The following is a 72089-nucleotide window of genomic DNA, read 5'->3' as shown; positions in this document are numbered from 1 at the left end:
GCATTTTCCAAATCGCAATCAAATCCATGGTACCGATTCCCAGGACAATCACTGCTCCCCCCCAAGCTGGGTGCGCGAATAGCTGAAACCATTGCATTGCAATGTAGGACATGCCCAACAAAGTGACAGAAATAATTTTTCGCAACTTTTTCGCCAAGCGATGCATAAATTCCCACATTCCAAGTGCGAACAAATGCAATAAATTTTCGGCTAGCTGTAATTTGTTTTTATTTTAAACAATAAATTGCAGTGTGTTTTTTTGTCCGGTACCTTGCTTTAGCTTCTTTGTTGAAAAAAAAAGTGGGGGTGAATAGTTTTTCGTTTCTGCTGCCGCTGTCCCAATGCAATGAATCTAGTTTTTAAAAAGTTGTTCACAAGCAATAAAAATAGGATCTTCGGCTCATTTCCACCCATCCGAGGCCGCCCCGGGATGTGGGCCGCGAAGGTTATTGGTATTGGATCTGTGAAATATTTCCAGTTTTAACTGTTTGTCGTTCCTGGTCTTTGGCCTGAATGGGACATCAGAGAATGTCATGCAAGCTGCAACATATGTACGTTTGGTAGGAAAAATGTTATTTCTACAGCATGAACTAATTGAAATATTTTTGATTTAGAATTTCGTGAGGTGTAAAAAGTTTACGCTGTATCTAGGTGAGTTTCTTGAACGAATAATACGGATTCATAACAAGCAAATTAACCGATCTCAAAAAACAATCGTATTTTCAGATCGTTCTCATAATCCATATGATCGATCTCACGACTATTGATCACCCTGATAGACTACTTAAACGCCTGAAAGTATACTATCAGGCAGAACAATTCAACCACCGCTATAATATTGGCAAAATGTTTGTTCTATTGTAATTTTTTGTATTGTTTCAAATTCGCGGGAAAAACTGTAATTTTGAGTATAGACGAAATAAAATTCTCATTTCTCTGCTAGCTGTTCGTGAAACAACTAGTTTTTTTTTGTTCTTTCGAAATGTTCTGCTACAACACCATAAAAAGATACCGTTCAATTTCGCCACCATTCGATTTTAAATACCAAAATCGAACGGTTTTTCTTAAATTACATTACCTTATATCTTCCACTTTTACAGAAATTAAAAAAAAATATCATAACTTTGTTTAAACGTTATTGAAAGTTGATATAAGAAAAAAAAATATTAAAAAAAAATTATAAAGTACTCAAAGATGATGAAATTCATAAAACCTTAAAATAAATACAAACCTTAAAACAAATACAAATAAAAGACAGTAAATGACAAAAAATTTCAAAAAGAAAATGAAAAATGGGAAAAATGATTTATGAAAAAATAACCAACATTCTTAACACACCAAAAAAAAAAAAAAAAAGTTCGAAATGGGTCTGAATCATGATAAAAAAATAATTTAATTTTAAAAAATGTAAAAGATTTTCACCGGCATGTGATGTTCTTCAAAGGAAAATCGAAGTAATAGCGAATGTAGCAAGGCGGTTCTCATTTGAAAACTAACAGTATCCGATACTGCAACGAATAGACCCAGATCTAAATTTTAATAGTTTAAAGTGTTTTCCAACTACGTAAATTAAGAACATGAATCCAGACACGAACGATTAACTTTTTTTTATTTAAATACTGAATATAAAATAATGTAAACCAAACTAGACAATTAAAACAAATAATTTCTCCTTTTGTCACACCCTTCCCTCTTTGAATTTTACGAAAATCAAGAAAGGGAAAATAAATTAAGTTCAAGGTTTTTTATTGGACAAAATTTCAAACAGTTTTATGAGCAAAATCTAACAGTTGAAGATGCGAAATGTGTAACCTTTCGTATTTTAGATTTTTTTTTTTATTTTCAATCTGAGAAAACTCGATTTAACGATTTTATTAAATATAGATTGTATGCAAGTTGTGCTTTCGTTTAACTTTTTGCAACTTAAGAAGGATTTCAAATATGTTCCGGCCTAAGTATGAAAAAATTGAAAAAAAATTAGTTCGATTTATGCACGATTTTTCGACTAATTTATTTTATCTGAAATAACAGTTTGCAGTTTGCTCTCCAAAATCACAACAGTGTCGAAAAGTAGTATTTTTTTAAAAATTTTATTCAGAAACTAAACGAAAAGTTTTATTTTTCGACGCTGTTTTTTAGGGAAGAAAAGCAACGAAACTTTGTTTTGAGAAACAAACATTTTAGTATGGAGTTGCAAATAGTTGTCTATGCAACTTGTTGAAAAAGATGATTTTTTCACCATAATAATTATGTCTAATGCTGAAAAAAACAAGTTTAGCAACTAGTAGTATACAAAAATATCATGCAAATTACAACAATTCCCTTGTAAATACATCAATCATCCTAGAAAAAGCATATTACAACAAACAACCACATGTGCATGACTTATACTATTGAACAGTGGTCAAATCTGTGAAAAACGTGATCATTTCACACAATTTTTTTTTTACATTTTATCATATATATGTCATCGGAGAAGTTGTATAGTATAATGAGCTCTATAAGAAAATGTTATGTTTTTTAACTAAAAAAATCTAGATCATAAACTTTAGATTCAATCTTTTAGTTGTCTACATGGATGGTGAAACTCCTCAGATCGGCTTGTCCAGTGGAAGAGAGTGAAATATTTTTCGTCTGCTCCCTCCAATCTGTGTGGAGGGATATAAATCGCACATCCAAAAAAAAGAATGTCAACACATATTTAAGTGTGGGCAAACATCTACTGATGAATAGAACACTTTTCTCCAGAAAGCGCATTGTGTAGAGAAGATATCTGTGAGCTGATAATTTTTGTATGATATGTTTACGAAAAAACGCTGCTTTCAGAACGCTACCTTTGACAGCATCCTTGTAAGAAAAAAAAAACTGACACAGTAGTGCGCATGGATGCTTCAAGCATAGATAAATCTAAAAAAGTACAGACTTTTTAATTAATTTTTGAACAGATTCATCCACACAGAAGACAGATTTTTAGTATAAGAACAGATTTCACCATTAGAAGTAAAGAGCACAAAATTGTTTTGAAATAGGTAATAGAATTGATTGAACATTTCATCAAGAAAAAGAACGAATTTAAGTTTATGTAAAGGTTGTCAATTTTGAAAAATAATATCACAGTTGAACGTGATATCCGAATTTATTACCGTAAAACGGGGTACGATTGATTACTTTTTTCAAAATTTCTCGATTATTTTTTCTGTTATGGGGAATGTTTCATATTTTATTAATAGCTTATAAAATTTCAACAGCAAAAATAAAGAAATTTTGCCTTCATTTTCACATTTGAAATTTTCAAAAACAAACCAAGGTTTTCCAAGTTTAAAACTTAACATTTAGGTTTTTAAACGAAGAATTTATTTTGAGATATTTTAACTTTAGACTTAGTTATTAATGATTATGTGGATTTTTTTTGTTTATCGCCGCGATAAATTGTGAATTTATTAATCGACTTTGCTCGGCGAGTATTCGTATGATTTAAAACCTTTTTACCAGTTGTCCATACGTTACGAGCTACTATGGCTCTTCTTCAGTGGACACTAAAAATATATTTTAAACGATAAATTTTTAACTTAACTAACAATTTTGAAAATCTAACAATTTACTGGCCTCCGTCTATTCTTATTTGTTTTCGGTCAGTTTGTTTTGTGTTGCGTTTACATTTGTTTGTCAGTGTCTGTTTCAATTTTGAGATAACAGGGTCATAAGCTGTTTTAAAGTTACACGAGTCCCTCTGTCTATTTACTACATTATCATCACCTTTAATTTTAATGTAAAAGGTCTCAGCAGTTATTCTAGTATTATAGCCTGCTACTCTTAAATTTAAATCTATTTTATAAATTATTATTATAATTAAATAAATAAAAGAAATTTTTATTAAAATAATTAAGGGGTTATTTTAATTTTTGTAGGGAGGAATTGAACTAATTTATTTTCTTAAATTGAAATAATATTTAAATTTATATAAATTGTATTTTTATCTATATATATAAAAAGCAATTATCTGTATGTTTGTTTGTTTGTTTGTTTGTTTGTTTGTCCTCTATAGACTCAGCCGTCTTAAGAGCTAGAGATCTGAAATTTGGCATGGATGCTCATTAGGACCAGGAATGATGAAAAATGTTTTTAGATTTTTGGACGACCCCTTCTGAAGGGGGTCGTCCATACAAGACAAATATTGTTTTCACGTTATTGTCGTTATTTTCCGTCGGATTGTGATGAAAATTTGCACATGAATGTTTTGAGAGACGAGCAATCGGTTACAGTTATCAAATTTAGGGTCAGGGGACGGCCAAAGGGGTCGTCCATATCCACTGATTTGTGTTTTTGCGATATTGGCGTTATTATACATCGGATTGTGATGAAAATTTGCACATGAGTGTTTTGAGAGACGAGCAATCGATTACAGTTACCAAATTTAGGGTTTGAGGTCGGCAAAAGGGGTCGTCCATATTCACTGATTAATGTTTTTGCGATATTGGCTTTATTTTACATTGGATTGTGATGAAAATTTGCACATGAGTGTTTTGAGAGACGAGCAATCGATTACAGTTATCAAATTTAGGGTTTGAGGTCGGCAAAAGGGGTCGTCCATATCCACTGATTAATGTTTTTGCGATATTGGCTTTATTTTACATTGGATTGTGATGAAAATTTGCACATGAGTGTTTTGAGAGACGAGCAATCGATTACAGTTATCAAATTTAGGGTCAGGCGTCGGCCAAAGGGGTCGTCCATATTCACTGATTAATGTTTTTGCGATATTGGTGTTATTATACACTGGATTGTGATGAAAATTTGGACATTTTTTTTTTGTTTCGATTATAGTCGTTTTACCATCTTTATGGCATTCGCGACTTTATCAACGTTACAGTTGGCGAATTGTTATTGAAAAACTATCCGGTGCAACTGTGTTCGATGTTTACTCTTGGGCTCGAACTCGCGGAAATCGGCTCAGGAGACAACAGACTTGCCAACTGAGCTATATGACAAGCCCAAAATTTGCACATGAGTGTTTTGAAAGACGAGCAATCGATTTCAAGTTTCGAATTGCGGATCAGAAGTCGGCTGAAGGAGTCGTCCATACCCAACTTTAATGTTTTTGCGATTTTAACGTTATTCTACATTGGATTGAGATTAAAATTTCCGCATAGGAGTTTTGAGGGACGCTCTTTTGTTTTCAGGTTTCAAATCTTGACTCAGGGGTCGGCAAAAGGGGTTATTATCTGTTCATTGTTTTTACGATATTCTCTTGATTGAGTATAGAATTGTAATGAAAATTGGCATATGGGAGTTTAACAGAAAAGATAATCGATTTCAGGTGTCATGTTTTGAATCGTGGTCAAAAAAAAGGCCGTCCATGTTAGTTGCTCACTGTTTTCGCGATATTGTCGTGATCGTGCATCGGATTGAGATGAAAATATTTAGATGAGGGTTATAAACTATGAGCAATTGTCTCCAGGTAGCATGTTCCGTGTCAAGGGTCGGCGAAAGGGGCGTCTATATTCACTGATCACTGTTTTCAAGTTCCTTACGTAATTTTACATATAATTTGAAAAGAAAAAATGGCACAAGGGAGTTTTGAGGAACGTAAAATTGGTTTCAATTATCGAATTTCGGGCCATGGGACAGAAAAAGAGGGTTTCATTAAAAGTTCAGTGTTTTGTGCAATAATTTTGTTGGAGGCAGTTAATTGATACCAATTTAAGTGTGAAGGTCAAGCAAAAGAGTCGTGCACACAAACAAATAGTACATGTTTTTGCCATAATGTCTAGATTTTGCAACCAATCGAGAAGAAAACACTCTCACATAAATTTTAATAAAAAGCCAATCAACAGTTTAATTTGAATTTCAAGTAATAGTAATAGTAGCGACTTTAAACACTATTGAATTTTTTCCCCAAAATTGTCGAAAGAATGTTTCGAATTCATTTTCTAAACTCATTTTGACGTACCAATGATTTAAAGCGAAACGAAGTTCGTACGGGATTAGCTAGTTTATTATATAATAATTAAATTTAAAATTTATTTTATAAATTATAATTATAATTTAATAAATAAAAGAAATTTTTATTAAAATAATTAAGGGGTTATTTTATTTTTTGTAGGGAGGAATTGAACTAATTTATATTCGAAAGAATCGGAGAGTCTGCGCTTGCTGAGTTAGGGTCCAAGGGGATCACGCCGTTATTTTTTAAGAGGTACGTTGATGATTGTTTGGTGGCTGCTAAAAGTGATCAACAAACTGAAATCGTTGACACTTTCAACGGTTTCCATCAACGGCTACAGTTTACCATCGAACGTGAGAAAAATGCAGAAATCAAGTTCCTCGACACAATTTTGCACCGGGAGGATCATGAGATAACGACGGAGTGGTTCCCGAAGGACGAAAAAGGACGCTATCTAGACTTCAATTCTTTAAGTTCATTTTCCCATAAAAAGAACCCTGTTGTCGCTTTAGTAGATAGAGCTATTTGACTCATACACACAAAATACAGAGAAAAAACGCTCAACACGGTTAGAAATATCCTAAAACTAAATAACTATCCTAGAAATATTGTTACAAATTCAATTAAAGAGCGGACTCACAAAATTCATAACAGTCTCAGTGTAACCAGAAAAACACTAAACAATTTTGTCACCATCCCATATTGCGCAGGTTTAGGGGAAAAACTTTCGAGATTTCTTTGGTAATTTGACATAAATGTTGCTTTTCAACCTGTAGATAAAATTAGGTTTTTATTCTAACAAAAACCAATGATAAAATCCCCAAATACAAAAGTATCAATGTTGTATACGAAATTAAATGTGGAAAATGTGAAAAGTCATACATAGGTGAAACTAGTCAATTCCTTGAAAAGCGAATAAAACAACATAAAACAAATGTATCAACAAAACAAATGAGTACAGGACTAGCACAACGCAGTATAGAAACTGGTCACCTATTTAATTGTGAAAAATTGAATATACTAGAAAGAGTAGCAGGCTATAATGCTAGAATAACTGCTGAGACTTTTTACATTAAAATTAAAGGTGATGATAATGTAGTAAATAGACAGAGGGACTCGTGTAACTTTAAAACAGCTTACGACCCTGTAATCTCAAAATTGAAACAGACACTGACAAACAAATGTAAACGCAACACAAAACAAACTGACCGAAAAAAAATAAGAATAGACGGAGGCCAGTAAATTGTAAGATTTTTAAAATTGTTAGTTAAGTTAAAAATTTATCGTTTAAAATATATTTTTAGTGTCCACTGAAGTAGAGCGAATGCCATAGTAGCTCGAAACGTATGGACAACTGGTAAAAAGGTTTTAAATCATACGAAAACTCGCCGAAAAAAGTCGATAAATTCACGATGATTATGTGGAAGAATTTCATGTTGATCAAGCTATCCCGGTGATCAATGCTACCCCGTTTTACGGTACAACTTTAAGGTTATTAAAAGATTTCGAAATGAAACACGTTTTTTGAAGTTTTGAGAGCACAGCATAATGTTAAAATGAAAAACGTTTTTTTCTTTAATATTTTTCACTCATGGATGATTTTTTTTTTGGTACACATTTCGGTGCAGATTATTGAATTAAATTTTTATTTCAAAGAAAATAAAGATTTGAATGTGGCAACGCTGATAGGGGTAAGAAACTCTAGAGTTTGTTTTGATTAGGTCGTATGAACCAACATAAACAAAATTGAGTTATTCACTGCAAACGATTGAAAAACATTTATTTTACGTAAGGTTAAAACTTGGTTTTATTTGATCAATCAATAAATTTAAGAGCATGATTTGAATTTTAGACGTATAATGACTTTCTCAATTTCGAGTGTAGCTTGATTCTATTGACTATTTGCATCGCACTTAATGGCCGTGCATACAATAAGATGCATAACAACAGATCGGCGTAGTGGTTGAGGCGACCTTTTGCATGTTTTCAGAAAATGCTTCGGAAATTGTACAAAAGTTGAAAAATTCAGTCGGAGATCGTGATCAATAATGTGTTAGCTATCTTTAGCTATCTACCTTGCTTCAGTATGTTAAGGTTAGTTCATTTAATGTTTATTTATGCTGGGAAAAATATGAGCTTAATATTTTTTTACAGAGGCAGCCAAAATAACTAGCGACTATTTGGATAAATCTCCTTGAACGATCATCGCAATTACATCAGCAAGCAGCCATAAATGTTTATTCAACTCGAACATTCCTGATGGACAATCTCAAGCAGCACCGATTCTGATAATCACTTGGGTACCAATTCTGGTCATCATCTTTGTATTTCCAGGTAACATTTCTGCTTTCCATTAAGTTAAATTCAAGCTTTTCAGTTATTTCGATAGAAATAACAAAAATTGAGAATAATCTGATCAAGTTAAAAAAAATGAACGTTTTTTGCATCACGACGTATGCGCGAAGTAGCTAATGCAAAATGTCGTCAGAACATCTTCACTGAAAATAACTCAACTTATGTTCACAAAGGGCCATCCATTAATGATGTCAGGCGCTAGGGGGAAAAAGGGGGTTTCGATTTATGTGACAATTTATGACATGGGGGGAAAGAGGGGGGTTAGCTTGAGCGTAACATAACATATTTAATTACAAAAAAAGGAAAAAAAAAAGAAAAAAAATCGAACAACGAGTGGAGCCGAACTGAAAGCGATGCGGTTTTCTCCTGGCTCTTTGTTGTTTTTGAGTAGCCGACCTACCATGGATGTCTTCAACAAACTTATTAAAAAAAATTAAATTCATGAAGCTTTGTCTTGTACGTTGAGTTTCTTGAACATTTATTTTTTTGTAACAGTGAAAAATTTGAAAATAACATTTTATAATCAGTTTTTTTCATAACTCTATTGTGGTATTTTTAATTTTTTTTAGAATATTCAACAAAGTTGTCATAAACAAATAAGGGGAGAGTGGGGTAACGAGGGCCACTCAGATGAGTGTCGAGATAAAAAATCTCAATCCAATTGTCATCGTCGTCGTTTGCATAAGTATATTTTTCTATATGTTTCTTAAATTCTATTCTATAACGTATCATATGCTTCTTTTATTATCAAGCTTAATTTTTTTTTTAAATTTACTAACATTACTCAACAGGCACCCGCTTATTGCATCGATGGGGAATCTATAGTTCATAACAAGATTACGCTTATGATCTTAGTTTTGTCATGTTCTTTCACGTGGAAAAGGAGATTTTGATGAAACATCAATAAGTCACACAAACGCAACCAATTTGCAAATCATAGCTTGAGAGAATCGTGGGCCACATTTTGTGGGGTATCTTGGGTCACCTTTATTTTTTTGTTTTTATTCACATTCAGAACTTTAAATATGTTTTCCCTATCTGCAAAGTTCCCTCATGCCAAATTAAGAATTATGAAAAATATTTTGTCTATCCTATAAATGGAATTTAGCCAGAACGTTCGCGAGCTAGGTTTTTGAATATATTCGATCATACACAACTTTCTTTATAATTCCATCATCTGAAATTGCATTAAAATAACTAAATGAATTTAAAAAAAAATTACAGTTTTATATCAACTCATAAACTTTGCATGTGATTTGGTCAATTTGGATTTAGTGGTCTTCAATTCCCCACCATTTTTCATAATCCAAACAATACTGTTTTTTTTAAACAGTCAGGACTTGGGGAAAATAACTTATACAAAATTAAAAAAAAAACGCCTAATGATATCTAAAAAATGTAGAAAACCATACCATTTTTATTTTATTTCTTATAATAAAGAAGTTATGAAACAAAGAAGAAAAAGTTGCCCATGATTCCCCACTCTCCCATACATTTTTTTTGTTGAACATTATGAGCAGATTAAATGTAAGCTTTTGGAATTTGATTGATAAAATGCATTAAATGCATTAAAAATAAAATTATTGCAAGTTCTTACCGAAAAAAAATCATCTTCGATAACAAATGGTACTGGAAATTGCAAAAATTAAATGTATAATTAAAAATTTTGCGGGGTAATGCAAAGAATTGAGGAATTCAGTTTTCAATTTTTCTGTAAGCATTTGGGTTAATAAAATTAGAATTCATAGTTGATGTAAGAAGTGGATTTGGAAATCAAACTGGAGTATTTTTAAGGTATTTTGAAGTAAAATTAGATAAATTCTTCGTAAATTCATTCAGTTCAAATTTATAAAGTCATACTATTTATATTGGGAATTGTATTGTTTTTAAAATTCAATATTTTTACAACTTTTCGATTTAAATGTTATGATTTTTTAATTTTTTTTGCAATGTAGATTGATCGTAAGATTGTTGAATGCAAGATTTAGTACAATTTGTTCCAATTAATTTGAAAATTTGGATTATTTCCAATAAGCGTGATGTTTCTACTCCAAGTGACAAAACAAGGATTTTAATTTTTTTCCGGCCAGATGGTATTAATATTTTTTTTATGCAAAACATTTCTCAATATGTCAGCTATTGTTCAGATAGGCCTCACCAAACGCAAAATCCAAAATTCCGAATATTCGAGACCGGAAATTTATGGACCTGAAAAAAATGATTTTCTTACGAAAAACATTCTCAGACATCCATACCTGCTATTGCATATGAGCGGAGACATCTTAGTGAGACGTTTTTTGACATTAATTACATTTTTTTCTATATTGCTTATCAACATGATATGTTGAGTCATTGCAATTTAAAAGAAAAACGATCTGTAAGGTTTTAAAATACCTAAAAATTTGAATTTCAAACGGATAAGGATAAGGATATCACAATAAATTATTTGTTTGTCCTTATGGTATAATTTTTATAAAATAATTTCTTTATATCTCACTTGAGCGTGAATCGATATTAACCAAATGAGCATCAAATTTAAACGGAAGAAAGTATCAAACAACGTTGAAATTTTAGATCTGTCGACTACTGTATGCAAAAATTATTCACTGTTGTATTAAAATTAGGTATTGAAAAAAAAAAAATTATCAAAACGCCGGGTTATTAGAGAGGCCTCATTTAAAAGGCTTATAACCTCTGTAACACGTTATATATATTCATAAATTTTTCACATTACATCAGAATGTTTCCCAAAAACAGTTTTTCTAAAAATTTTTTTTCTCGCAATCAATTCTCATGAAGTTAGGATTGTTTTTTAAGTGGGTAATAAATGGCAAAAACAAATCACTTACTACGGCTTGGAAGTTTTTAGGATTCTAGGTCCAAATTTTCTCATTAAGTTTCGACATTTTCCGGTTTGGATTTTATCACGCTTATGTGTTAATAGCAGAGGAAAATTGAATTCTACAATTTTTTTTATTTTTTCCTTCCTCGCTGTTTTAATTTCAAAAAGGAAAATCCTGATGTTACATTCATTTTACAGGGCTGAACAACAAAACAAATTTTTTTTAAAGAACTGACCCGTTTCATCAAATATATCCTATTTTGTCTCATGGTTATTGCAGTCAACTTTAAAGCTGTAATGCCTTTCTTTTAAAAGACCGGAACCGAGACAGAAATGAATTGAGTATTTTATTCAAAAAAAAAAAAACTTTCAGGTTGTGCATTAAGCTCTGCCAAGTCGTGTTAATGGGTTGTTTACTGAAATTAAATCAAATCAATTTTCGAAGAGAACTTTTATGTTGCGTATTGAAATCAGGCGAAATCTTGTTACTGGATTGTTCACTGAAATTAATTCAAATCTTTTTTTCAAAGATAGCTTGATTAACTTTCGATACCGTTTCACTTTTGATGTTTTTTGCTTTTGCGCACAAAGGTAAGTTTTAAAAAATAATTACAAGTTAATACTCGGACATAAGAATTTTATTATTGTTAACTTTTCTTGTATTGTTACTTGATTTGCCATATTTGCCATATAATGGTAGAAACCCAGCTTCAATTTGTTGTCTCTGCTTTGCAGTAGCTATTAATTCTTTTGATCTTTTTGTTGAATCGGTTCCAAAAGGCATTATCTAACTCAGGAAAAAAACGAATACAATCTTCGTTCTATGAATAGATCTGTTCAAAGTTTTAACGAATTTATTTCCATTTTTAGTCAGAAAAAAATCAATATTAAAAAAAGAGCGGTTGGTCTAATCAAGCATAGTATAGAATTATATGATTACTCAAAATTGTATCTAACTTCGAGTTACTATTATTTGTTTGTTCAACCTTCTAATGTTTATGCTTTGCTGTTACATCTGCACTGTAGCGAATTGATAAATAGATTAAGCGAATTTAACGAGTCCGAATAATCGGTGATATTTTTTTACGGATCTATTGATTTGAGATGACTATTTATAGCTACCGGCTTGATACAACGTTCACTCAATAGGTTGTTCATTTTTTTTTGTTTGGCGACCGTCAAAAACTGTTTTATTAAATGTTCACGAGAAGTCTGTTTGTGAGGCTTAACTTTTTTTTCAACTGGAAACCATTTTAAACAAATGAAAAAGAAATCGCAATTGATAATTTTTTTTCGGTCATAAAGATATTTCTATCTCTAGTGGATAAAAGTTGTTAAAAATAACCAAAAAATACCATGCTGAACAATATTGTCTGTTCTTTACTGGACTTACTTATTTCGATTTTTGGCCGTTTTAAACAGATATTAATGTTTAACTTTAATTTAATGATTTTGAAAATATTGAACCAGCTTGGTAGTGCCTAGCGCTTTCCGAAACGTGACTCCCGTGCAAATCAGAAAAATTGCTTCAGCTGTAGGTGTGGATTGTCACTAGGAAAGAAAAACAGAACGGAAAAACTCCGACAAGATTAGAAGCTTGAAGCAGAGCCCGGTTTCCTGGATGCTCCGGAAAGCCCGCTCTGATACCCCTGATGTCCTTTCAATTGGGCCAATTATCCGTTTTGTGGGTTTCTAGTGCCAAATCTTTTCTTCTTTCTTTCGTTCTCTAGCGATCTACCTAATTTATACCTATTGCGGATTTTCAGCGTTCAGCACTCGGTTTCATTCCGACTTGGCTCTTGGTTGTGATGAAAGTGAAACCTGCTCTTTCAATAAATTATTTCGCCAGAATGTGTTGTCGCTAATTGTCCCAATCGAGTGTGGGGGGCCATGATTTATTGGTGCAATTATAACCGCCACTTGGCTGAGCACATCAGTTAATTTCGCACCCCGCGCTTAGTTAGAACAATAAATCTTCTTCACAACCCGGCATAAAAAACTCAAATAGGAACCTTTCGAATTTTTCGGTTCATGATTATTGATTTCGTTTTGTTGTATTGATTGAAAAAAAACCTCAAATGCTTAGACAATTATAGACTATCTCAAATGTTCAAAAGGCAGTTAATTCAAATGACTTAAGAAACATTTACTGTTTCATGTCTCCGAAAATGTGCTGATCTCTAGTATCTTAAGATTATTCAAGTAATTATTTCAAAACATATGTAGAATCAATCATTTTTTAACTTTCCTTCATGGTTGAAAATAGACAATTTAGAGCCGTTATAATATTTTGGCTCTTTTTGGCTAACCAATGAAAACCAACTAGATTTAATTTTTTTTCGGGATTTTTTTTTATTAATTAACTCTATGGAACCCCAATTTTTTTCCGCTAAAATATTCACAAAAGTTGTATTTTGTGTTTACAAACAACTTTTGTTGAATAAAACACCATGATGGAAAATATTTGATTTATCAAACAACATTTTTTCAGGCAAGCATCAGGTGACGCTGTAAATAAAAATAATGTAGTAGTTTACAAATGAAACATATAAATGAAAATGATTTATTCGGAAAAAGTCCTCATAAAATCACAGCTAAGTATTTGGAAAAGGGAGATGTGACGTTAATAACTCAATTTTCTTTGCTCTGGAGCCGTTGATGCTTTCGCACAATTCCCTTACACCACTCATTCACCTACTTCAGCAATTGAGGCAGCAGCACTTGATTGCAAGCGGCTGACAACACGTTTCCTCCCATTTAGCCTCGCTGAACATGTCATAAAATCTTGGTCACGAACAAAAGCTAACCGCTAACGACGTTAACCGCATGACTTGATGCCTCGCAGTGTATGTATACTTTTTTAAGCTTGTCTTCCCACCCCCGCCTCCTCTTGGGGAGTCGAGCTTTGAGCAGGATCTGTTTATGGATGATGCTGAGACGTACAATTTGTTGTTTTAATTTCCAGTGACATACTCAGCAGCACAAAAGCATACATGTTCTTGAAGGTGTACTACCAACATCGTACCACCAACAAGTTGCGAGATGTGTGGGTGTGTTTATGTGTGCACCTGAGTCAGGCGCATTTTAATTATTTTATCATCATCTCCAGGTGTACAAGATCGTTTTCGCTTCTTCAGTGGAGGAAAATGAGGGTGGATCTAAGGTGCTTCAAGGGGAGAACTTTAACGATGGCACGGTAAACTACCGAAAACTTCATGTTGTCAAATTTAATTTGACACCTAAGTTTTCCGTTAATGCGCTTTCAAAAGACTTTTAGTTACGGATGGTAACGTTGAAAATTTTGAGGTCATTGAATGTTCTACATGAAAAAAGTAATTATTATTAAATTTTTTTTTGTAAGAAATAACTTACAATTTATTTCACAGATGCTTCGAAAATCAAAAGCATGATGAACATGTAACCAGTACGTTATCCTTACTACCTTAATTGAACTTACTTACTTACTTTCAACTAGCTTCGGCTTTAAGGAAGGGGGGCTCCTATACAAAATTCTTAAAAATGAGACGCAATTTGAACAATTTTTGGAAACTTTTGAACCGATAAAAGTAAAATTTGGGGTGAAACCATTTTTAAGACCGCGAATGGTTTCTTCAATACATTCAAACTCTTCTGAATCAAAAAAAATCTGGCTCTCATACAAAATTTACAAAAAAAAATTACACAATTTGAACATTTTTTTTAAACTACTGAACCAATCAAATTGAAATTTTCATGTAGCTGTTTTCAAGATCGAGCGTGGTTTCTATAATACTTTGAAACCTTTTCGAATCTAAAAAAGAGGGCTCACATACAAAATTAATAAATATGACACAATCCGAAAAATTTTCGAAAACAGCTTAACTGATCATAGTAAAATATGGTATGTGGCCGTTTTCAAGACCGGGAATGGTTTCTAATATATTTTCAAACCTCTCCGAATCCGAAAAGGGCGGGGGGCTTCCATTCAAAACCAATCAAAAATTGTCAAAACTTCAACAATCTTCGGTAGATTTTTGTTAAAAAATGATAAACGCAAGCGTTTTGACATCGTGAGATTTATTGAATTGATAAAAAAGTTTTTACAAATTCTGATGATATATTGTTTTGGTAGACGCTTCCGATTATAATGAATTGAGACTCTCATATTCAAAAAATGGTATATACATAATATTATCAAAGCCAAAGTCTTAGTGTTTTCATTAAGTTTGGCACACTTTTTGACTCTTAACATATTTTCCTGTATCTTAATACTTCTTCCCCTTCAAAAAGTATTCTAAATTGTATTGATCATCCTTCCTTTTTTCTAAAGAGTGGCTCCTTCAACCTTCAAGTTGATTTTGATAATTTGATTATCTATGAGCCTTGCTGGCTCTTAAAGACTAACTAGTTGTACATTTCAATGTTACAATTTTATAATTTTAATAATGAGATGCAAAAAAAACTGATATATTTGATTTTTATGGAAGAAAATGAATTATTCTATGACAAGACAAGGAAAATTTTGAGGTTCGTTGTTCATTGAGCTTAATGTTCTGCTTAAACTGTTTATCTGTTAAGTCCTTCATGGTGGGTGGCAGTGTTACGAAAATCACTCGGAAGAAACGCTCATGATAGGATTCTAATTGGAAAAAATCAAAGCCGAATGCTGCTGCCTGTAGTTCCCTAGAGAGTCGGCAGATCGACAATGCGTAGTCAATGTCAACAAGATTCAAAAGCGAGAGCGGATTCGCATCAAAGTCGATCTCTCAAGCTCACTACCTACACGCAGAAAAAAGATTTTTTATTTCAAAGGAAAGCGCCGCAAAAACAAAAAATTTTTTCTTTTGATTTTGGTATAAATAAAAATTCCTTTGGTTCAAGGACATTTTCCTTTGTTTCAAAGAATTTTTCTTTTGAAAAATCTTTGAGTCAAAATCTTAATGCTTTTAAACAAAAAACAGTTTCATTTGATGCAAAGTTGTTTTCGTTTGCTACAATGTAATTTAGATTTAGATTTAAAAGGATTGGTTCATTGAAATATTTTCCTTTTATTCCAATTGGAAAAAATATTTTCTGTTGTTCAGAAGTTCCAATTAGGAATTTTGAACAATAAAAAGAAACAATTTACATCTTAAATTCATTTTTATTACAAACTTAACACAAACACTGGTTCACTATAATGGAATTAACCGGTCCTAAATTTTGGCCTGAGGGCATTCTTCTAGGACCGCTCAATAAACTTCCGGAAGCAACTCCGGTCATCCAACTGGTGATTGCCGCTGAAGATCGGCCCGAAGATAATCAGACCGCTGGATTTTGGGCGGAATCAGCCGTGGTCCTGTAACAATGCAAAAGTTTATATAAAATCTGAAATATTCACTTTTTGACTAATGGATTAACACGCACTTACCATGGTATGCATTCCTCATCCTGAATCCTCCTAAATAGCTATCTCTGATTCACTAGTTTTGATTTTTAACACGACCGGCGAAACTTAATTCGAAATTCGGTACTTGCTCAATCCAAATTATCTTCTAAGTTTGAAGTTTTAACTTAAAGAAATTATTCCTTTCTGTTGAAAACATTTTTCTTTGGTTGAAAGAAAATTAACTTTGTTTTAAAAGACATATGCAATTGAAAAAATGTCTTTTGAATCAAAGAATTTGTTTAAAATCAAATTCCAAAATTATTCGGTTCAAAAAATTAACTCTTTCTTCCAAAAATTATTCATTTGAATCAGAACGAGAATTCATTGATTCAAAGAAAACAGGAGTTTGATTAAAAAAAACTGAGTGTTTGGAATCAAAGTCAGTTTTGTTTTGTTTCAAAATCCAAGTTTTCTCTGCGTATAGTGTATCAGAAGTGATTGACACAACATCCAATTCAAAAATCCACTCACTCACTCACTCAAACTCAATCAATGCGGCCTTGCATCGGTTCATACTGCCTGCGTACTTTCTGCCAAAGCGGCAGATACATATGAACAATGAACATACATACTGCCTGCGTGTTTGAATGGCTATTTTGGTCCTTCTCAACAACATCAACAACAAAGCAAGATGTATCAGGCAGACAGCATTCGATCATCGATCAGTAAACGAGTGAGTTAGTGAGTGATTGAGCAAGAAAAGTTATTGACTGATAGAAGAAACTGAAAATCAGGTAGCTCCTCACTCAGTTGAGAATTCCAACTGGAGAAGGAACGTTTTTTTTATGGTTCTCGGAGCAGCGCTGTTGAACACAATCTTAGCCCCGCTTGGAGATAAACCAACCGACAATTTAGGTTTTGCTTTCGCTGTTGAAAACGTTTCAGTGTCTCTCATGAGAATTGAGTGATTTTCGGAACACTGGTGGGTGGTAACGTGTTGTACATCGTTGAGGCTCGTACCTGAACCGAATTCAAACCGTAGGCTGTCGAAAAACTTCTGTTGACGGATGCCTGCTCCTGGTGTTATGATGATGTATTTTTGATACTCTGCTGAGAGTTGTGTTCGTGTGTATCGTGCCTCTCGAAATTCGGTGAACATGCTCGCAAGCCGCAACTGCATACACGTTCTCTACAAAAAGCAGATTTTGCTTCCTATGAATGTACTCGGTGCTCGTTCGTTGATTATAGCCAAACAAATTTTTGATGGCCTTGTTTTGGAGAATTTGAACATGTTGCAAGGCTGGTCTATTGGCTGAACCCCATACCGCTATGTCATAGCAAAGATAGAAATGGAATAACGAAAAGAATAAGCTGCGTTTTATGGTCTCCGGAACTGAATCAACATCTTACGAAAAATTCCAGCAATTTGTGACAACTTCGTACATGAATATCGTATATCATCATTCCATCTGAGTCCAAAGTCTAACCAAATTCCCAAATCTTTGTAGCTCGAAACATGTTCTACTTGCTTTTCGTTGTAAATTATTCCCAATCGTCGATTTTCAACTGTGTTAAATAACATGTATTTAGTCTTAGAAACATTCCCTATTAGTTTATATTAGTTTATATTAGTTTATCCATCTATAAAGGATTCCCAGGTCTTCGTTCATCCCGCGTTCAAGTTGATCGAGGAATGCGCCAGCATAAACGAGAACAATATGGTCTGCAAATATGTAGAGGGTTCCACGCAAGGGGAGATTCTGAATGCTGTTAACATAACAGTTGAAAAGGGTGCTTCCTTGAACCACGCCATAATGGATTTCTCTCTGCCTGCTTTTCAGTTCACCGTCTTGAACAAACTGTACTCTATGGTTTAAGAAACTTTTGAAACATTCCATAAAAGATCCATTCACACCCAGTTCATTCAGTTTTCTGAGAAAAATGCGCCTATTACAAGTATCAAAGGCTTTGCTGAGATCTAAAAACAATGTCGAAACTTTGTTTCTATTGTCGCATTGCGTTTTTACTTCTGACACGACATCAAAGAGTGCTGATTCCGTGTTTGAACTGCGTCTAAAACCGTTTTGACGAGATGAAATCAGTTTTCTGTTTTCTAGGTAGTTTGTGAATTGCTTATTAACCATTTTTTGTAGAACTTTGTCAATGACACTGGGAATGTTAATTGGTCGATAATCAGCAAACTGTTTCACTCTTGGTTGTTTAGGTATAGCTACTACTTTAGATATTTTCATAGATTTGGAGACACAGTTTTGCACAATTGAGCTGTTAACAACATGAACAATGCCGTTAAGTAGTTGAGGAGAACATAATTTTAACATACGTGATGGGATTCCGTCGTATCCTGATGAATTGGAGTTTTTCATTACGTACAACGTCTTTCGTAGCTCGTCGATAGTAACTGGTCGGAGAGCAAAAATACAGTTTGTTTGCAGATCGATGGATGGCTGTATACGGTATGCTGTTCGCTAAATCCTCACAGGCAGAAACAATAGAGTTGTTGATATCATTCACTAGTTGGTGTTTGTCGGAATGTGTACTAAGAGCAGAAGTCAACTGTTAAGTTTGCTTTTTTTTGTTGGACCAAGGCACATACATGTCCCGGAGAAAATTGTCCGTAGGGTTGCGACGACGTTTGTAGTACCAGCAGTTTTTGCAGCGAATACAATCGATCATCTCACTATCGATCCACGGTTATGAGTTCCTGGTTTTGCTTCGGGTGAGTTCCACTTTTTTAGAGGAGCGCTCCAAACCAACTTTGAGTTGCGAGAGAAAACAGTTGTAGATAGACTCAGCATCCAGGTTGGAACTTGTGTCGATTGGGTTGTTGGAAAGGTATTCTTGCAGATGAACTTGACTCTCGTATAGAACACACCGGTCATTCATGGTCGAGTAATAATCTGATCAACCTCGATAAAAAGTGCATCGTGGTCAAACAGATTGTATTGATGCTGCTGAATGATGAAAACAAGGTCAGTTCTATTCGAGAGGACGTGGTCTAAACAGGCTTCGTATCGGGTAGATTGTTGGTTGCAGAAATAGAATCCATTGGAGTGTACAGTATTCTTGTATCTGTCTACGTTGGTGTTCGATGTGCGCAGGTCAAAATTGAAATCGCCAACCATAATAACGGTTTTGGAGTGACATTTCGTGATAACAGCTTCCAATAGCTGTAGGAAACTATCTATCCGATGCGACAAAGTTTCTGGTGGACGATATATACTGACGAGTGTTATTTTTTCGGGATCATTGATTTCCACTGCGACAATGCTGTTGTACTCATCACATGCCGAATATAGTAGGGTGCTGGAGAAATTTGTATGGACAAAAATTGCAGAACCACCGCCTCTGCGGTTTGACCTTGAGGCAAAATAGCAGTTGTAGTTGTGTAGTGTTGGTTCGGTTTCCATATCTTTTTTGTCCATGTTACTAGGTGCCCTCAAGATTTCCTGTACCTCATGAGTTTCCAACGGGACGTCCATTGCCTGAAAAATTTTAGTTGCTTTGTCAAGCAGGTTTCCCCTTCCTGGGCCGGAACATTCGATATTTCAAAGGATTTCCGAAATTTGTCCTGTTTCTGCCAATCAATTTCAATTTATTTTTTTTTCAATTGTTTTTGCAACAACGCGTTGCTGTCACGAAGCTGCTGTTGTTCATCATAAGGGTTTCTGTTGATGAACGTAGCTCTTCAAGGGTATTTTGGATTCCTCTTACTTCCTCAACGACTTGCTGCTGCCATTTTATCAGCCGGTCTAGCTTTAACTTGATACGATCGGTTGTGGCCTCCAGATTGGATGATACTGCAGCAGACTTGCAGGTTGATATCGGTGTAGACAAAGTACTTTCCACCATATTCAGCGTACTCCTTCTGTTTTTATTTCGGCTTTCTTTGCATGGAGCACAAACCCAAAATTTATCCGGAACTGTTAGTATTTCCTGGTAATCAGCATCGGAGACAGATGCACATGCCTTGTGGAACCATTGTTTGCACTTTCCATCGCACTGTAGTGGTTTGCCATTTCTAGAATTTATGTTTTTCTTGCTCTAGACGCACGATTGAACGTTCACGCTAGCCATTTTTGTTTTGGTTTTATGTTGCGACTCAAGACAATCTAGAAGCTCGGTTATCATGAAAAAAAGTTTGCCTTTTAAAAGTGAGGAAATTTTATAAAAAGAAAGATTATTTTAATAATTATTTTTTTTTCGATATAATTTTTTTTCCCATGAAAAGGGTAGCAAAGCACACCTAGACAGCTGGTTCGATTTAAATATGGAACAAAATATTAACATGAAATATGGCAACATGGCAATATGGCATCTGTAACTATGTTTTATGCAAAAGAACTTGTGATTTCTAAAATGTCGCCAAAATCTCGGCATTCACCGTATGCTTCACAAAAACTTCTACCATTATAAATAAAATTTTAAGAAAATTTTGCAAGTGGAACTGATTTATAGCTTAAAACATCAATATGCGCATTTATTCCTCCCGGTTTCGGAAATCAGCTATTTTGACTATTGTTATAAAATTATAAAACAAATTATTTTCAGAATTATATTTAAAACAGATGTCCACTTATATGCATATAGTTTTCTGACTTATTTTTATTGGAATATTGGAGAAAATGAGTATTCTCTTTAGTATGAGCAATTCGCCCGCCTCTCCCCTATTCTAACTTTTCACAAGTGTAATTTGAAGATGATGAAATTTTCAACTCTGTTTGATGTTATTATCATCTTTTTTTATAAAAGTGCAATGTTCGGCATAAAAGCGGTAATCTGCTAATCGCTACTAAATCCGGTTACTTTTTTTAAGCGGTTCAATTTTGTCGTTAAATTTTCATTGAGCAAGCAAATTAAAAAGTTCCGCTATTTTTTGGTTCCGCTAATTTAAATCTCCCATGTATTTCTATCAATCTCATGAATTATTTCTGAAAGATGTTTATTTTTTGTCATTAAATATGATATGTCATTCAATCTGACTCCAGCAGGCAATTCAGGCGAATATTGCCTCTTCGAGAAATGCGTTTTGGAGTAAGAGGAAAAATGTTTATTCTGTCATTTCACACCACCGCCGCGTGCAACACTGATTATTTTTTTTTCTCGCTACTAGCACTTCTTTTCTTTAAAATAAGCTTATTGCTGGTTTTTTTTTTTACTTTCCACAATAAAGTTTTATTTTTACTGATTTCGCAGATCAGTTCATAAAAAAAATAACTTAATATTACCATATTTAGAATGAATTGATAATATTAAGTTGTCTACGGTTAACTTAAGCCTTCGTTTTAAGCCAGGGCTGGAAAACATTAAAAAATGAAAAAAATCGCTCAGATGTCAAATTGGTCAAAATCACCGACCAGTAAGAAGGTAACAAATTTTGTTTCTTGAAAATAATCATTAAAAAAACTTTTTTAAAGTCTTTAAGAAAGATTTTCTTGAATATGTGCACACTATAAATGAAACATTAGTTTTATTAATTTTGTTTAATCCTGGCAAGAATTTTCATCTTAAAAGATTTAAACTCTTTTCAAGAACTGCTCAGTTTTTGTCGAAAAGTAAAAAAACATGCTGCAGTGATTTTTTATTTACTTTACTTTACTTTATTTTTATCCCTCTGTATTTTTTACACGACGGCTTTCGCTATCTGATTTCGTGAAATGTTTTCGATCTAAAATCATACGCCTCAAAAATAAGATTCTTGAAAAATTATTTCGTTATATTTTTTTTTATTAAATTCTGTGTTCCGTTTTCGTGCATCGGTTTCGGTCTAAAATTACATGAATTTTTCGTGCTGTGTAAACTGTTAAAATAAGTATTTTACCTCAAAATAAGAACTCTTCTAGGCCTAAAATATTTGAAATTATCATTGCTGAATCTGTCCTAGATGGTCGTAACATCATAAAAATAACATACTGGCTCGACTCACCTTAACGAAGCGTATAATATGAAACGTTCCTGGTAGCAATAGCCATCATCACAAAAGCCCGCCATTCCAGTGAAGCAAGTGCATATGACGAGGTTTATTACGCCAGCCAGCCTTCGGGATGAAAAGCAAACGGTTTGATGTGTGTGTGTGTTTGTGTGAGCGTGTGTGAGTGAATGTGCCCCTTGCAATACAAATGGGCACCAAAAGCTGACATGGTTTCCAAAAAACCTCAACGGATCCCCCGTCCCGTCCGGACGTTAGCGTCCTTTTCGTCGACGTCGTCATCATCCGTCGGTCGGCGCGACGCGGTGCAATATTCAAAAGTCCCTTTCATCCCCCCTAACCCTGAGCGATTTATGAAATGGAGGGGGGTTGGCAACTGGCCCACCGACCGCCATCAGCATCCTGAAAAGAATCACAATGTCTCCCTGTTTGGTCTCAAGAACTGGCTCATTCAAACTCCCGGAGGTCCCTTTCGGTGCATTCATCAGGCGGCGCAAACACCAAAGCCAACCACAACTAGCAGCGCCATCAACATCATCATCATCATTACTGACGCCATCATAGTCCAAAAAAAAAAAAAAGAAAAACAAACTCGTGGAAGCTGAAAAATGTTCAGGTATGCACACATTTGCTTCTCGCTTTCAAAGCGAGAGGATTCATCGGATTGTGAAATGGTTTTGCTGTTTTTATGCACTTGTGCGCTGAAAGGGCTTTTGAGATTTTCTCCTACCCCCGCCGACTTACTTTATAGAAAACGTCATATTTGACAGAGTCGTTATAACGCCAGATTTCTGAAGAACAAAATTGACCGGTTTTATGTTCATGGCGTGTTGGACTCAAGTTTTTTTTACTTTTCAAAAGTCAAGTTCGAAAACAAATGTTTCAAAAAAAGAAATAATTCATTATTTGCATTTAACCTAACCCATTCAAAAACTAACTATAACTAACAATAACTAACTATATATACAATAATTGATAAAAAGTTGATTTGGGAAGGGTAGATACTAAAACAATTCTCACACCAGATTGAACAGGGTTTTCAGGATAATTTTCTAACTTCTCCTCCCAAGAGTCCAAAGTGATGACCAAATTTACTGTGTTAATCACACGTTACTTTTGTATGGCACTCCGATGCCCACCGGATTCAAATTTTGTGAACAGGCTTTGTTCTTAATCCATTTACACCTTAAGAAAGGGAGAAAAATTGAATCCCTCAAGACAGAGGCGCCGGTTTTCCCAGTCCCTAAAGCCAATGATCAACTATGCACACGTGTGCCCGCACATTTCGTATCCATCATGTGGGACGACATCCATTAATATTCCGTTGCCAGAATGAAAAATTATGGCTACCAAGTAAGATTTTCCCGGATATTGACTGCTGTTTTGCTTTTCTGTTTCGGTTTTCTTAGTGCGGTTGTTGATGCTTTCATATTTTTTCTTTATTTTTTCGCTCTCGCCAAGCACGTTTGACAGAGCTTTAACATACATCTGAGGTTATTGTTTCATTTCCCAAGACTGGCTAGGTTGGCAGCAAGCCATCAGCCATGTGTTGTGAATGGAAACAGATTGGGTAAACATTTGCGTTTGCCAAAGGGATCAAGATATGAATGATAGATCTTAGCTCCGGCTGGCACGGAAATGTTTTCAGCTTGTTTATTCGACTCAAAATGCTGGCAACTGCAGGGAGACAAACGCTTTCTGAATCAGCGCGAACGTTCAGAAGATGCAAATAAGTCAAAAATAAAAAAACAGAAAAATTGACAAAAATGACAAAAATGACAAAATTGACAAAATTGACAAAATTGACAAAATTGACAAAATTGACAAAATTGACAAAATTGACAAAATTGACAAAATTGACAAAATTGACAAAATTGACAAAATTGACAAAATTGACAAAATTGACAAAATTGACAAAATTGACAAAATTGACAAAATTGACAAAATTGACAAAATTGACAAAATTGACAAAATTGACAAAATTGACAAAATTGACAAAATTGACAAAATTGACAAAATTGACAAAATTGACAAAATTGACAAAATTGACAAAATTGACAAAATTGACAAAATTGACAAAATTGACAAAATTGACAAAATTGACAAAATTGACAAAATTGACAAAATTGACAAAATTGACAAGATTGACAAGATTGACAAAATTGACAAAATTGACAAAATTGACAAAATTGACAAAATTGACAAAATTGACAAAATTGACAAAATTGACAAAATTGACAAAATTGACAAAATTGACAAAATTGACAAAATTGACAAAATTGACAAAATTGACAAAATTGACAAAATTGACAAAATTGACAAAATTGACAAAATTGACAAAATTGACAAAATTGACAAAATTGACAAAATTGACAAAATTGACAAAATTGACAAAATTGACAAAATTGACAAAATTGACAAAATTGACAAAATTGACAAAATTGACAAAATTGACAAAATTGACAAAATTGACAAAATTGACAAAATTGACAAAATTGACAAAATTGACAAAATTGACAAAATTGACAAAATTGACAAAATTGACAAAATTGACAAAATTGACAAAATTGACAAAATTGACAAAATTGACAAAATTGACAAAATTGACAAAATTGACAAAATTGACAAAATTGACAAAATTGACAAAATTGACAAAATTGACAAAATTGACAAAATTGACAAAATTGACAAAATTGACAAAATTGACAAAATTGACAAAATTGACAAAATTGACGAAATTGACAAAATTGACAAAATTGACAAAATTGACAAAATTGACAAAATTGACAAAATTGACAAAATTGACAAAATTGACAAAATTGACAAAATTGACAAAATGGACAAAATTGACAAAATTGACAAAATTGACAAAATTGACAAAATTGACAAAATTGACAAAATTGACAAAATTGACAAAATTGACAAAATTGACAAAATTGACAAAATTGACAAAATTGACAAAATTGACAAAATTGACAAAATTGACAAAATTGACAAAATTGACAAAATTGACAAAATTGACAAAATTGACAAAATTGACAAAATTGACAAAATTGACAAAATTGACAAAATTGACAAAATTGACAAAATTGACAAAATTGACAAAATTGACAAAATTGACAAAATTGACAAAATTGACAAAATTGACAAAATTGACAAAATTGACAAAATTGACAAAATTGACAAAATTGACAAAATTGACAAAATTGACAAAATTGACAAAATTGACAAAATTGACAAAATTGACAAAATTGACAAAATTGACAAAATTGACAAAATTGACAAAATTGACAAAATTGACAAAATTGACAAAATTGACAAAATTGACAAAATTGACAAATTGACAAAATTGACAAAATTGACAAAATTGACAAAATTGACAAAATTGACAAAATTGACAAAATTGACAAAATTGACAAAATTGACAAAATTGACAAAATTGACAAAATTGACAAAATTGACAAAATTGACAAAATTGACAAAATTGACAAAATTGACAAAATTGACAAAATTGACAAAATTGACAAAATTGACAAAATTGACAAAATTGACAAAATTGACAAAATTGACAAAATTGACAAAATTGACAAAATTGACAAAATTGACAAAATTGACAAAATTCACAAAATTGACAAAATTGACAAAATTGACAAAATTGACAAAATTGACAAAATTGACAATGACAAAATTGACAAAATTGACAAAATTGACAAAATTGACAAAATTGACAAAATTGACAAAATTGACAAAATTGACAAAATTGACAAAATTGACAAAATTGACAAAATTGACAAAATTGACAAAATTGACAAAATTGACAAAATTGACAAAATTGACAAAATTGACAAAATTGACAAAATTGACAAAATTGACAAAATTGACAAAATTGACAAAATTGACAAAATTGACAAAATTGACAAAATTGACAAAATTGACAAAATTGACAAAATTGACAAAATTGACAAAATTGACAAAATTGACAAAATTGACAAAATTGACAAAATTGACAAAATTGACAAAATTGACAAAATTGACAAAATTGACAAAATTGACAAAATTGACAAAATTGACAGAATTGACAAAATTGACAAAATTGACAAAATTGACAAAATTGACAAAATTGACAAAATTGACAAAATTGACAAAATTGACAAAATTGACAAAATTGACAAAATTGACAAAATTGACAAAATTGACAAAATTGACAAAATTGACAAAATTGACAAAATTGACAAAATTGACAAAATTGACAAAATTGACAAAATTGACAAAATTGACAAAATTGACAAAATTGACAAAATTGACAAAATTGACAAAATTGACAAAATTGACAAAATTGACAAAATTGACAAAATTGACAATGACAAAATTGACAAAATTGACAAAATTGACAAAATTGACAAAATTGACAAAATTGACAAAATTGACAAAATTGACAAAATTGACAAAATTGACAAAATTGACAAAATTGACAAAATTGACAAAATTGACAAAATTGACAAAATTGACAAAATTGACAAAATTGACAAAATTGACAAAATTGACAAAATTGACAAAATTGACAAAATTGACAAAATTGACAAAATTGACAAAATTGACAAAATTGACAAAATTGACAAAATTGACAAAATTGACAAAATTGACAAAATTGACAAAATTGACAAAATTGACAAAATTGACAAAATTGACAAAATTGACAAAATTGACAAAATTGACAAAATTGACAAAATTGACAAAATTGACAAAATTGACAAAATTGACAAAATTGACAAAATTGACAAAATTGACAAAATTGACAAAATTGACAAAATTGACAAAATTGAAAAAATTGAAAAAATTGACAAAATTGACAAAATTGACAAAATTGACAAAATTGACAAAATTGACAAAATTGACAAAATTGACAAAATTGACAAAATTGACAAAATTGACAAAATTGACAAAATTGACAAAATTGACAAAATTGACAAAATTGACAAAATTGACAAAATTGACAAAATTGACAAAATTGACAAAATTGACAAAATTGACAAAATTGACAAAATTGACAAAATTGACAAAATTGACAAAATTGACAAAATTGACAAAATTGACAAAATTGACAAAATTGACAAAATTGACAAAATTGACAAAATTGACAAAATTGACAAAATTGACAAAATTGACAAAATTGACAAAATTGACAAAATTGACAAAATTGACAAAATTGACAAAATTGACAAAATTGACAAAATTGACAAAATTGACAAAATTGACAAAATTGACAAAATTGACAAAATTGACAAAATTGACAAAATTGACAAAATTGACAAAATTGACAAAATTGACAAAATTGACAAAATTGACAAAATTGACAAAATTGACAAAATTGACAAAATTGACAAAATTGACAAAATTGACAAAATTGACAAAATTGACAAAATTGACAAAATTGACAAAATTGACAAAATTGACAAAATTGACAAAATTGACAAAATTGACAAAATTGACAAAATTGACAAAATTGACAAAATTGACAATGACAAAATTGACAAAATTGACAAAATTGACAAAATTGACAAAATTGACAAAATTGACAAAATTGACAAAATTGACAAAATTGACAAAATTGACAAAATTGACAAAATTGACAAAATTGACAAAATTGACAAAATTGACAAAATTGACAAAATTGACAAAATTGACAAAATTGACAAAATTGACAAAATTGACAAAATTGACAAAATTGACAAAATTGACAAAATTGACAAAATTGACAAAATTGACAAAATTGACAAAATTGACAAAATTGACAAAATTGACAAAATTGACAAAATTGACAAAATTGACAAAATTGACAAAATTGACAAAATTGACAAAATTGACAAAATTGACAAAATTGACAAAATTGACAAAATTGACAAAATTGACAAAATTGACAAAATTGACAAAATTGACAAAATTGACAAAATTGACAAAATTGACAAAATTGACAAAATTGACAAAATTGACAAAATTGACAAAATTGACAAAATTGACAAAATTGACAAAATTGACGAAATTGACGAAATTGACAAAATTGACAAAATTGACAAAATTGACAAAATTGACAAAATTGACAAAATTGACAAAATTGACAAAATTGACAAAATTGACAAAATTGACCAAATGGACAAAATTGACAAAATTGACCAAATTGACAAAATTGACAAAATTGCAAAATTGACAAAATTGACAAAATTGACAAAATTGACAAAATTGACAAAGTTGACAAAATTGACAAAATTGACAAAATTGACAAAATTGACAAAATTGACAAAATTGACAAAATTGACAAAATTGACAAAATTGACAAAATTGACAAAATTGACAAAATTGACAAAATTGACAAAATTGACAAAATTGACAAAATTGACAAAATTGACAAAATTGACCAAATGGACAAAATTGACAAAATTGACAAAATTGACAAAATTGACAAAATTGACAAAATTGACAAAATTGACGAAATTGACGAAATTGACAAAATTAACAAAATTGACAAAATTGACAAAATTGACAAAATTGACAAAATTGACAAAATTGACAAAATTGACAAAATTGACAAAATTGACAAAATTGACAAAATTGACAAAATTGACAAAATTGACAAAATTGACAAAATTGACCAAATGGACAAAATTGACAAAATTGACAAAATTGACAAAATTGACAAAATTGACAAAATTGACAAAATTGGCAAAATTGACAAAATTGACAAAATTGACAAAATTCACAAAATTGACAAAATTGACAAAATTGACAAAATTGACAAAATTGACAAGATTGACAAAATTGACAAAATTGACAAAATTGACAAAATTGACTAAATTGACAAAATTGACAAAATTGACAAAATTGACAAAATTGACAAAATTGACAAAATTGACAAAATTGACAAAATTGACAAAATTGACTAAATTGACAAAATTGACAAAATTGACAAAATTGACAAAATTGACAAAATTGACAAAATTGACAAAATTGACAAAATTGACAAAATTGACAAAATTGACAAAATTGACAAAATTGACAAAATTGACAAAATTGACAAAATTGACAAAATTGACAAAATTGACAAAATTGACAAAATTGACAAAATTGACAAAATTGACAAAATTGACAAAATTGACAAAATTGACAAAATTGACAAAATTGACAAAATTGACAAAATTGACAAAATTGACAAAATTGACAAAATTGACAAAATTGACAAAATTGACAAAATTGACAAAATTGACAAAATTGACAAAATGGACAAAATTGACAAAATTGACAAAATTGACAAAATTGACAAAATTGACAAAATTGACAAAATTGACAAAATTGACAAAATTGACAAAATTGACAAAATTGACAAAATTGACAAAATTGACAAAATTGACAAAATGGATAAAATTGACAAAATTGACATAATTGACAAAATTGACAAAATTGACAAAATTGACAAAATTGACAAAATTGACAAAATTGACAAAATTGACAAAATTGACATATTGACAAAATTGACAAAATTGACAAAATCGTCAAAATTGTCAAAATTGACAAAATTGACAAAATTGACAAAATTGACAAAATTGACAAAATTGACAAAATTGACAAAATTGACAAAATTGACAAAATTTACACAATTCACGAATTTCATAAAATTGAAAATATTGGCGAAAATGACAGAACTTAAAATGCCAATATTATTAAAAATACTTATTTACAAAACTGTCTAAGTTTAGTTTGATACATATTCTCAATACAGTCCGCATTTTTATAAAGCTTTCTTGATTTATAATTTGCTTTTTTTTCTTGTTTTTTTTTTAATGAGGTAAGTTGAATTCCACAATGTTTAGTTTGTAGTTGTCTCAGCTAAAATTTCTCGTCCTCAAAGCATGTCCTCATCAACAGAATGGTTTATAGCTCCAATGAAATATAGCTGAAACGGCAATGGCAATCAAAATAGCCTCACCCACCCAGGACCAAGGACTCAAAAATCATTGGTGAGCGCGCCGACGAGTCGATAAAAATCTCCATCAGCACCCATAAATAAGACGATAACAACATGAGCTCTCCTCCTACGCCCTCCGTCGTCAACCACGACTTGGAGGGATGCTGAACTCCTGATGTTCTGTGACCACAAATCAAGCGATATGAGACGCAAAACCTGCTGCAAAGCCTACCCGAGATTTGGTCCACCCGATGAGCTGCTTCCATCTATCGCGGAAGATGGTGGGCTTTATCCCGATAGCCAACCTACTATGGTCCACCTTGACGTTATCCGATTCAGCGCCCTAGTCTAGGTTAAACGACCGAGAATTGCCATCACAGACTTGAAAAAGTAAGGGAGGCTGGGAGGGAAAAAACCAGGAATCCGAACGGAACGGAACTTTGCGACTCATTGAGTTATCTGTCCGCGAGCCGTAACGGAAGTCGAAACCGCACAGAATAAGGACGACTCTGCTTCTACAGCAAAAGGACGCCGCGGCTGCCAGTTCCCTGTATCAAGACCCTGCTTGAGAAAACGTTAGTCCGGAATAAAAAAAAAACAAAAATACCTACATATATTTCTCCGCCCTGGTCCTCGGCTACTGGTTATTTGCCAGCTCTGAATGAATATAAACTGTGTTCCCGCTCAATAAGGTATATTTCATTTTTTATAGACCATTGCGTTTTGACGGGACCGTTGAAGCGATGTGTTTCCATTTTTTCGCATATCTATTTCTCTCGGTCCCACACTTTTTAACAGGGAGCCTGCCTCCTCACACAGGAAGCAGACTAGCTCTAGAATATTGCCGTCCAAATCGGATTGTCGGCAATCGTACAAACGTACGTACGTTTATCGAAAGAAGGTCACTTGGCTCCCGCTTGCGGCAAAAGTAAACGCAAACGCTGATGATCTGCTCCGAGTCACCAGATACCTAAATCGCGCCTATGAAGCTCAACACGCCCAAGTATACTAAGAACGGGGACGTCAGTTGAGCTGAGTTTAAATTTTTACTTTTCTTCATTTCGAATGGGCGAAAAGAAAATCAAACTGACTTAAAATGCGAAATAAAATTTGTGAGGTAAATAAAATATAAACACAGAATATCAAATTTTCAAAGTAAGTAGTTGATATATCTAATATATAAAGATGAGTTGGACTATATATGTTTGTATGCACCTTATACAAATCCACACCGCTTAACCGATCAGCCTGAAATTTGGTACAGTTATGTGTTTGGACCATGGGAAGGTTTTAGTAATAGTTTCGAGCCCCTCCCACCTGAGAAAAGGGACCCTCCCATACAACTTTCGTTTTTTTCCCACAAACCAAAAGTCATGGCACCCATTTTTCAGAACCAATTTTTTTCCTTTGGCGGGGTTGTTTTCACCATCACCATGGGCCGGGCATTAGAAACGACCATCAAGAGTTCACGTGGATTGGAAAGCAAATCAAAGCTTGCTGAGCATCAAAGATTTAAAAGGTAAAATTTTGGCGGGTGTTTTTTCCTTCTACTGTTCAAAACACGTGGTACCGGTACGAGATATTTGGATGCAATAATGAGCCTACATTTTGTATTGAAAAATACAACTATCCTGTAAAGAATATATTGACTAAAATTACAGTGATTTTCAATGTGCTGCCTACCGCCCCGCTGGGGGGCTTTGAGAGTTTACAAGGATATACAGTAAACTGAACAGTCAACAGTGAATTGGCTTCTTCAGCTGAATAACTATTTGGACTGAATGCTGAAAAACTAATGAACCGATTTTCATAAACTCCAGCTTTTAACCAACCATTTTCAAATTTTTAGGATTCCTTATAGAGAAAGAAAAAATCATTAGATTCAGATATACATATATGTTGAAGGCTGCAATTTCAACGCTTTGATAGCCGCCGGGGAATCTAAAATTGATTAGATAATACAATCTGAGGTTTTTAGTTTTATACGATCCTATTTCATTGGCCAATTTATTTATACTTTTTGATTCATTTTTGGTCATCAATGTGTTCAATTCTACCATCCAATTTTGAAAAAAATGTTTGGTACTGCAAGTTCAAACAAATGATTTCAAAGAATTTTAACATTGATCACTCTTCAAAATAATTAATGGAACTCAAATAAGACCATTTCCATAACATTTAAATGGTTATTTCGGTTCAGAGATGATTTCTTTTCGATAACTCCAAGAAACTTTTAGTGCAACTTTCAACATTTAAGAAAAACAGTGTTAAATTAAAAAAGAGAAAAAAATACAGACATACAATTGAAAACATGCCAAATGAGTCTTAAACATGGTTCAACAAGGATTGGAAGTGTTTTTAAAAATTTGTACTGTAATTGTACAGGGAGATCATCCATCTTGAAAAGTGGAATAGTCTCCAAAAAAGATTAAAGTTTTTTGTGATAGAGAAGAAGGAAATTATTTTGAAATTCAATTCATAATCCTTAAAACTATAAGCTTCTTCTAAAAAAATGAAATCGATAAACACAGTGAATAATCTCAAAAAAAAAACTTTAAAAAGACTTACAAAACTTCCGTGGCCCAACATGGCCCCAATTTCTTAAAATGATGAATATAAAGCTTCCAATATTTCGAAAAGTCAAACTCATTTTGATTATGATTAATATCTTTTGTGAACCCGAGCAAGGCCGGGTAAAATCAGCTAGTTACCAATAAAAATAAAAAAGGATGTTCTAAGTTTTGTTAGAATAAGTGATGAATTAATTGCACCCCTTAAAAAAATAAAAAAAATCATACAAGATTTGATTCCTTTTGATGTAATATTTTAACCTTTAAAAATTATTTGTTAAGAAGCTCATAACAAAACTAGGGTGATTTTTGTTCTTTTTGAAATGAACTTAAAAAGTGAAACCAATTCAAGCTTTCATGAAGATTTCATAGTGATTAAAAAGTGAAATAAGAGAGTTTTTTGTATGCCACCCCCCCCCCCCCCTTTTTTTGTCAAATGTCTGGATTCTAAATTTATTCAGTTCCGTAGTATTCCGTCTCACGACATAGCTTGGTGAACATAATTCCTAAAATTCACTCAGTCCATACCAACCGTTTTCAAATTTCTCGGACATCCCACATTCGCCAGATCACGCTCCACGCTCCACTTGGTCTAACTACCTCGCTCGTTGCGCCCCCGCTCGTCTTGTTCCTACCGGATTCGTAGCGAACACCTGTTTTGCAGAACAGTCCGGCATTCTAACAACAAGTCCCGCTAAGCGTATCCGGCTGGCCTTCACCACCTTATTCATTCAAGCAATCAGTTGACTGAGATGGATAATTTTTCATATTTGCGTTCGGCCGTGGCTGGAGGGTGACGCGCTTCAAGTCATTGCTTCGGTGGAAATCACGGCTGCAAATTATGAAATTGCTTAGTCGATGTTGGAAAAGCGTTACGAGAACCGCAAAATACTCGTTAAATCTTATCTATTTTCTATTGAATCGATGAAAGCTGAGAAGTACAAACATCTTGCTGAGTGATTTCGAGCAGAACCTCCAAATGTTACATAAAGTTGGCGAGAAACCTAACCAGTGGAGCACCCTCCTGGTTCATATGGTGTGTTCTCGGTTGGATCATTCGACCCTGCGCCAGTGGGAAACACACCACAACTCGAAAGATGTGTCGCTATTCGACAAACTGATGACTTTCCTCCGTAACCATTGTTCGGTTCTTGAGTCCATCGCTAACCGGAAACCAGAGCAGTCAGAATCCTGTGATATTCCTGTTCAATTAAGTGTTAGCAATCCTGCAATCCCGTCATCAGTTAAATGTTCTTTTTGTAGTGAAGTTTATCATCGAGCTTTCCAATGTACCAAGTTCTTAAAGGAAACCATTGAGCATAGAAACGAAGCTGTTAAACTTTAAAATTGTGTTTTAATTGTTTGTCTTCACGTCATTTTGTCCAATCCTGTCTAAGAGGGTCCTGTCACAATTGTGGAGCATGTCACCATTCACTCTTACATCCGAAATCCTCCGTCCCGCAGCAACCAAACCGACCATCATCTCCAGTGTCTCAACCTCAACCTCAGAATCCATCGCCACAATCATCGCCACAATCTAACCAGTCATACACCTTCCAACCTCCCAACACCCCTCCACCTCGTTTCCAGCAACACTGTCGCAAACACAGCCAAATCTCACCACAGACCCACAGCACAGCATTGTACTTCCCCATCGAATAACGAGTCTCGCAAAACAAGTCCTGTTGTCCACCGCCGTTGTTACTGTGCAGGATTCATTCGGAAACACTCGTTTTGTTTGACTTGACTCATGCTCCCAATTTTGCTTTATGACTACTCATTTTAGTGAACAACTCAAGTTGTGCGGTATCTCAGAATACCTTACCGTTCAGGGCATCGGTGGATTGCAAACTGTGTCACGCAGACTGGTGGAAGCTACTGTTGGTTCTCGTGTGTTACACTCTTCATTCAACACTTCGATGAGGTTCTTTGTCGTAAGCTAACAGACAAATTTCCGGTCAATTGCGTGCGAGAACTTAAATCTACCCCAAGACGTCTAGGTGGCCGATCAGAAGTTCTGGAAAGCAGAAGAAATCGACCTTATCATTGACGCGGAGTTTTTCTTCGATCTGCTACTGGCTGGAAGTTTGCAGATGATGAACAATGGTCCTAATCTGCACAACTCCGTGTTTGGGTGGATAGTCGCAGGCACCCTTCCAGAAAAATTGACATTGGACAATGAGAAACATCGCCCCAAGAAGATAGTAGTCAGGAAGCCAGCATCAGAAGGTTGTTTTGGATTAAAGATTGTTTGCATTATCGTGGAGCAATCTTCATTGGCGGCCGGGTAGCGCACACACAAACGTTAGAGTCTCGGAACATTACGAACCAGCCTGTTATAATTATCCCACCAACGAATCCAGTCCGTCCACTTACGTCGAGTCCAGCGGAATACATTCAGCCATCTAGTCATCTAGTTCATCCAGTCGAGTCCATCTCAAATGGATATACCGTTCGTCTAACTGCTAACCGTACTACCAGCGATATGTGTTTCCTGTCGTTTGTACATCATAGTTCGTCCAGCGTTCGTCCAGTCATTGAAGTTGCGGTAGCGCAACCAGACGCAGCCAGTCTGAGCGGGATTCCAGCCCTAAAGCCTTGGGAGGGTTACGCGGTCGCGATCGGACGGGTCGGACCTTTTTTTCTTTTTTTTTACAAGATGGAAATTTGACTTCAAACCATAACAGCCGGGTGTTTGCTGCCGTGTGTGGGTTCATCCCACAAAAACCACCTTGGGCTTCGTGTGCCAGATGTGCCCCTTGGTTTCACCCTATGATACTACATCAAGGGGTAGGCTGTGCTCATGCACTTATACATCTCACCCTTTTCCACTTTCTCAATTTTGGTCTTTCTCCTTTTCTCCATCGCCAACTTCAGACTGGTACGGGAGACCACGAGATGTGTGCCGGTTAGGTAACGCTTTCATAGTAACTCACGCCCGTCACAGCATCCACTCCCGCAGGATTTCTAACCACCAAGGCATGGCCGATTGAGAAACTACCAAGCTAGAATCCCGTTACGACCACCCCGAATGGTATCTCCGCTTCTTTTTGCTGCAGGAAAGATCGTAGCTGAGTACGTGAGACCTTTTAAGTCCCACCACACGTATGAGTCCAGATTAGGGTTATACCGCGTCCTAAGATCGCGTTGCTTTTGAATTGAAGTGTCATACGAGGCCCAAGACCTTCCATTAGCTTGTCAAATTTGGGTGACTATCTCGCTCTCTCCGTTCATCATCTTTCCTGATTTTTATCAGATCGCGCATGAATTGCGAGATTTCGTCAACGCCACGACTGTTCGTCGCGACACATTTCACTCACAATAGTTTCAGCGTTCAAATTTTGAAGTTGTTGACGCCTTGAAGTGAACCTGGGGCAGACAAAGATAGCATGTTCTGCCGATTCCTCCGTATCTCCGCACTCCGGGCAATAAGGCGAGCTGATAAGCTTAAACCGATGAAGGTATTGCTTGAAGCACCCATGACCCGAAAGGAACTGCGTCAGGTAGAAGGGTCGGACCTGTCACCCCAACTCCACCCAACGTTAAGTATCCTGCCTTTCTTCATCATATTAGGAACTTACTTACTCTTCCTCACAGGGTCGGCGTGTCGCTGGAGGTCCTGGTCTACGTACTCATCATCTTCGTCATCGTCGTAGCCATCATTGATATCGTACCTATCATCGTTCTACATGTTGTATCAGTTGAGTCGATATCTACATTAAAACTAAGAATCTGTATTGCAAAAAGAAGTGCGATAGGGAACTTTAGCAAGAAACTTGTATGAAAAATATAGTATTTCAAGGCAGCCGGTATGTTTGAACAAAAATCCAATAATCGAAAATCCCGATTAGAGAACACCGTCAATCATCAAACAACCAGTCAGTCTCTTCGGTTTCAAAAACAGCTGCCTTGATTTGGCGGCACTTGAAGCATCTCATACTTAACCTAGATAGATTTGCAATAAACGGCCAGCAGATCACACGCGTCTTTTGTGTTCTGTCCTGTGTCGTCCCGCACCTAGCAAGAATAAAGCATCTTCTAAGTTGATCCGAACCGGAGCGCTGTACCCTTTAATTCATTCCGTTTAATAAATTCATGTTCGTCTTGTCCAGTAAAATCGTGCGTTATTAATTGCCCCGAAAAATCCACATCCGTGAAAAAACAGGCGCATATAGCCTACTTTTCCCTTAAGCACCTTTGAGAAACTGACAAAACAAACACATATACCTAACAGGCTAGGGTGGAATCACTAGTTAAAAATTGAACAGGTACCAGCTGTTGAACACTAAAGCTATGATCATTTAGTATCCGGACACTTTATTTCGGTGATAGCTACGTTAATAGAGCTCGGATATACAAAACTTTAGTAGCGTTGTATTGGTTATTAAAAAAGACTATATTGCCTATTTTTGATAGATTTTTAAGTTAACGTTTGTTTGAGATATTTACCATGCAAAAAGACATGGTGAAAATAATATTGCACAAATTTGCTCCTTTTGCGCCTCGAAAATTCTTCATTGTTGACATAAAAGCTCATGAACTGTTGATTTTTTCTGATTTTTTTCGGACCAAATGGTTAAGAAGTAAGAGGAACCACTCTATGATTCACACGAAGTTCAAACCAACCATTGGAGTGCAACCCTTGATCTTAAATATGATAAAAAAACTATGGTTATTTGGGATAACTGAATGCAGACTCCTTTGTAATGCAAAAAATTCATTTCCGGCAGGCAAAAAGTGTTGCCTGACTAGTAGACACCAAGTAAATAACTAATAATGATCAGTTCCAAAGATCGCAATCTGTGCATCCGGTTTTTACCCAATATGACAGATGTGTTCTGATGGACAAAAAAAATTATGTTAAAACCGGATATAAGAGTTCAAATTCTTCGAGATGCCTACTCATGAAAAGGTTCCAACCAGATTCCAACTGCTTTCTCCAGGTGAGTTTGTGTAAAATATCATGATTTTGCAAAGGTTTTGCTTCTGTGGTAAAAAAAAATAAATCAATACATGACAGAAAAAAGTCTTCCAATAAGTCTTTTTCAATGATTTCTGGAAGAGCGGCAGCCTTTATTATCTGTATTTTCTTTAAATTTTACAAATTAAAGTGTGCAATCATTGGATCACCGGAAATGCCAATGTTTCTTGTTTATTGAACGTTCAATCTTGCAATACTCGTTTCGTGAAGAAATGCATGCACCAGTCATTGAACAAACAACGGTAGGTGCTTGGAAATATAAACAAACTGTTTCTTGGTTGCTAGCTCAATCAAAATCAATAATGAGAAAAACATTGCCTGTTCAATATTAGAATCATTTTGTTCAATCACTGGGACAAAAGCAATTCCACGAAAAATACATATCGATTCGTAGCTGAGGAACAAGTTTATGCTGCACTATAAAAATTTCATCCAAAAAATCTTTCGGTATTTTTTTGTGGGTCACGAATTCGCTGAATACCAAAGATGGTGAATTGGCATTTCGGCAAATTTATAAAAAGTAAGTAGAATTTTTAATGCAAAAGAATATGAATCCCGGTTGGACGCTACCTCACCTGTTAGACCCATCTGTAGCTGGTTGTGGGTAGCAATTTGGCTTCTTCGTCACTTAGTTTCTTTAAAATTTGCCAAAATGCCAATTCAAATTTAAATTAAAATGGATCATATAAAAGTGATGAAGATCTGGCAAAAAATCAAATATGAAATTCCACGGTGATGAACATACGCGGGAGTAGATTTAAATGTCCAAAGGATAAAATGTCCCTCCCACTTTTAAAGAAGAGTATGGAGTGGAGAAAGGACCCGAGGCGTGGGTTTCAATGGCATATATTCCTAAGGTATGCTTCCGATACAGATCTGGCCTTGAGAGAGTATTGGAGAGCGAAAGTGAACACATCGAGGATTTGTTTCTTAATATGTATGTAGGTAGATCTGCATGCCAAAATTAATAAAAAGTTGTTTCAAGTTGTAATGTTAACATCAAGAAAAGAGTTTTTGAATTATCACCTTCTACTTCTTCGTTTAAGTTTTTTTTGTCCAAAGAATGAAGCTCTATGATACCACTTTTCACTACATTATGTTTTTGAATTTTGATGACAGATTTTCGCTTTTTATGGTTCAAACTGTACCTACCCTATTTTGGATATTGCCTGGTAGTGCTTCATTATCTATTTCCTACCATATTTTGGGCATTCTCAGGTAAGTTATTGTATTTCTTTAAACATAAGAATTTGAATGATCAAGTGTGACATGATACGGTATCTGCATAAAATGGGCGAACCTATTTTTGATTGAAAAATTTCAATATTTTCAGCAACATCCAGTTTAAGTGAGTTACTATTCAATGAACGAATCAGTAAAACATTTGCTCAATCAAAAGAGTGACTAGCTTCACACATGTGAAATGCGACTGACAAATTTGTTGGTAATATCAGAAAAATCCATAGGAAAAAAGAATAAATTTTTTTAAATTTTGATTTTGAAAATACGTGCATTATATGTTATGAGGCCTACAAATACCGACTCATATTGTAAAATGAGAATTTGTTTACACACAATGGAATTGCTTCAAAAAATTTCAAAACAGTTGCAAATTTTAGTTTTATGTAAAAAATTATTAGAGAGATATGCTCTGAAAGTTGTCTTGAATCTCCAAATGGTCAGATTTTTCCAAATCGAGCTTAATTTGGTACATTTATTTAACAGTCCATAAATTAAAAAAATCAAAACTATTGAAAAAGAATTATATAATGTATATTGTAGATAATATATAGATTGTGAAAAGCATTAGCAAATAAAACTAACGCCTTTTGTTGTTATGTAATTACGAGTCAAAATAAGGAAATAATAAGAAAATGATACTGATACTGAACATGAATTGATATTTGAATCTTGTAAAAATAAAGTCCAAAATAGCTTAAAAAATTTCGTGATGTGAATTCAGTTCACAACCCTGTTGTGTTTGTACTGAGTGAAATCACGTCACAACTTTAACTACATTAGTTGTTAATCAATCAGAAGCTACGTTTATCAAATTGTGGATAATTTATTCCTTTAGAATTGGTTTTAGGACATTGATATTCTATTTTTTCTGGAAGAACAGAAAATTAAGCTGATATTCATGAACTGAAGTCAAAAATGATCAATTCCTGCATGAATTCACGTCACAAAAGTAATCGAGCACAACACAAACACATTACATTTTTAGCCAATTAAATCATACTCATTCCAAATAAATTTTAAGTTGTGACAGTGTGCTATAATTTTTTTTTTTTTCATTTTACACTAAATTGATTGACTTCTGGAATTAAATCAGATATAAAAAGTTTGGAAAAGAGAATTCACGTCTACTGCAGACCAGGTCCCTGCAAAGGGAGGATTTCCTTCTTTGAAACATCACATATAAATAAAGTTTTGAATGTTATGATTAAAGAAAATTATCTTTTGTTTTTAAATATGACAAAATGGCATTCGTTTCGATCGATTGTGTCACTTTAGTCTAATATTTCATTTTTTTAATACATTGATACATTTTTTATAATTCCAGTAAGAAAACTCCCAGCGGAATTGTAAGAGGTTCACCGTCTGGGAAACAAAATTCGGAACGAGAGAAAAAAACGTACACCCGTGTTTATTCACTTTCGGCCGTTGAAGGCAATAAAAATAAATTTTACCATTTTTCCGCTGATGTGACATTTGCTTCTACGGCTGGCTGCTGTTTGCTGCTTCTGTTCCAAATTCGGAGGAAACAAACAGGCGTGGACCCAATTTATGCCTGGGAATTGACATAAATCCTCCCTCGACAATGGAAATCAATCATGATTGGAAACATTTTCAGCCCCGGAAGCTGTGATGATTTGTTCCCACATTTGGCGGAGTGAAAATCGAAATGGACTTAGAATAACGATTCGCGGTTGGTTTTCATCTGAACCGATGGATGTGTTTATTTTCTTTGTAAATCAAACAAATTTTTATGAAAAAGTTCTGAATGCTCAAAATTTGTGATAAATTTTACTGGAAAATAACTTACATATGTACCTAGTGTAAGTTTTCTTAAATATTATTTCGCTTCGTTTGTAGTGTGAAAAATAATGATTTTTTTTATAACTTCTCAGAGGGAAACCCGTTATAGAATAATGAAGTTTTAATAATTAAACGACAGAGCAATTGACTGAAAGTGGATAATATTTCCCCGGACAGAAGTGCAAAAAAAAAAACAAAAACCCGCAAGACTTTCATCCTCTCAAGAAGATTCATTTTCTAGCGGTATCATTTTCATAGCGAAGAGAACTTTCAAGAACGAGTTCTCAAAGGTGATCTGTTTTTCTTCATTAACACTGTCTCCCACCTTCACTTTCTCCGCAGCTTTTTGAATGAAGATAGTTTTCCGTTGTAATACTTTTCCTAAGAACATTTCCAAGCTTTTCTAGTAGATACACCTTTGAAAAGCGCCAGCTCGCCCTGAAAAAAAAATGTAATAAGAGAATGAAAGCAACACCCACTATGCAAATAGAGTGCGCGGCGTTTTACGTTAGGGATGTCACTTTTCATTCCGCATCCTTTTCCGTTTTTGGATCGAGAAAAAAAACTTTACTACACTCTGGACTTCCAAAATATTCAGAGCTCTACAAGGAGGTTTATGCAAAACTTGCAACTCGACACTTTCTTCGATGGTAAATCTTGAGAACATTAACCAAAAAACTGAAGGTAACCAGCTACATTTTAGGTTCGGTAATCATATCTAGTGCTTTAAAAATCGTGAACACAGTGTTTAAATGAACGGGTTTCTCATTTAAAAAATTTTGTTAGTAATTTTTTTTATAATTCGGGATTTTATTCAACGACAATAATAAGGGAATATTCAAAGCGTTTTTTTAAGGATTAATAAATAAGGTAATAGAGAAATCAAGAAAATAGAAAAAAAACATTTAAAATAAGTCTGTGCAAAGAACTCATTCATGAAAGGGGGGTTTCAATTTCAAGTTTTGTTAGAATAAACAACGATACCGAAAATGCACATTGAATGAAAAAATTTGTTTCCAAAACCAATTTGCTTCTAATGAACATCAACACACTCGAATAAAAGAAAAATTACTGATGCAATTCAAAATAAATTAGAATCAAAGTTCTAACAAGTGCTTTTTCCTGTAAGTCTTAAATAAATTATCCAAATGATGTTCTTTATTCTCAATTGAAGATTTAATTGAAAATAAATTTTAAACAGTCTATTTTACAAATTGAAATAAATACTTACGAATTCTAATTTTTTTTTTCAAACCTAGTCAGGAAAGAAGGAAATGTTTTCTATATTTTCATTTCTTTTTTTCATTTTCAATTGAAAATTTGAACCTCGGTAAGATATTGAATTTGAAGACTATCTTCAAACACGTTAATGATAGTGAATTCCCGATATGGAAAAAAAATATTAATTCGCCCGTAACAATGGCCAAGTGTAGAATTAATAGTTTAAAATTCTGACGTCTACAAAAGAAAACTTTTTTCACCAAAGTCAAAATTATTTTGGTCGTCGGGAAAGTTGATCATTGTTTAAGAAACTTTTTTTTATCAATTTTTGTAATTTTCAGAAGTTTTGTCAAAAGCTGCAGCAATTTCTTAAATGGTTTTAACGTTTTTCAAACGTCATTTCGAAAACAAAAGTTGAGTAGAAAAAATTTTAATTGCATATTTCAATTCAGGTCATCAACATTAATCTTAATTTGCTCTTCGACGTTTTGCACCTCACAAAAATGAGGTTTTATTGTCTTGAACTTTATAATTTATCAAAATCCTCTTGAATGTGGAGTTGAGCATTAAGAACAACATGGTTTGTTTTATTTTCAAAATATTCATAGTTTTCATAGTATTTTATTTTCAAAATATTTAGAAGAACGAAAAACTTAATAAAATTTGGCTGAAATGAAAAATATATCATATAAGTTTTAAGTTTTGATGACATCAACGTATTTTAAAATGAAAGTTATTAGTAATAAAGTAATAGATGTTTTTATATTTTTAATCTTATTTTATAAGGAAAGCCTGGATAATCCTTGGAAAAGAATTTTTCAAAGCCCATTGTATTTATCTTATTTATTATATTATTATTTATTATATAAATATTATTTTATTAATCTTATTTATTGAACTATTCTCCCTTTGATTTGAGATAATTTTTGAGTAAATTTAAATTGGTTATTTTGCTAAATTTCGAGATAATTAAGAGTGCAGCTTATGAAAAACACCAATTGGGGATTAATGTTAATCAAGAAAAAATCTGTATTTAGTCGTGATTTTGATTCTCACACACTCTCTCAAAGAAATTGCACTCTTAAAGGTAAGCAGTTTGTTTATTTTTTTTACGAATTTTCAGGAGATTTCCATAAGATTAAATTTAAAACCTTATTTATTTAGCTAAAAAAGTTTCAAGAGAAGTTTAGGCTTAGTTTTTCTTTCAATTTTTAGCGATAGTAAATAACACCTTCGTAGTTCTGATGAAAACAGGAAAAGATAAAGGTAAAAAATATTTTATTTTATTCTTTAAGATGAAAAAATTTTGAAAAACAAACGAATACAAAATATAAACAAATTTAATATGAATTTCGCCACTTTAAAACATTAATTTAAAAATGATTAATATGCACCAGCTCGAGATTATTCTTAGCGAGTCTAAGAATTTGGTATAATCTATGACTAGTTTTCAGTTTTCCTCCGTCTAATTTATATTGTATCTTGGTAAGCCTGAATAACAACACTGATCACTCTCACTAATCGAAGATTCATACCATGAAACTCATAAAACCTAGCAATTTCTTTCACTTATAAAAGTTCCATTTCTCGCTTATTCAGGTTTGACCGAGTGTATCAACTTATTTAAGACATACATTCGTCGTATAAAATCGAATTATAATTGTATTGAAAATAAAAAAACTTTTATTGGTTCAGCTAAGTTAGCTTAGTTAGAAATGTTATGTATGAAATGGAAAATATGAAATTAAAACACAATATTCTCAAAAACCTTAAGGGAGGGGGGGGGGGGGGGGGTAGGGTCTAACGGGTATAAAAAAACACCATTTTCACGATTTTTTTTCTAGAGCTATCGTTCAAACAAATGTATTCAAATTTTTCGCATTATACAAAGCATTGTTAAAGGAACATTTAGTAATTTTTTCGTTGAAAAATATTGAAAAATGAGCCGGGGACGGAGCACTTTCGAGGATGCCTTTTAGAAAACAGGATTTGCGATGGACACTGTATCTCAGCACAGAATCATCTGAAGTCAAAAAATCAGAGCAAAATATTTTTAATAGATGTTTTTCTGGACCCCAACGTTTTTATTTAACTTAAAAAAAATTTTATGAAATTTTTATTGCTGTTTGAATTAAAAACTACGATTTTTTCACGAAGAAATACGCCATTTTCACCTGTAAAATCTCCCTAAAGTAAAAAAAAAAACAAAAAACAAAAACGTTGGAGTCTGGTATTTTGTATGTAGAAAATATGTTCCTAATTTGAAAAGAATCGGATAAGTAGTTTTCAAATGACGATGTCCACGGACTTTAAAAATGTGCTTTCGAGAAAAACGCGTTTGAAGTTTCTGCTCTTGCTTTCTTGCAGTATTAGATAGGAGGAGATAAAGGCCTATAATTTCTACAATTTTGCTTCAATTGACTTGAAAATTGGACACAACATTCTTGAAATGTTTTACAATAAGAAAATAAAAACCCCCTACCCCCCCCCCCCCCCCCTTAATGAAAATCAAAAATGGTGTTTCAAATTAATCTGAATCATTACTTCACTGAATACTTCAATTTAAAATTAAAACGTTTGCAGTAGAAAAAGAACTCAGAATCCAAAATTTAAGAAGCGGTACACATTAAAATTGAGTTTAATTTCAGATTTCAGGAAAGAATATTTTTTGCTCAGATTAAAACGATATTTTTCTATCAAAATTTAATCTAAATAAAACAATAAATTCATTTTTTTAAAATAAAGACAGGGTTATAGAATCGTGTCAGCGAAGTTGTTTTCTTAATTTTTTTTATTATAAGTGAAATTAGTACAAAGAATTTGAATCCCACTGTTAAATTTACTTCTATGGAAACAAGTGTCAAAGAGAGAAGAATTATGATTTATTTCATATTTCAACATTTCATCAATGTTGGTTAAAATTGCAGTGTTTTAAATGAAAAAAAAAATGTCAATTTATTGAAATATCGAAATATTCATGATTTTAAGAAGAAGAGACATTTATTATTCCTTTTCAGATTTTTCAATTATGTTACGTGCAATTCTTATCAAAAGGTGTTTTAAAATTTGAATTTGTGATACGTATAGGTCGTTTTTTCAAACTTCAAAACACCAATAATCTCAAAAGTTTCCGTTTTGCTCATGGCAATCGGCACAATTTTTGCAAATGTTTAAAAAGAGATTAAGATACCTACGATTTGATTTGAAATTTTGTATAAAAAAACACAAATAATAGTTCGAAGCAAATTACTGTTTTGTTATTCTTGAAAATTTTGTACTTACCCGATGTTAATGAAATTAAAAAAAATATGGGGTCTCCCGGAATATTATCTGACCACTTTTATGCAGAAGATAAAAAAGAGAAAAAATAGTTATAACGACTCAATGCTCGGACTTTGCTGATAAAAAAAACGAACCAAAAACTTAAATCCACTAACTACTAACCACTAACTATCCTTGACCTTGTAAAACAGTTTATGTAACTTTGGTGTTACCGTTATTTCGAATAATAAACTCAAACTAACAATAAGTTCTTATTTTTGCGACCAAAAACAAATATTTTTGGACAAATTTTGTCTACAAGATATACAAGATACAAGATCCATACAAGATTGTATGGAAGCCTAAAATACAATTAAAAATCTACTGATGTGTTTTCATAAAAATACTAAGTTTCAAGTAATTTTTTTTTAATTCTATTATATTTTTTCTGGGTTTTTGCTCAAATTTTTCAGATATGTCCCGGTTTTCGGGATGAAAATGTTGCTTTCAACTGCCCAGATTTTGCCAGGTTATTATTTCAAATAGCCCGGTATTTTCTGGACCGGATACGTGCTTGAATAATTCTGGCAACCAACACTGTCAGATTTTTTGCCCAATTTCCAGAAATAATTTTCAACAAATAAGTAGTTGATTATAAAAGTCTTGGATTTACGTAATATTCTTTATTATTAGTAAAAATAATCAAAAGTTACCAGATTTTTAGAGTTACCAGATGCCATGATTTTGCAAAAAAAAATTAAATCAGGTTAATCCTAAGTAGTTTGGACCAAGGATGGAAAAAATCATTCACCAGCATGAACGCTAATGATTCTCAATCGCCGCATCTCTTACGATGGTAGCATCGGCGATGCGAATGTGACCAGCCGAACGCTGATTGGTCGGATTGGAAATCCCGAACGAATGAACTTTGACAAGCTTCGTGTGAACGAACCGAACACGACACATTCACCACAGTAAATTGGATCGCTTTTTATTTTCACCACGACGTTCGTTGGGCGCATGATTGACAAACACAATCACCAAACGATTGCAATCGCGATTGTATTGGCGAATGTTTCGCAATGGAATTTCCCGGTAAAGAATTGAGCCATCGGGTGTTTATTTTTGAGCTAAATTTGTGCGTTACGACTTCCGCGCTCGTCAACGTTGTGTTTTGTTATGAGGTTATTATAACTTGTGTTAAGCCTAGTCCACACCCGGCAACTCGAAAAGTGTACATGGACTCTTTTTCGATCGAGAAATGAGCGTACTCTTCTATTTGTGAAATTTTACCAACTCGCTAAATTTGAAATACTCAGAGCCCGGCTCCGTTTTACTCAGACATCGCCTTTTGTATGACGAAGCCGTCGCTTGATCTAAAACGACTCAGTTTTCCCGAGTAGTGGCTACTCAGACGACACGAAAATTGGCACTCAGCGAATTCGAGTGCTTGAAGGCGACAACTGAGTAAATGGTGATCAGTTTGTTCAAGGCCTGCCATCACTAATCGCTTTTGTCTGCAATAAATATCAGAAAAACCCAATTTCTAATGGTAAATATAAGCTTTAAATAACAATTTATGAACAATCAGATAATTCAGATTTCATTACAGGGCACGATAATGGAAAATACCTTCATCTGTTGGTTAAACGAATAATTTTCGGATGTGCACCAGCAGCAGCGAGGCAAATCACAATGAAAGAGCAACAATTGTTAAAATTAAGTTTAAGATTTCTGGAAAATATAATTCTATATTCCACAATATTGTAGCCAACTGAGTAGCCATCACTCTGAACTGAGTAGCTGAAAGTTAGCGAGAAATGTACTCTTTTTTGTTGAAAGACATTTGATCTGAAAAACCAAGGTATTTCTTCCATTTGAAGTTGTTTCACATCTTAAGCAAAAGCTACGAAAGCAATACAGTTAACAACAAATTACTTTAAAATTTTGGTCTAAAAACATGTACTTTAGTCCTTGTAAACAGTAAGCCCGATAAGCGCCTTTGAGTATGCAAATAGTAAATAATATGAACAAAATTCAGGTATTGTAAAAGAATATTTATATTAATAATGTTCATGAAATTCGCATAACCTCCAAGACATTAACAGTATTTGATTACATTGAAATATCTCAGTGCCACCTCTGATAGCATGAAATATGTACAGTTGAATCCCGCTCATCAAAGTTCCGGTTATCCGATCCTCCGCTTTATTCGAGCCACTATTTTTTTTCCAAAATCCATGTAAAAATGTCTTTTATCATTGCGATATATCATTAAGCTATTAAATTGACGTCTCTGGTAAATTTAAAATCTAAACTTGCAGAAACGTCGATTAAATAGAAAAATAAAATCCATGTGAGGTCCGAGCTATGCGCCTGGATGATATGCAATACCAGAGCAAATGGCTATCGCGGTTGCCGTAACACACAAATTTAGCCGCAAAATAAACACCCGATGGCTTAATCCTTTACCGGGAAATTCCTTTGCGAAACATTCGCCAATACAATCGCGATTGCAATCGTTTGGTGATTGTGTTTGCGAATCAGTTCGAATGTCCGTGGTGAAAATAAAAAGCGATCTAGTTTACTGCGGTGAATGCTTTGTGTTTCGGTTCGTTTACCCGAAGCTTGTCAAAGTTCATTCGTTCGGGATTGCAATCGTAAGCGTTCATTTTGGTGTGTGAACTTTTTCTATTCCCGATTGCTTTGATTGGCAGTTAGAGCTGAACGAATTCACCACCGATGGCAAATTGATCGTTCATCGATGCGATTTTTTCCATCCTTGGTTTGGACTGACTGATGGATACTCAGAAAGGATGTTACATTTGAAGTTATAAGTTTTTCAAAATGTATCGCTGGGCTTATATGATTACTTCACTAAACTTAGTATAAAATTGCCTTTCTGGTGAATATATGTAAGTTTTTTGGATTAATCTTGCGTTATTATGATCCATAATAATCCATAATACGTCATAATTCAGTGCAAAGTTGAATTTCAGTTTTAGAAAATCTGAGAAATTGCAAAAGTTTACAAAGCAGCTACCTTAAAATTTCGCCACAAATTCTTTGTTTCATATTTTGGAAATCTGAAAATGCCTAATTATGCCAAATCCCGTCAACCATCAAATCTACTTTTAAAAATTAATCTATTGTGACTAAAATAATTTTGAAGAAAAGTAAGGTTTTAAAACAACTTTTATGCAATTTTTGTGGTCTAGATTTATTAAAATTTCAGAAAATTATATTCTTTTGCGAAACGTATAGCATCAAACTTAAGCTTTCTTGTACAGAGTCTTCAATAAGTTCGAATACAAATTAAAATAACGATTATTTAAAATCAACTAAACTGAGTTTTTTTTTACTCGAAGGGAAAGGTAATTTAATAAAGGCCAATCACACCTTTTGTTTTGGAAAGATTTTACCTTAAAACAATTATATCAGCTCCAGCGGTTTGTCAAGTCCACCGTACGCCACACGTTCCAGTATTGTTGAAATTTCGTTCCACATAAGAATGCCGATGATTTTTATATAGAGTCAAAATTGGTTTCCTGTATTTGTTCAGTCGCGACATCATGTAAGATATAACTAACCAATCCAAGAGAGCTTTATTTTGAGCCAAAATTTCCAAAAACATGTATTATTATGAGTAAAATGGCCTATAAAAATAAACACTACATGCAAAATTAGCAAAAAGTCCAATAATTACCTATTTAAACCTAATACAAAGTTACACAAGCAAATATTTAATGGTTTTCGTCTATTTATGATGTGAAATAGTTCCATCTTCCAGCACGTTGATAGGCTTTTTGATGAAAATCAGCTAGCACGTAGCTACTTTTTCGACATTTCACACATATCTAATAAAAAAAAAATAAAAGAATTTCTTTGAGACACGTTTAGAAATTCTGTACTTGTTTATTCTCGACAACATCAATGATTATGAGAATTGGACCAAATGGTGACCTGTACCCAAGTAACATTTCAAGTTTTATAGCAGGCTACTAGACCATGTTTAGATTAAATAAGGGGCTTGAAGAGTTTTACAAAACAATTGGTGTTACTTGGGTAAACTATTTACTTTTGTCAATAAATTGGATTTTTCGTCTGTACCAATACTTTTGGTGTGAAAAGGCTGATAAAAACGAACACCTAATGAAAATTAATTCTTCGACACCAGGAATAGTTTGTATGATGGTAGCACAAAATTACTCTAACAAAGAGTTAGATGTGTATCCTACGGCTTTACCACACCATTTGGTTAAAAAGTGTATTTGAACTTATTGAACATCCAGTACACTAAAATAAGAATTCAGTATGAAACATTTTTGAGTAACATTTCGATATCTTTGAAACTATAAATTTTGTACATATCAGCTGACTACCAAGAGCGATATTGTGGTGTCCGTCAGAAGTATCAAATTGACACTCCAGGAATAGGGTAAAAATTTAAGGCTAAAACCCTCTTCAAATAAACGTACAACAACAACACTCTAGGAACTCTAACGGTTATATATTTCTGGGACGGTTGAGGGTTGAACAACATATTCCTGTTGTCTGTTTAAACTCTAATTGTTCAGTAAAAATTGCAAATATTTAATGATTTTTTTTGAAAAAACTGTTAGACTTTTGCTTATCGAGCGAGATCTGTACTTTGATTGTTCATCATCTCAAAAATAAAAATTCATAAAAAGTTTAAATAAAGCATAGATTTATTTATGGTTGTAGAACATATCCATAATTTAAGTTTAAAAAATCTTAAAATAATATTTTATTAAGATATCGGTATGATTCTGCAGCTGAAAAATTTGACGTCATGAAAAAAAACTTAAAATCATAAAATTTATGAAATATTTATGAATCAAATTTGAAAATTACTGGCTCTACCAGCACTGTTTGCGTCATAAGAAGACGTGGAGTAATTTTTGAATGCTTGCGTCATCACTAAGGTGTACTTATCAATCGCGAAATAAGCAGTTAAGACACAAGCCTACTGTTGATGGGATTGTGGTGCAGTGTTTTATCAGTTTATCAATTCTATTTTTTAATTTTAATAAATAATCAGTTTATTATTCTATTTTTTTTCAATAAGTTTTCCTTTATTATTAAATAGAAGTTTGTTTGTCACTGATCCTTTCAAAAAGAACAAAAAATGTATCGCAAAACAAACTCAAACCCAGTTGATCCTTTTTCTAAGTTGAGTGCATCACGGTTAAAATTAAATTTCTGTAGGCAAAAAACTCAAATTCTATAACAAATCCAAGAATCCACCAAGCTGGTAGCCTTCGATCCGGGATGTAAAGAGGATATAGAAAACAGAACCTTTCTTAGGAAGCTAACTGCATCCGTTTTCCACTCCTGGTTGTGCCATCCGCCTTGTAGCTTAGTCCAGTAACAGCAGCAGCTGGCTGGCTGCCTTGCCCCAGTGGCTATGCGACAACCTGCTCCTCATAAACATAGCAATTTCGAAGGAAGGAATGCGAAAAAGTGCGAGAAAATGTTGTTAGAAAAACATGTTTATTCGCTTATTTTATCAGAAGCCGACCGAAGGGCGCATTCGTTGAAGGTTAGTCCAGGAAAATGTATAACTAGTGTTGTTGAAACTAGGGAAACAGATTGCGCACACGTGTCGGGATCGAGATACTAATACCGGAAATGTGACAGCAAGATTTTTTGTTCAATAACCCTACCGAATGTTTCAAAATTCTGACACCTGTCGAAAAAGTGCGACGGACTATCAAAGAGGATCAATGTGGTATTGAACACTTCAGCGGCTTCAGAATCCCTAATCTCTCAAGGCACTTGTTCAAGAAAACCTTGGGTGGAATCTTTCCTGTGACAGGAGTATCCTGGAATTACATAACAACTAAGACCGGGGGAACAGCTTGGACTTGCTTGCAGCTCTCATTCAGATTTTTTTCCCTCCTCCATTCGGTGAGAAAATCTTGCCACCGAAGAGCTTTCCGTTGAGTAATTGCTTCTTCAAAATGTACACAAGGTTGTGCGTCGTGTCTCCTAGTTTTGGTGGGGCCAACTTGCTCGATCCTGTTGTACCGGATCGTTCCAGAGATGTTTTCAAATCCAGACAGATACTTTGCAACAAACGGCAATAAGTTGAGATTTATGCAATAAGCTTCGGTGCTCTCGGTAGTCTGTAGTTCCAATGCTGCTACACAGATGTCGCCGGGTAAGCAGCAAGCTTAGTGGGAACCTCTTTTGGCATTAAGTTTATTAAATTATTCCTGATGTACACTGTCCAGAGATGCAGCTATGCCAAGATGATTTATGTTGGCACCGCTGGCAACCCTGAATCGAGCGGCGACGCTGCTGCAAAGCAAAGGCGCCGAGTTTTGTCAATCTGACAGATTTGGCAGTTGAAAGTTGAGGGAGAAAAAAATTATTACTTGTAGGAAATCCAACGCTATCAGATCGTTGCCCCTAAAAGTTATTCAACCAAGTAAATTAGTTTTATACAGTTTTCGCGAGTTAGTGAGTCGGGTTTATTTGCACCACTAAATCGTAAGTAAACGATATTCTTTTTGTATTATTTAATCGAACTTTAATTATAACCTATAGGCAAGCCTAGCAGAAGGCAATTTACACTTGTTCGGTTAGAAACCCGAAAGAAGAAAACCATTTAAAGTGAGTAAAACTTCACTATCTTCTTTGAAAATTTACTAACTAAATAAAATTTCTAGTTTTGAGCTGCGGCTACGACAGGCTACAAAAAGCGGTTTTTCTTCTATCCGAACAAACTCAAAATTTAAATGAGTTCGGCTCGCAGACTGGAGGAAAATGAGGTTAGGAATCATAACCTCCAACAGCAGCCAGCCGAGGATACTGCCTATGATTGTGCTCTGTGTGAGGAGCCAAATCATGCCGACCATCATATGGTCAAGTGTGATACCTGTCCGCGCTGGTTCCATTACACCTGCGCCGGCGTTACTGAGGAGATTGAGGACAAACCATGGAGCTGCCCTACTTGCTCATTCGAACCACAAGCTGGTACCGTCTGTGGCGGATCTCAGGAGGATATTTCGATCCTTGAGTTCCTGGATTTGGGTAGCCGGAAAGATGCACGCTGGAAAAGGAACGAGGAGCAGCAAAAGGCTGCCGACGAACAGCACCAACGCGATTTGCTGTTGATGAAGGAGATTCAGCGACGAAATTTCCAACGACAACTGCAGCGCGAGCAGCAGCAGCGCTTGGCGCAGCTCGAGCTGGAACGCGAGATGCTGGAGATGAGACGGAAAGCTGATGAAGAGTACCAGGTACAGCGCAGTCAACTGTGGAGTACCTACGGAATTAATCCACAAGACCCGAGCTATCCAGGCACCAAGAATTCTGATGGTGTAGATCAAATTAAATTTTCCACTGATCCACAAGTATACCCAGCATATTCGACGCCGTTGTCTGGAAGTAATCTCCCTACGGTGACGATCACACCACTGCGGAATCCAGGAGTATTTCTGGCAAGAGCGGTTTCAAGCAATTCAAACGCACCGATCGTTCCTCATCCTCTGCCCCCGCACCGGTTGCCGCCTCCGCCATTTCTAGAGAAAAGTGATGGCCACAATGCTTCGAATGTTCCAGTGTATTCTTCGGTTAGGCACAACCCGCTGTCAAATCGCGGTCTGCCATTAGTACCAGAGGAACCAGTGTATCCAGATTCGCCATATCATTTCCCGAATTCGGCCATGCATCGCCTACATCTAGGAGGCCCAGTGGGTCCATGCGATCCGCCCAATCCGCCTCCACATCCAGGAGGCCCAGTGGGTCCATGCGATCCGCCCAATCCGCCTCCACATCCAGGGGGCCCAGTGGGTCCATGCGATCCGCTCAATCCGCCTCCACATCCAGAGGGCCCAGTGGGTCCATGCGATCCGCCCAATCCGCCTCCACATTCGGATGCACAATGGCCGGAAGTACCTTTGCCAGCTGTTACGGAGTTAACCAGAGCACAGATCGCTGCTCGAAAGGGTTCGTTCTGTAAATTACCGACCTTCAGCGGGGATCCCGAGGAATGGCCACTGTTTTACAGCAGCTATCTCAACGGAAACTTGGCGTGCAACTGGTCGAACTTAGACAACCTTGGAAGACTGCAAGAGGCAATCCAAAATCCTGCGCGCGCAAAGGTGCGCCACCACTTGATGCTGCCGGAAACAGTACCGGAAGCCATTGAAACGTTGAGGAAGTTCTATGGAAGGCCGGAACAAATATTGTCTGTGCTTGTGCGCAAGGCACAGAACGCAAAACCACCATGCAGTGAAAATCCGATAACGTTTTCGGATTTCGGTATCATCGTTCAACAACTCGCCGATCACTTGATTGCGTCCGGGCTCCGAGATCATTTAGTGAACCCACATCTGATTGATATTCTTGTGGCCAAGTTACCTGGTATGACGCAGATTGAGTGGGTCCGATGCCGACGCCAGCAAGGATACTCCAATCTGAAAACTTTCGCCGATTTTGTTTCCGCCATTGGTTCCGATGCATTAGAAGTGGAGCACATCAATCGGATGCATAGCTGCAGCAAAGAAAATCCCAAAATAAACCAGCCGAGAGGGGACAAAAAGAACAAAGATAAAGAAGCCGAGGGTTTTCTACACACACACATTAGTGAGTTGGACAACAACGAGGAAATAGGCAGAGAAGAACAATCGTCCTCTTTCTCTTCTCCATCCATGTCCATACAACACAAACAGAGCCGGTTACCATGTCGTATCTGTAATCGCACGGATCACCGAACAAGATATTGCGATGACTTTGCGAAGCTTTCCTGGGAAAGTCGTCTGAAAGAGGTGGCCAGATGGAAGCTTTGTAAACTCTGTCTCAGTGAGCACGGTGTATCAAAATGTCGTTTTAAACACAAATGTAACATTGGGAGTTGCCAAGAATTTCATCATCCATTATTGCACCCACCAATCAACAGCGAAAGTTCACAAGCTTTAGCCACGACTGATTGCAACGCTCACAGTGGTCTTCCTCAACAATCGGTGATTTGCCGGATGGTACCTGTCCAAATTAGTAACGGTGAACTATCGATAGACGTAATCGCCTTTTTGGATGAAGGCGCTTCGTATTCTTTGGTCGAGCGTGATGTGGCAGAACAGATTCATCTTCGCGGTGAACCACAACCACTTCTCATTAAATGGACGGCCGGAATGACGCGCCTGGAGCGCGACTCAAAGCGAGTGCAGTTTTCGATTTCCGCCCGTGACTCACCGGAGCATTTTTTGCTGAAAGATGTGCATACTGTGGAACAACTGAAACTTCCGGAGCAAGAGTTGGTTTTCGCTGACGTCGCAAGAAAGTATCATCATCTGGAAGGGTTACCCGTCCGTGATTACCAATGCGGTACGCCGAGGATTCTGATTGGCCTCAAACATCTTCACGTCTTTGCGCCTTTGGAATGTCGCATTGGAGCTCCTGGTGAACCAATTGGAGTTCGCACCCTTTTAGGATGGACGGTGTATGGTCCGCAAGACTTTGCTGATTCTTCAGTCGAAATTCTGGATCGATCAGATCGCGAGCTCCATGCTAATTTGTTTTTACCAAATAGTTATCCGATAGTCCTGAAGCGAATCACAACTTTTGAGCGAAAGTCCAATAATCCGGAACATGATACGAAGGAATTGGCTGGAGGGTATCCAGAGGCGGTAGCGAAAATTGTTGATAACACTTGCGTCTCTCCTTACCTCGACAGTGTTGATTCGGTGAAAAAAGCGGTCCCAAAGTGGTCGCCCACAAATTTCGACTGGAAAGTGAATCCTTTCTTGGTCCTTCACTTTGGAAGAATTTGGACGGGACTTTTAAATTCAACCAAGCAGGCGATAAACGCTCTGGATTACGGTCGACGACTGGCAAACAAAGCAATACTGATTGTGATGGCCAGAGCTGCGGAGATAATCAACTGTCGACGGACATACACTCCCCAAGAGTTGTCGGTTCTGAGAATGTTGGCTCCCAACCATTTCGTTCGTAGCTCTAAGCAACAGATTGAGGTGGAGAAAGAGGCCAATCTTGCTGAGGCTTTGAGGGACCAGTATGAACGCTCTGTAGAACTGGAAGACATCCTGTGGCAATGCTGGGCCAAAAAGCATGTGCCGGTCATCGATCAACCAACGAAGTGCCACGCCGATAGCCACCCGTTTGCGGAAGGTGGCCTGGTGAACATTGCCGACGGAGACAACAAGCAGATCATACTGGGACGAGAAGGAGTGATTCGTAAAGCTGAGATGTGTTTGGCATATAGAAGGCAGCTGCGTCGTCCGGTGGAAAACCTTGCGGTGCTGGAGATTGGGGGTAAATCCAGTCAGGAACAGGACCCTGGACTAGAGTTACGGTGGGGGCTATGTTGGCACCGCTGGCAACCCTGAATCGAGCGGCGACGCTGCTGCAAAGCAAAGGCGCCGAGTTTTGTCAATCTGACAGATTTGGCAGTTGAAAGTTGAGGGAGAAAAAAATTATTACTTGTAGGAAATCCAACGCTATCAGATCGTTGCCCCTAAAAGTTATTCAACCAAGTAAATTAGTTTTATACAGTTTTCGCGAGTTAGTGAGTCGGGTTTATTTGCACCACTAAATCGTAAGTAAACGATATTCTTTTTGTATTATTTAATCGAACTTTAATTATAACCTATAGGCAAGCCTAGCAGAAGGCAATTTACACTTGTTCGGTTAGAAACCCGAAAGAAGAAAACCATTTAAAGTGAGTAAAACTTCACTATCTTCTTTGAAAATTTACTAACTAAATAAAATTTCTAGTTTTGAGCTGCGGCTACGACAGGCTACAAAAAGCGGTTTTTCTTCTATCCGAACAATTTAGCTTTAGTTTTTGAGAATATCCAACACGATGTTCTAGGATGAAAAATGATGAATAACATTGTCTTGGAATTGTCTGGGAATCTATAGCTTGTGAACTCAATCAACAAATAGATACGAAAAATTGGCTGAGATCACTATTTTGTTGAACTTATGATTTTTCAAGATTGATACATTTCATGTTAAATTCTTCGATTTTTTTTTAAATTCAATAGAAAATAAAACATACCATTATGTGAGTTGTGGCTCGTGATATTTATAGCTCAGTTGGCAAGTTAGTTGCCTCCTGAGCCGATGTGTACGAGATTTAGCACAAGAATAAATATCGAACACAGTTGTACCGAGTAAATTTTTCAATAACTGACCGCCAAGAACAACTTTGATAGGAAGTCGCGACCCAAGTAAAAATTTTAGCTTTGTTATGGTCAACAAAAATTTCGTTAGGACTAAAGCATTAATCTTCATAAAAAGCTAAAGCGAATTCTATAACATCACCTGGACTCAAATAAAGCCAAAATCAGGCTATTTGGCCCTATCTTAGAAACGTTATTATGATCAGTCATTGTTGGTCATTAATGTTGGTCACCAAAGCTTTTAAAAAGCTATTATTAAACGTGTTAGAAATTTTTGTTTTTTTCTGATTCTGTCAGTTCTCAGTCAGTTGAGATATGATCTTGTTAAATTAATAGCCAAAACATCAATGTTTAACCATATAATGAGCATCTTTCCTAGTGCCAGTAAAAATTTTAGGTAAAATGTGTATGAAATAGTATCTTAAAATAAATGCGCCTCGTCAAATCTGACGGTCAATCATGATGGAATTGATGGAAAATAGGCCTGAAAAAATATTTTCAAATACTCGCATTGTGAATCCATCAACATTGCGTCATTTTGTGCCCTTCGATTTTACAACCAATATGGCGTTAGTCAATTCAATGCTTTACAGATAAATGGCTAATTAGTTTTATAATGGTTTTATAAGAGCCATATAAAAAGCTAAAGTTTGACGTTTCTCTCGCAAGCCAACCAATTACACGCTTAGGATGAGTTCCTCATTTCTGAGTTCTTAATCATTAGTACAGTGAATGAGGATAGACTTTTTGAATGAAAAGGGATATGTGACACGTGAAATAAACCATGAGTTGAAGTCGAATTTCGCTATCTGACGCCATCTTAAAATCCAAGATGGCGGTATCTGCTCAACTAGAAATGCTGCAAATGGCAAAAATTCGCATTAAACCACCACTATGAGGGTGTTGGGTGAAAGGGCTAAAAGGGTAGAAGTTGATTTTTTTCTTTCCGACGCCATATTAAAATCCACGATGGCGGTTTTGCTAAACTTTGAAATACTGTTAATCACTGGGAATCAAATGAAACTCCAACAATATGACTATTGAAAGAAATAGCTTCACTAGTAAAAGTCGAATTTCGTTATCCGACGACATCATGATATCCAAGATGGCGGCTTAAAATACTGTTAATCACTGAAAAGCGCAAGAAAGCCAAAAAATATGGGTATTTGGTGAAAGGGCTAAACTAGAAGAATTTCGCTATCGGACGCCATCTTGAAATCAAAGATGGCAGCTTTCGCTGAACTTAAATATGCTGTGAATGAAATCACATAAAAATCCCTTAATATGGGTAAAAGTTGAAAAGAATCAACGAATAGAAGACAAATTTCGCTATCAGGCGTCATCTTGAAATCCAAGATGGCGGCTTCCATTGAACATTGAAACGATTTCAATCACTGTGAATCGCTTGAAACTCCCACAATATGGGTATTTGGGACAAATTAACATTAACCATATTATTTCAAATAATATATAATTTAGGTTTTTTTTACTGAATTTAATGAAATAATTATCTCCGAACTAAACTGTTTTTGCATTTTCAAAACAACATTTCAGTGCTATTATTTAGCAACAACTATCAATTTTTCACTATTGGTTTTTTGATGGGACATTTTTTTCATTTACAGCAATGATTAGGCCCACTGCAAAATAGTGCATTAGTAATTCATTATTCAAAAAATACGGGGAACTTATTTTCAAATAATGAGACTGATCATCAACTCCAACAATTCAAACTGTAACAGAAAAAAAATGAAGAACTGAAATCTAATACACAGCTTTTCCACGGTCAAAGATTCAAATAATTTGGAAGCCTAATAACATGTTCATTGTTCAAGCATTAAAAATCAAAATTCCGATTTTGTAAAACAGTCAAAACATATGACAAAAGCCTTTTGCTTGAAATAAATTACAAATTCTTGAAATTATAGGATAGGAACTAAATTGAATCCAAACATATCCAAATGGTGCTGTCATATTTTTTCATAATTCTAGCTGATTGAATGATTGTCTTGAACACGCAGTTGGTTCAAATTCGTTCGCAATAACTTATTTATAATATGCTGAATATGGACATTCAATCTTAAGAATATTTGTGCCGTGAATGAAAAACAAAAAAGGCTCATATTGAATCCATGCTTAAATATTCTTAGTTTTTTTGCGGAAAACAGATTTATAAAGTTCTTATAGGTACTATGAATGAAAATTACTTTGAACTCGTTTAGATTACATTCAAAAGTGTGTTCAAAAGCCGTTATCAGTTATGGTTCGTTTCTAACCAAATCATTTGGAAAATATCAATTCCAATAAAAAATGCAACAAACCAAGTTCAACGTTTTTTTCTCATTTTTTTAACTGCTTAAACTTTAACACTAATCCGCACTTGAGGGTCAATGTGACTCTATTGGAAGTTTAGCTGCTTGTAACTTTATTCAGGGTCATCCAAATAAAACAAATTCGTCGGGGATCTTCAATGCAAATCTTAAATTTTGCATCATAACTCTTTTTATGGACGCACCTTGAAAGCCCAGAAAAAAACCCTAATCATACCACGAGTGTCAATTTGACACTCGTCGCTTAAAACCGTTATATCTCTTGTGCTTTCAAACCGATTTTTACAAAATTTAAAGTTCAGAAAATTTCTTAACGTAAATTAAATATGCTACTCAGAAGGTATTCATACAACAATTCAGTTTTCCGTTATTCAAAGTGTAAGAAAAAAAATCCGAAAAAACCTGCTTCGTAAAAAAGACTGTAGATCAGCTACGGAAAACTATAAAAAAGTTCACTTAGTGTCCATGAAAGTTGAAGTTAGAAGCTATACGATGCACCTAAGGAAATATATTTTTTGTTTTTTTTTAAAGATCATGACCACAAAAAATATAAAAAAGGGGTGTAAAAACCGTATTTTTCAATCAATGAACCGCCAAAATGAGTAGAAATGTGAATGACATAGAAAGTAAAAGTTGCGAGTTGCAACCGATTGAACTATAAATCCAATACTGATATTGATCTCATGTTCATAAACTAAGTCGTTTATTGATTTCATTAACATATTGCGGGCCATATAAAAGATTTCTCGATTATTATCTCTTCGCAACACTTAAATTAAATACAAGCATAACTCAAATGTTCTAAGTTAAATAGGGAAAGTATAATCGACAATTTGAATTGAACATTATGTCAAATAACGTTCTAAAAGTACATGATTTCATGTATAACATTTCATATCTAAATGTTTCTTCCGAAATATTAATCTTTTGAAAATTGATATAAGGGCCTGATTTGATGGCAGATAAATCTCACTTTTTTATCAAATGTCTTATGAAAATTGTGAGAAAAATTTGTGTCGGTCGATAACCCACTGAGGATGCAAGCAAGTAGCTAGTGAGATACTTGTATTTGGGTCTTTCAAATACTGTGACTGAATTCATAGGAATCATCAACTACTTTGAAATCATGTTTAAATTTATTTTATTTCTATGAGTAGAAAACAAAAGGGTGGCCCTTAGCTTTATGGTTGTTTTTAAAAGGCAAAATTTCACAGCTTGTTTTTTTTTTTTCTTTTTATGAAGATAACAAAATGTGCAAAATTTTCCTTTAAATCGACCCTCAAACGACTTTAACTTAAAAAAATAAAAATAAAAAATAAAAATTACATTTAAAAAAAAAAACTATAATATTCTGAGAACACTGCAAGTTTCAATACTTAACCGAAGTGAACATTTGAAGCCTGGAAGACTGCAAACTTCTGAGCCGATTTGCTTGAAACTTGGAAGGTGGAGGGATTGAAGGCCGGGAAAGGTTCTTTTAGCAAATTGAGCCAATTGTTGCATGGGATAATTTAACGGTTCGAGAAATATGTTTCAATCTTTATTTGGCACCCCTCCTTCCTTCCAGTGAGGGATGAGAAGACAGTAGGAAGTTTGCTTAAATTTTTTTTTTTGGATAACTAAATTTGGCTTGGAAGGGTATAAGGGTACGATAAATGCTTCCCTGAATTTTTGGTACCCCTCCCTTCTTCCAGTGCTCAGTGGATTAGAAAGGGAATTCAGCGAGACAAAATTAATAACGCACAAACCATGAGAAATGTCACAATAAAAAATGTCTTCAGCAAAGATACTCATAAAAAATACGTAATACAGTATCAGATATTAGAACGTGCTAAATTTTCAATGATTTCCATAGAAAATCAATGTTAGAGCGTGTCTGAATTTTTTTTTGATTATTTTTAATTCAAAATAACACAATAAAATGACCCTTCAAAGAAGAGCGCTTGAATTTTTCGTTGAAAAATTCCATTTTCATGGTACATCTAATAGTTAAATGCAAGTGGGTAGTAAAAGTAAGCGATATAGCCCCATTTGTTGCCATTTTGGTCAAATTTATACAAATACCTACTAGATGACCCGGTGTGCTTTGTTACACCTTCAAAAAATGAATTTGATTTGTTAAAATAATTGAAATTTAGTTTTATTTCCTAGACAGCATTTCAAACCAGATTTCAACATAGTTTAGAAGTAAACGCTTTGAAAAGAGAGCTGGAACTGGAGTTTTGAATTTCAGTACAAAGATGATTCTATGATTTTTTTCTTAAAATTGACCTCCAAATTTGTTTTTCAAGATTGAAAACTTTTACTCAATTTTTATAAACTTCGTGATGATGTCATAATATATGTTTTAACGATATGGACTTCCAGCTCTTTCTCTTTTCCAATGCAAGAAGTGCTCACGAACTACTATTAAATCATTTTTAGTATCTAAATTGCGTAACATTTTGCTTGATTTGTCTGATAAGTTCTCAAATTGTGACAAATATAATGTGATTAAAAACTTTTAAATGATTGGTTTTTTCGCCGAAAAAGGGAACTGCTATGAAAATTTATTTTGCTTCTATTTTGCATTTTCAATCTCAATTTAATTTCAAATACACCGGGGTGAAACGGATTTTACCATTGATGATTTTTTCATAAATCTATGAAAAATATGTATATTTGAAAAACAAATCAATTTTCGTTTATTGTAAAAATAAATTATTTTTAAACAAACTCTTGACTTAAAGATATTTGTAAGTTTACGTTTGTCCCGTTTATTGAAGCAAGTGAAAACACATCGCTTTTATTAAACTTATTAATAGCAGCGTAAAATAGTGTAACAGCTAAGAAATGAATCTAAATCGGGTTCCTGCTGTTGTTTCATCTAATTTCAGCTGATTTATCAGAATTTCTGCAGAATAAGTTAATGTTTGGTACTCCACTTTTACTGAATGCTGTTTTACGCGAAAGACTTTCATTTATATCTTCTCTATATTCAATATACGAGATACCCTTTCCCGAAAAATGCGAAATCATTTTGAAGAGGAAATTCTTCACAGGTGAATATTTCATGGCTTAAAGGCGCGTTTGAACTTGTTCCACCGTTCGAAATGACAGGGGTTTATATTATTTTCAACACTTTAAGGTCATATTAAAATTTGTCAAATAAAATTCTGCTACCACTGATGTATAAATCACAGAAAATAACTTTTGTACAGACAAAAGCAGATCGAAAGTCTATTACTTGAAGCCAAAATATATGAAACAAAAACACACTGTTTATGCATTCCGCAAGTATGCTCCACCTACAAGCATTACTCAAATGTCGAACTAAAAAACTAAACATAAAACCTTTGGTTTCTCAATGATTTTGAATTTGTACAACTTAGTCCAGTGGTTTCTGATGTATAGATTGACAAATTCCGGTGTTTTCCAAGTGGCTCCAGAGAGTGAAGAGCATATTTCTCACATTAGTTTTGTCAAAAGGAAGGAAAATACCCCGTATATTTTATTTTTTTTACATATTAAAAGCATTGAACTAAGAAAGATCGTTTTCTTAAGTGGGCGCAATTTTACATTCGAAACAAATGATATAAGTACACCACTGCATAGTGCAGTGGCTGAATTTAAAGGAATTATACAGGAGGACATTGGTATTTTCATTCTATAAAGAAGTTTAACCATTACCAAATTTTCTTACCATTTATTTCAAAAAATATTAAAGACACTTAAATTTGATATTATTTGGATTATACTTCAGTTTCGTGGTTGGAGTGATTGCTTAATGCCCAGGGCGTTAACCCTAAAATTTTTAAAAATTCCCTTTTCAAAGCATAGCCATGTCAAGAACAGACTTAGTTTATAAGTTTTGAAATTATTGGTGCCAATCTATTCATTTCGCTTTTATATCTCATTGAAACGATGATCTCTGCTCTCTGGAGCCACAACACAGCAAAAAATGTAATGATGGACGATGTAATTTCTGGAGATGATGTAACATTAGGGATTTCTGTTCCAATAATACATCTTAAAGATGTACACAATGCGAATACGTCCTGTGATGTTATATCACAAATATTCATGTGATATCGCATCCAGTAGCCAATGTTAGACGTTCAAATTGTATTCATTTTAAAGAGTAAGAAACAAATTATGGACCTCAGCTGTATTTGTTTGGCATGTAAGTTCTACCAGAATTGAATTGAACTGTAAGCAAAGCTATTAGGATATATTGACAGAGGATTACGATCACTACCATACCGAAAAGCATCAGCTCTAACCTCTAAACAAGAATGAAACGATTGATTTTCTCAAAGAGACGTACCGTAAAACGGGGTAACATTGATTAACGTGTTAGTATTGATCAAAATGAAAATGTTCCACATAATAATAAATAACTAAATCTAAAGTTGAAATAGATTTATGCTTTTTTCTCCGTTTAAAAACCTACATGTTGAGTTTCAAATTGGAAACATACTTTGTTTGTAGCAACAGATTGTTTTATATGACTGTTAAACTTTTTCCTTAGTAAATTTATAGTTTTGTTGTATTTTGAGGTATTTTTTTTAATATTTAAAAAATAGATACGTTTTCCTAAAGTAAGCCGGTCTAGGACAAAAGGCTAGAAACCCCATCAAATGGTAAAGTTTGAAGGAAAAAATTAAAGGGGAATAGTACAAGGGCCTAAAGAATTGATAAAGGCATTTTTTTTTTGTTTTTAAAATTTTAAAAGTAATGTTGAAAAACTTAGATCCTTAACTTATGTAGCATGATTGTCCATTTTTTTTATTTTAATTGTTGTTCGACACATGAACTGCCTTAGTTTATCAATAACTAGGATTTGTAAATATTTTGATGGTGTTTTGTATCCTTAATGATCAAGAAAACTCGTTTATACCGTCAAAATAGAGACTGATTCTAAACAGAGGCGAAATCGATTTTTAATCAAATTTTAAGCAGTCTAATAAATTTCTGCAACCATGTTTTACGTTCATATGAGTGCAGTACTGGTTTTAAACATATTAAACATGCCACACTCCCTCAACAGAAAAAATAATCGAGAATATTGAAAAAAAAAAAGTTCAATCTAACCCCGTATTACGGTACTCAAAACGCGATTTTCCCAAGACAAATTTGCTGATTTCACTCCATCAAGGAAACGGTTGAGTTTTCAATGTTTTGATCTTGAATGCTACCCAGTGGAGCCAATACAAATAATTTTTCAATATACGCACCGATTTTTTTAAATATCATCTGAAATTTTTTATGAAAATCATAATGATCATGTGCAGCTATTTGATGTAATATTGCAATATTTTTAAACAATCTGAAACCAAACCATCTCATTGTGCTGGTGCCAATCTATAAATTTTTCCAATCAAATTTACTCTTGAGAAACTTTTTTCACGACCATAACTTCAGATGGACGAGCTTAAATCTGTTGAATGAAGTTTTAAACTCTGGCATTGAAGGCAATTTAATTTAACCCACCACACTGACATATGAAGGAAAACATTTATGAGCAAATTTATCAGGCGGTGCACAAATTACGGTTGCGGCATTAATCAAACAACCTTTAATGCCAAATCTTCATTCAACAGGATTCAACTCGATTATCTGGACAAAGTTGTTTCGCAGAACGTTTCATCGAAGAGTTTTTTTCATTTGCAAAAACACGATTAGATGGCTCCAGATGGTTCCAGATTGATGATTACTCAATTTTCTTAATTAGTGGCTCCAGAGAGCATCGTTTATCATTTTCTCGTTTATCGGAACAAATGTTAAAATTTCTCAAACCTGTAAATAAAAATTTGCTCACGTAAACCTTACATTTAAATACCGCAAAAAAGAGAAACTTCTGAACCAAGATGAAGCTTTTTAACCCTCAGGAATTGAGAAATTCGGTTGTGACTCAGCCTAATCTTGTATGCCATATAAGGATTCTTGTTTTTCGTTCCTATTTTATTTGATTACTTTTTAATAGTCTTATTTCAAAAAATTGTTTTCCAAATATCATAGAGTTTGAAAAAAAACTATATTGTTTTGATATGTTAAATGAATTATTTGAGGCAAGGATTGAGAATAGTGAAGGCAATTTCTTTATTGGAATACCTCTTAAGTTTACACTCTGGCTGGATCATTCAAATTGTACCTTAATCCAGTCATTAAACCTGAAGATTAAAATACCCACTGTATTTCGATGCTCTCAACCGTAAATAAAACAAAAAATAATAATAAAAAAGTGTAGGTACATCGTTTCAACCTTCCGTTATTGTTCTCGTTAAACTTATTGGCACCGCACCCAAGAGGTGTCCCAGGTTTTAACGGAAAGAAAATTTCATTAATTTCGGCACACCTGCAGCGAAATTATCACGCCCTCGGAAATTGTTTGCTGATAAACACGATTTCGCCGATAATTTGCATCGATAATTATCAGAAGTGGCGGAAATGCGCTTTATTTTCCCTACTCATTATCGTTGTAATGCTACCCTCCCTGGGGGGATGAAGGCGACATGAATAATTCCATACGATTGACTTTCAACCACTTGTTTTCATTTTCAATCATTTTGTTTTCATATCTGCCAGGTGTGTAGACAGTAATGGTCCGGGAAATGTTCATGGCCTTTTCGGTGAGTTCACCAATGGGACGGTTTTTATTGTGATTGAGCTGGAGGAATAGAAAAAATATATTTGCATTGGCTTTATTGATGGCACAGTTTTTCAAACTCCTCAAAATCGTTAATGTTTTAAAATTGTCCAATACAAAATTTAAGAGAAATTTTCATAAAGTTTAAATCTATTGAGTTGATAAAATCATGAAAATTTTCGAATGAACAAAGATGTTGCTAAAAAAGATTGTTTTCGTTGATTTCAGAAAATAGAGTTTTTTCCGATGTATTAAAATTAAAAAAAAAAAAACTTTAGGATTATATTTCATCAAAAATCTTCAAAATACACATGAAAATTATTTTTCAAACATAAACTCCGGCGAACTCCCACGGGCCATTGTGACATCGAGGTGGAAACTCATCAATGAATATTAATGTCGATTAATATGGGAAGTAATCACTTTGTTTTTCCCACGATAATGACATAAATGTTGAGGGTAGCTGGCTTTCAGGAATTTGGCATGATCAAATTCATAATTAAAAGGGGTAGAATATTTGATGATGATTAATTCTGACACACAAAACCTCCAGTTACTCGGGGTCAGGGTTGAGGTGACGTTTCGAAGAGGGTATTCGATGTGTCGAATGATGTTATTGTATAGTATATTTTGTTTTTCTTTCCAGATTCTTAAAGTAGTTTAGGTTCAATTGGTTTTTTATAAGGATAGAAGTACTTGATGAAATGCTGCATTATTTGACACATTCAGAACCAATGTCAGATAAAGCCTGTCGGTATGAAAGTTTATTTATCTAAAGCAATATGGAAAAGTAGGAAAGTTTTTCCAAACAATTTTCCGGGTTCGAAATCTGTTATTTTTATGGTATTCAAATACTGTTATGGAGCTAAAGTGTAGTTTTGAAGTTAACAAAAAAGTGTTTTAAATTTACCATTGTCGTATTATTTCAAGAAATAATTGAATGTGCCTAGCAAATTTTTTGATGACTTTTTAGAAATTTTCAAATTCATTCAGAGATATTAGAAATAAATACAGAAAAAAAATTAACACTTCTCGAGCTGTAATTTTAGATTGAAGTAGGGCTAAAATTAACAAATAAATATTGAACTGCGCTTAAAACTCTTATTTTGTCAACCCACTTTATAAACGTAGAAAAAAGTTAATGACTGCCGACATGAGCATAGTCAGCATGTCGCTTTGCTGATTAATTCTGTTGGTTTTGGAAAGTTAAAATTCGGTAGGGGAGAATGGGGATTATTGATCCTTTTACTTCTAATTTTCATCAGGTCTTTTTTGAAAATTGTTGCAGATTGCCATCATTCCTTTTTTCTAACTGCGTGTAATTTCAAGTTTATATGCTGCAAAAGTAAGATCGATACGTTAACCCGTAGATGAACTAAAAGCACTTCTGGGACATTTTGGAAACTCATTAAAACCTGATTTTTTTGACCATTCTCATCCATATGCGTATGAATTTTCAGCTAAAATAGCTCATAGAATGCTATAAAATATGAATAATTGATTTTTTTTAAAATTAAATCTCAAGTAAACTTTCATCTCTGTAAACAAAGAACCTTTCAGATGAAGTTGTTGTAGTTAATTGTGATTTAAAATCCAAAATTTGAGGAAGAAGAACAGCCGTTTTCGATCATTTTAATAACAAGTTAATTAAATTTAATCCTTCGTTTCATTAAGTAAAAAATTTGCAAGATTAAATTAAAGCAAATTTAAGAATCGCATAAAACAAAATAGTAATAGTAAAAGTAAAAAGTAATCAACTTTTTTTATTACAATAATATTTCTGACTTCAAGATCATGTTCAGTAAAAAAATTACCTCCAGTAAATATAGGTAAAATAAAAACCAACTTGAATCTGAAAAATATGATATGTTGATAAAGCCTTATTAATAAGATTTTTGGCCTAGTCTAATTCAGATTAAGAAATATTTTTTGACTAAAAAATATATTTTAGTATTGGGGATTTTTTTTATTATCTGACAATTTGCGCCGGGGGTCTTCAGATTTTCCCCAAAATTGAAAATTTGGTTCAATTTTGCGACTTAAAAACTGTAACCTCCTACTCGGTTAAAACCTGCATCTGCATTTTATGAAGTTCGGTGCAAGTTTTGCCAAGATAAATATAAAATGTAGGTAAATGTAAATTTTTACGCAATAAAATTTATTGGTTTATATAATTAAAATTAATTATTTTATCATCAGTTGGGCAGTTAAGTTTAGTTTTTTTTTTTTAAATAGAAGGATAGCAGTTTATTTTCCATGTAACAGATTAGGGCGACTCTACTGTTATGCCAACCCATTTAGCCGAGACACCATCTGCGACATACGAAATCCGCGCCACATGCGGAAACACCAAGGGGATGACGTGGCCCAATCAGAATCGTCGACATCACCGATTGGTCGTACCGGGGGAGATGATAAAAAGGCCGACGCTCCAATGGGCCGGCCTCTTATCCCTTGGGGAACGCGAAGTCCGTCAGTGTCGTTCGACAAAATAGTGCGCGAACTTTAAGACGCCAAAATTACCCTTCCCGCCATCCAAGTGTCAGTCGTTATTTTGGACCTTGGTTAAGTGAAAAGTGCATAAAGTGCATATCATAAGGACACTGTAACCACCATAAGTGTCCCCGTGTCCCCAAGAAGGTCGAACAGCCGTCCGTCACCATACGGCTCAAAACACGGCCGTCCGTCAACATACGGCTAGGACTTCCATCGAGAGAACTACGGTTTTCACCCTAGGTCTTGGGTAGGAACCCAGGCGCGGCGTAAATACTAAGCGCATCCCGAAGCCGGCAAAACACCCAGGCGACGCATCAGGGCGTCGGCAACCCCGGCCGCATCCCGGAACCAGTACACGTGGTACCACGGCAGCGAACTTCCCGGCATCGACGTGTCCCCAGCGAGCAGTGTTGCAGCAAAGGTAAACAGTAGTGAGTCGAGCGGTTAAGAATAAATTCATACTTCCCCAAAGTTCCATTTAGTCAATATATTTACTTTGAATATACGACTTTTGTTTGCCCTGTCAATTTTTGTGTTGCTTTATTGCGTACACCGAAAGGAACAAAATACGGGTTATAACGGGGTGGGAGGAAGCGGATATCGAACAGGTAAGTGAGTGTTCTTGTAGTTATGACGAGCCGACCCTGAGATTGGCTGGAGTCCTGAGCTAGTCGAAGGCCTAGTTTCAAAACACATGTTGAATTTTATGCATTTTGAATTTTATGTTTATTCTAAACTTAATAAAGATACCACTGCACTGGGATAGGATTCCTTATGCAAATCTAACTTTGATAATGTGGATTTCAAAGTAATTTCAAAGTAAAGTGACTGAATTTAACGATGTTTGGCATGATTTCTATACGAAATTTCTGGAAATAGTCGTCCCAGATTTTTTCAAACTAATCACTGATATTATTTTTGTCGAGAACTCATGTCGAGTCATGTCGATAAGACCACTAACCATTTTTGTTGGTATTTGAGCAACGGACTTAGAAAATTCATCTTTACCCTTACAATTTATTGTTTGTTCTTCCGTTCAAGTCCATATATTGTGCATTTTTAAGTGCTTATTAAATAAAAAGGAAATATGTAATATGAATTTAAAAGCCTATAATATTTTTTGCAAATTAATAATATTACACGTTTGCTTTAAACAGAACACAATAAATGCTAAAAACGCTTGAAAAAAAGTACTCAAATAATTATGAGTCAAAGGCATATTTGATAAAGTTACTGACATACATTTTTTTAATGTTTAGTATGGACTAGTATTTATTACAATTAACAATCTATCGAAGAAAAAAACGAAAAAAAAAATTTGGAAAAGCTTCGCGGGCCGCACAAGAACCTCTCGAGGGTCGCATGCGGCCCGCGGGCCGCGCTTTGCTCACCCCTGGTTTAAATGATTCAAAGCAATAAACCAAAGACTATTTCGCCGAATGAAATATTGAAAAGTAACCAAATCCGTGGTATTTCACATTTGGTACTGTTATTCAGGTATATTTCGAATTGATATTTTTTTTCGAAATTTCTAAAACAAAACCTCTTTTTTAAGTCTTTTATGTTGAAGCCTTATGTTGACCTAAAATGACGAAAATTTATATGGGACTGTTATGCGAGTAGGGGCAGTCTGAAAAGGACGAAAAAATAGTGGTTTTTAACGGCTTTGATAAGTTCTTTTGTTTCCATGTTGTTAGAAGTGCTTGCTATCTCCATATGTGAGTGCAGTTGTTCGACCATTGTTTGTTTTCGATGCAAAAAAAGAGATTTATTGTCATTATTTCTTTCATAACTCTTCAAGGTGTTAATGGCCCACTTTGGTGTTTTCAGATGAAAGTTGCATCATGAATCGAGCTACATAATGGTATTTTTTGGTGCAGACGGTACTTTTAGACGCCGTTTAAAGTTTAACTACAACTTTTCATGTTGAAGGTCATTATTTAATTTTTTTAAACTATTCTATTTGGAAAGCTGATAAAATTTCAATGCATTTTGATGTGCTATTTTATAATTTCCGTTGAGAAACAACAGAGTTATGTAGCTTTGAAAAATGGTTATTTTTTATTTACAAAAAAATCTAACCGAAGCTAACTCAAAAAATAAAAATGTTAGAAATCTGAAAAAATACATGTGTTTTTAAGTCGCAAAAATTAACCAAATTTTCAATTTTGGGGAAAATCTTAAGACCCCCGGCGCAAACCCGTCAGATAATAAAAAAAAAATCCCCTATTCTCAGTAGAGTACTTCACATAACGAACACAATTTGAGGACTTTTTTTTCTATGATATACTTTGAAATAATTTTTACAAATTTGCAACATCATGCAACAGTAGGTGCATAGCTAGGCTCATGAGTTGTGTGTTTTGGAAATTTTCATCGATTTAACAGTGTATATGTTTCTCGATGAAAGTGTTATGGTAATTGATGGTTTATTTTCATGTTCTAGCGACATTTCAAAACTTTAACAGATGAACGAGCCTTCGACTGAAAAAAAATTTGTTGACAACTGTAGAAATTTTTTAAAAAACAAATTCTTATATTGGTTAGATCATTAATCATTCGTTTCAAAATGTAATAAATTTCTAATAAGTTTCAATTATAACAAAACTATCTGTCAATAACGGACAATCATGAGATTGAATTTGAAGTATAATTCGGTTAGTATAGATCGTAGGTTGCGAAGGGTACATACAAGATTACTCTTTTTTCGCTTCTAAAAACAGCAAAAACCTAAGCTTTCGTTTTAAAAATTGTTGTACTTTTCCACAGGAGCAGAATTTTGGCAAATCATTATATTTTAAACAAAACAACCAGCAAATACGAACTTTAATCTGATAGGGACCTTGCCACGAGCAGGCATGTTTTAGGATTCAAACGCTGAAATTTGTTTGAAATAGAGTTTTTCATAAATTTTGTCGTCTATCAGAAATCACCTGTCTCTTTGCCTCGGTACGAGCTCTGAAACTTGCAAAAACTTGTTGTTTGAGATTAGGTTTAAACGACTCATAACAAGGCAGTACTTTTGGGTAATCAGAGTAATTTTTTACATTTCAGCGATCTACTCTTAGTTTTCCGCTTATTTAAAAATAAAAATTCTGGTATGAGACTTGACTTCCCTGATGATCCTTATCCGTTGCCGATCGTTTGCTCCACTCCAATGCTTGATTTGAACTTTGTGGACTTTTTTGACAGTGTTTGCATACTTTTCCACCACTCATACACAGTAATTCTATGAATAATCAACTGTTTTGTCAGCTATCAGTTTGAAAATGATGGATTTTGAAAGAAACTGTGCAAAATATTTTTTTTTCTTTTTCTCTTGCATCGTGAATATCTCAGAAAAGCTTAATATTAAAATTTCGAAAAAATTAGTCTGATAGTAATGTTATAGGCAGTTAAATGCTGTCAAAATTTTGAGTGACCAAATGACTTGTAAATGAGCTATCAGCAAAAGGAAGTGTCCTTTTTCTAAAAGAACTAAGCTTTATATTGCCACAATTCGGTGTTTTCCAAGTGGCTCCAGAGAGTGAAGAGTATATTTTTCATATTAGTTTTATTTAAAAGAAGGAAAGTACCCCGTATCTTCTATCATATGTTTTTGACAAATCAAAGCATTGAACTGAGGAAGATTATATTTTTGAACAACAATTGCAGCTTTAAGTAACACGAAATTGAAATTTAATTTTTTTTATCTATACCAATCTGGGACACATCTTGGCGTCATTTGTTAATATGTCATTGATTAGAATGACCTGAGAATCAAGAAAAAAATCCTATCCAGGCTTCATATTGCCGTCACGTGCATTGAAAATATGGTTTGTTTACACATTGTTACGCTATACGCAAGTGTGCTCCACCTACAAGCATTACTCAAATGTCATAATTAAGTTTAATGATGAAACTAAAAACAAAAAACCAAACCTTAGATGTTTGATAGCTCTGTGATACTGAATTTGTACAATTTAGTCCAGTGGTTTCTAATATATAGATTGCC

Source organism: Uranotaenia lowii, chromosome 2, assembly GCF_029784155.1.
Source record: "Uranotaenia lowii strain MFRU-FL chromosome 2, ASM2978415v1, whole genome shotgun sequence".
In the NCBI taxonomy this organism is placed as follows: Eukaryota; Metazoa; Arthropoda; class Insecta; order Diptera; family Culicidae; genus Uranotaenia; species Uranotaenia lowii.
This window is presented reverse-complemented; position numbering follows the sequence as displayed.